The sequence below is a fragment of the Dendrobates tinctorius genome, unplaced genomic scaffold (assembly GCF_039654945.1).
Source record: "Dendrobates tinctorius isolate UK_male_01 unplaced genomic scaffold, ASM3965494v1 ptg000020l, whole genome shotgun sequence".
Taxonomy (NCBI): Eukaryota; Metazoa; Chordata; class Amphibia; order Anura; family Dendrobatidae; genus Dendrobates; species Dendrobates tinctorius.
In genome coordinates this window covers 9,685,802-9,757,890 of record NW_027361688.1, presented here as the reverse complement: position 1 = coordinate 9,757,890, position 72,089 = coordinate 9,685,802, and the positions used below count along the sequence as shown (strand labels likewise).

At 43.7% G+C, this 72,089-nt stretch overlaps 1 protein-coding gene across 1 annotated transcript; it reads right to left on the bottom strand.

Annotated features, from left to right (window-relative positions):
* Positions 1-21,735: 21,735 nt before the first annotated feature.
* On the bottom strand, positions 21,736-52,266 carry RESF1 (retroelement silencing factor 1). Its single transcript, XM_073567637.1, has 4 exons — positions 52,145-52,266; positions 24,150-29,014; positions 22,960-23,034; positions 21,736-22,727 (listed from the first exon to the last, which is right to left on the bottom strand). The coding sequence occupies exons 2-4, from the start codon at positions 28,999-29,001 to the stop codon at positions 22,579-22,581; spliced, it is 5,076 nt and encodes a 1,691-aa protein (XP_073423738.1). The 5' UTR covers positions 29,002-29,014; positions 52,145-52,266; the 3' UTR covers positions 21,736-22,578.
* Positions 52,267-72,089: the final 19,823 nt, after the last annotated feature.

Sequence of the window (72,089 nt, the reverse complement as noted above, 5' to 3'; positions counted from 1 at the left end):
TGCAAGATGCTGTGGTAGCCATGCTGGTTCAGTATGCCTTCAATTTTGAATAAATCCCCAACAGTGTCACCAGCAAAGCACCCCCACACCATCACACCTCCTCCTCCATATATATATATATTGTAGTAAGAGTTTTCTTTACATGGTTTCAACACTTCAATTAATCAATACTAATTATTGATATGGTTTCAATCAGTTGTACATATACAGTATATATATCCTTACTTTCAAGGAGTTCTCAGAAGGTCATTGAAACTTAAATGTTCAACCAGATGGCTCATTTGAACAAAGGAATGTAAATGACCGGGTCATTTAGCGGTTATTATCTATGCAAAGGCCAGATAATATCCTGCTAATTATATATTTAGATAGAGGCTATTAAGTTTACAGTACACATACCATGGTAGATCAAAACCTTTAGAAACAATGGATGCTTTATTATTATTATTAGTATTATTATTTATTTATATAGCGCCATTGATTCCATGGTGCTGTACATGAGAAGGGGTTACATACAAATTACAGATATCACTTACAGTAAACAAACTAACAATGACAGACTGATACAGAGTGGAGAGAGGACCCTGCCCTTTCTGGCTTACATTCTACAGGATGGTGGAGGAGACAGTAGGTTGGGGGGTTGCAGCAGCTCCAGTGATGGTGAGGCGGTAGCTCCAGTAGTGGTGAGGAGGTAGCGGGGTCATTGCAGGCTGTAAGCTTTCCTGAAGAGATGGGTTTTCAGGTTCCATCTGAAGGATCCGAGGGTGGTTGATAGCCGGACGTGTTGGGGCAAAGAATTCCAGAGAATAGGGGATATTCGGGAGAAGTCTTGGAGGCGGTTGGGTATAGTAGCGAATAAGTGTGGAGGAGAGAAGGAGGTCTTGGGAGGATCGGAGATTACGTGAGGGAAGATATCGGGAGATTAATTCAGAGATATATAGAGGAGACAGGTTTTAGATGGCCTTGTAGGTCAGTATTAGTAATTTGAACTGGATACGCTGAGGGAATGGAAGCCAGTGAAGAGATTTGCAGAGGGGAGAAGCAGAGTAGTGAGGAGAAAGATGAATTAGTCAGGCAGCAGAGTTAAGGATGGACTGGAGAGGTGAGAGGGTGTTAGCAGGGAGGCCACAGAAAAGGATATTGCAGTAGTCAAGACGCGAGATGATGAGGGCATGCACAAGCATTTTAGTAGAGTGAGGGTTGAGGAAGGGACGGATTCTGGAAATATTTTTGAGTTGGAGGTGGCAGGAGGTGGAGAGAGTTTGGATGTGCGGTTTGAAGGACAGGGCAGAGTCAAGGGTTACTCCGAGGCAGCGGACCTCTGGTACAGGGGAAAGCGTGATGTCATCAATTGTGATAGATAGGTCAGGTAAGGAGGATCTGTGAAATGGGGGAAAGATGATCAGTTCAGATTTTTCCACATTGTTTGAGGAAGCGGGAGGAGAAGGAGGATATGACTGATAGACACTCTGGGATTCTGGACAGCAGAGAGGTGACGTCTGGGCCAAAGAGGTAGATCGTCATTGGCATAAAGATGGTACTGGAATCCGTGGGACTTTATGAGTTGCCCCAGGCCAAGTGTATAGATTGAGAAGAGTAGGGGTCCTAGAACAGAGCCTTGGGGGACTCCAATAGAGAGAGGGTGGGATGAGGAGGTAGTGTGGGAGTGGGAGACGCTGAATGTGCGGTTGGAGAGTTTATGAGGAGATCCAGGATAGGGCAAGGTCTTTGATGCCAAAGGAAGAGAGGATCTGTAGTAGGAGGCAGTGGTCAACTGTGTCGAAGGCAGAGGACAGGTCTAGAAGGAGGAGTATAGAGTATTGTCCATTCGCTTTGGCTGTAAGTAGGTCATTAGTAATTTTGGTCAGGGCTGTCTCAGTGGAGTGATGGGGGTGGAAACCAGATTGTAGATTGTCAAAGAGCAGGTTAGATGAGAGATGGGAGGAAAGTTCAGCGTGGACGTGCTGCTCCAGGAGTTTGGAAGCGAATGGGAGCAGCGATATTGGGCGATAGCTGGACATAGCGGTTGGGCCGAGGGTTCGCTTTTTGAGGATAGGCGTGATTGTAGCATGTTTGAAAGCAGAAGGGAAGGTACCGGAAGTTAGTGATAGGTTGAAAAGGTGGGTTAGAGATGGGATAAGAGTGGTGGCGAGGTTGTGGAGCAGGTGGGATGGGATGGGGTCAAGTGCACAAGTGGTGAGGTGTGATTTGGAGAGAAGATGACCAAGCTCCCCTTCAGTGATGTTGGATAAAGAGGTTATGGGGTCTGGGCATTGGTCTGGTATACAAAGGGGTTGTGGTGGTTGAATAATAAAGACTTGCCGTGTTTGGTCTATCTTGTTTTTGAAGTGCATGGCGAAGTCCTCAGCAGAGATTAGGGAAGTTGGAGGGGGCAATGGTGGGTGGAGGAGGGAGTTAAAAGTATTGAACAACTGTTTGGGGTTGTGGGATAAGGAAGATACAAGGGATGTGAAATAGGTCTGTTTAGCAGAGGTGAGAGCTGATGTGAATGCGAGTGTTGCTTGTTTGAGTGCAGTGAAGTCATCTTGGGAATGCGTTTTCTTCCAGGGCTGTTCAGCAATTCTGGATGCTTGCCGAAGCTTTTTAGTGGTGTTATTGTGCCAGGGTTGTCTATTGATTCGTCGCACTCTGTTATGCATGACGGGGAGACTGAGTCGATGGCTGATGCAAGAGTGGCATTGTAGAAACTAGTGGCAGTGTCAGTGTCGTGGAGTGAAGATATGAAGGACAGTGGTAGGACAGAGTCAGAGAGCATGCGAGTGTCTAGATGTGCAAGGTTTCTGCGGGGGTGTGCATGTTGCTGGACATGGGTAACGGGTGAGGACAGGGATGAGAAAGTGAGTAGATGGTGGTCAGATAGAGGGAGAGGTGAGGTTGTGAAGTTAGAAAGAGAGCAGAGGCGGGTGAAGACCAGGTCTAATGTGTGTCCATCTGTGTGGGTGGCTGAGGAGGACCACTGAGTAAGTCCAAAGGAATAAGTGAGCGACAGAAGTTTTGAGGCTGCTGACTGGTGGGTGTCAATGGGGATGTTGAAGTCACCCATGATGATGGTGGGAATGTCAGCAGAAAGTGGAGGAGCCAGGTGGAGAATTGGTCAATAAAGGCAGTGGTGGGGCCTGGAGGTCGGTATATGACAGCCACTTGGAGGTTGGAGGGAGAGTAGATGCGGACAGAGTGGACTTCAAAAGAGGGGAGGATAAGGGAGGGTAGAGGTGGGATTGGGTTGAAGGTGCAGTTGGAAGAAAGGAGAAGGCCCACTCCTCCACCATGTCTATTGCAAGGGCGAGGAGTGTGGGTGAAGTGGAGGCCGCCATAGCATAGCGCAGCAGGGGAGGCGGTGTCGGAGGGTGTCAGCCATGTTTCAGTGAGGCCAAGGAAGGAAAAATTGTGAGAGGTAAAGAGGTCGTGAATCACATGGAGTTTATTGCAGACGGAGCGGGCATTCCAGAGTGATACAGAGAGAGGGAGCAGGTTGGTGAGCGTCAAAGGCACGGGTTTGAGGTTGGAAAGATTTCGGGTGGTTTTTTTGGATTGGGAGTGATAGAAGGGGGTAATAATGGGAGGTGTGAGCTGAGGGGGTCCAGGATTGGGAGATGTGTCGCCAGCAGTGAGGAGGAGCAGAGGCAGAGCAGGTGAGAGGAGGAGAGTGGGAGATGTGTTTTGTGTGTTGTTAGGAGAGATCTGAAGTTGAGGAGCAGGTCAACGGAGGCGGTCAGATGGGGGGCAAGAAGGAAGGAGAGATTATTACTTGGTTAGAGGGTGCTGGGATCTGTGGATAGCGAAGGAGAGTCAGGAGTAATGGAGGCAAAACCATTAGAGCATATCTCAGCATGTTCAAACCCGTCTGTCCCACTGATAGTGTGAATTATCCAGGAACAGAAATAGCACTATACACATTTATAATAAAACATATTTTTATTGAAAACATATTAAGACAAAAAACTGATAAATCCTCTGTGAAAAGACACAAACACGGCTTATATAAATGTATCACATGAAATAAGAATGAACAAATGGTACCTTACAAAAATGCATATTAATAATATGCCATCGGAAACCACCTAACAATATATTGTAGCCATATAGCTTGAATTAATCATAGCGAAAACACATTTAGCTCCCATGACAATTAGCTAAATTTACCATATGCTCACTCTCTATTACATAGAAATACAGATCGCAGGTTATTCATTAGTGCGATCTTCTGAGGAAGGACGAAACGCGCGTCGGGGTATAGGACACGCGGCTTGTTCAAATCATGTAAGATATTTTGTTAGATTTATCAGTTCGCGTTGTTTGCTAATTATGATTCACACATGCTTTTTGAGCAGTGTTGATAGATTTCGCATGCAGTCATGCCTGTTTCACAATGAAGCACTAATGAATAACCTGCGATCTGTATTTCTATGTAATAGAGAGTGAGCATATGGTAAATTTAGCTAATTGTCATGGGAGCTAAATGTTTTTTCGCTATGATTAATTCAAGCTATATGGCTACAATATATTGTTAGGTGGTTTCCGATGGCATATTATTAATATGCATTTTTGTAAGGTACCATTTGTTCATTCTTATTTCATGTGATACATTTATATAAGCCGTGTTTGTGTCTTTTCACAGAGGATTTCAGTTTTTTGTCTTAATATGTTTTCAATAAAAATATGTTTTATTATAAATGTGTATAGTGCTATTTCTGTTCCTGGATTATTCACACTATCAGTGGGACAGACGGGTTTGAATATTGGATATTTGGCACTTCTAAATCATTTGTTGGATCTTGGTTTCTGATTTAACATATCTCAGCATGGTAAGAGTAAGTGTGGAGCTAACAGAAAGAAATGTTGTATTTTAAACAATTTTGGCGTACCTGCTGGTCATTTCTGGCATATTTCAATATTTATCCTTATAATGGCATCCTTGCAATGGCAGACCAGGGTCTAAGCAGACCAATCTCTAAGAATTTATAATGGCTCAAATGCACATCAAACAGGCCCAGGTGTGATCAGGAGGGTGGGGCAGCAGGGAGACTGGTTACACACACAGGAGGGGAGTAATTAGAAGTCAGGAAGGAAGAGAGAAAAAAAAAAAAAGATCCAGGAGGGCAGATCTATCATTGATAGCAGATAGATACAGGAGTGATTGGGGTTCAGGAGAGATGGGTGCTGAAGGGATTGCAGCCAGGGGACATACCTGAGGATGAAGCAGATCGATCATCAGATTGATACCAAAAGTGAAGCATAGTGACAACAATGAAGCATCTATAGCAGGGAAGTAGTAAGGGGGCTGTATTACTCGTGAAAAAGAAATCTGACAAGTGCCACGCCCCTATCAAAGTGTATCAAACACGCCCCTTTTATACAATTTGATATCAGATTGTTATAAAAGGGTTGTGTTTGATACACTTTTATATCAATTTCCTTTAATAAAGGAAACATTTTATTCGAATTGTAAATAAAAATGAGAGACGCTATTTTTACAAAAAAGATAATAGTGTTTAATGAACAACAATCAAATACATTTTTAGAAAGCATTACATTTGACATTTACACTGTCATTTTATTTATCACACAGCGCTGCAGATAATCAAATATATATATATATACACTCACTGGCCACTTTATTAGGTACACCTGTCCAACTGTGTGTTAAGACTTAATTTCTAATCAGCCAATCACATGGCGGCAACTCAGTGCATTTAGGCATGTAGACATGGTCAAGACAATCTCCTGCAGTTCAAACCGAGCATCAGTATGGGGAAGAAAGGTGATTTGAGTGCCTTTGAACGTGGCATGATTGTTGGTGCCAGAAGGGCTGGTCTGAGTATTTCAGAAACTGCTGATCTACTGGGATTTTCACGCACAACCATCTCTAGGGTTTACAGAGAATGGTCCGAAAAAGAAAAAAAATCCAGTGAGCAGCAGTTCTGTGGCCGGAAATGCCATGTTGATGCCAGAGGTCAGAGGAGAATGGGCAGACTGGTTCGAGCTGATAGAAAGGCAACAGTGACTCAAATTGCCACCCGTTACAACCAAGGTAGGCAGAAGAGCATCTCTGAACGCACAGTGCGTCGAACTTTGAGGCAGATGGGCTACAGCAGCAGAAGACCACACTGGGTACCACTCCTCTCAGCTAAGAACAGGAAACTGAGGCTACAATTTGCACAAGCTCATCGAAATTGGACAGTAGAAGATTGGAAAAACGTTGCCTGGTCTGATGAGTCTCGATTTCTGCTGCGACATTCGGATGGTAGGGTCAGAATTTGGCGTAAACAACATGAAAGCATGGATCCATCCTGCCTTGTATCAACGGTTCAGGCTGGTGGTGGTGGTGTCATGGTGTGGGGAATTTTTTCTGGGCACTCTTTGGGCCCCTTGGTACCAATTGAGCATCGTTGCAACGCCACAGCCTACCTGAGTATTGTTGCTGACCATGTCCATCCCTTTATGACCACAATGTACCCAACATCTGATGGCTACTTTCAGCAGGATAATGCGCCATGTCATAAAGCTCGAATCATCTCAGATTGGTTTCTTGAACATGACAATGAGTTTACTGTACTCAAATGGCCTCCTCAGTCACCAGATCTCAATCCAATAGAGCATCTTTGGGATGTGGTGGAACGGGAGATTCGCATCAGGGATGTGCAGCCGACAAATCTGCGCCAACTGTGTGATGCCATCATGTCAATATGGTCCAAAATCTCTGAGGAATGCTTCCAGCACCTTGTTGAATCTCTGCCACGAAGAATTGAGGCAGTTCTGAAGGCAAAAGGGGGTCCAACCCCTTACTAGCATGGTGTACCTAATAAAGTGGCCAGTGAGTGTATATATATATATACAGTCATGGCCAAAAGTATTGACACCCCTGCAATTCTGTCAGATAATACTCCGTTTCTTCCTGAAAATGATTGCAAACACAAATTCTTTGGTATTATTATCTTCATTTAATTTGTCTTAAATGAAAAAACACAAAAGAGAATGAAGCAAAAAGCAAAACATTGATCATTTCACACAAAACTCCCAAAATGGGCCAGACAAAAGTATTGGCACCCTCAGCCTAATACTTGGTTGCACAACCTTTAGCCAAAATAACTGTGACCAACCGCTTCCGGTAACCATCAATGAGTTTCTTACAATGATCTGCTGGAATTTTAGACCATTCTTCTTTGGCAAACTGCTCCAGGTCCCTGATATTTGAAGGGTGCCTTCTCCAAACTGCAATTTTTAGATCTCTCCACAGGTGTTCTATGGGATTCAGGTCTGGACTCATTGCTGGCCACCTTAGAAGTCTCCAGTGCTTTCTCTCAAACCATTTTCTAGTGCTTTTTGAAGTGTATTTTGGATCATTGTCCTGCTGGAAGACCCATGACCTCTGAGGGATACCCAGCTTTCTCACAGTGGGCCCTACATTAAGCTGCAAAATTTGTTGGTAGTCTTCAGACTTCATTATGCCATGCACACGGTCAAGCAGTCCAGTGTCAGAGGCAGCAAAGCAACCCCAAAACATCAGGGAACCTCCGCCATGTTTGACTTTAGGGACCGTGTTCTTTTCTTTGAATGCCTCTTTTTTTCTCCTGTAAACTCTATGTTGATGCTTTTGAACTAAAAGCTCTACTTTTGTCTCATCTGACCAGAGAACATTCTTCCAAAATGTTTTAGGCTTTTTCAGGTAAGTTTTGGCAAACTCCAGCCTGGCTTTTTTATGTCTCGGGGTAAGAAGTGGGATCTTCCTGGGTCTCCTATCATACAGTCCCTTTTCATTCAGACACCGACGGATAGTACGGGTTGACACTGTTGTACCCTCGGACTGCAGGGCAGCTTGAACTTGTTCGGATGTTAGTCGAGGTTCTTTATCCAACATCCGCATAATCTTGAGTTGAAATCTCTTGTCAATTTTTCTTTTCCGTCCACATCTAGGGAGGTTAGCCACAGTGCCATGGGCTTTAAATTCTTGATGACACTGCACACGGTAGACACAGGAACATTCTGGTCTTTGGAGATGGACTTGTAGCCTGGAGATTGCTCATGCTTCCTCACAATTTGGTTTCTCAAGTCCTCAGACAGTTCTTTGGTCTTCTTTCTTTTCTCCATGCTCAATGTGGTACACACAAGGACACAGGACAGAGGTTGAGTCAACTTTAATCCATGTCAACTGGCTGCAAGTGTGATTTAGTTATTGCCAACACCTGTTAGGTGCCACAGTTAAGTTACAGGTGCTGTTAATTACACAAATTAGAGAAGTATCACATGATTTTTCGAACAGTGCCAATACTTTTGTCCACCCTCTTTTTTATGTTTGGTGTGGAATTATATCCAATTTGGCTTTAGGACAATTCTTTTTGTGTTTTTTCATTTAAGACAAATTAAATGAAGATAATAATAACTAAGAATTTGTGTTTGCAATCATTTTCAGGAAGAAACGGAGTATTATCTGACAGAATAGCAGGGGTGTCAATACTTTTGGCCATGACTGTATATATATAGAAACCTGTGTGTATTTTCTGGGGGCTTGCACTTCAGGAATCGAATACAGAGGACAGGATGTGCCAATACAATACAGGGGCTAGGACAGATGTTGCTGTGACCTGTGACCTTTCCCGTAGGATTTCAGGAATGCAGAAAATCGAATACAGAGGACAGGATGTACCATTACAATTGGGTCTATGTATTTTAATTGAACAGACCAGAAAGGTCAATGCATAAAAGGGATACAAATGTAAAGATGACAAGTTGTTAAGGTATGGACTTACAATAGGGTCTATATACTTTAATTGAACAGACCAGAAAGGTCACTATTTACACACCTAACGTATCAAAAACAAAGATGGCACTGCATCCTGGTGGACACTTTCCCATGGCTAACTTCAATTAGTATTGATTCTTTGGCTTTTATAATAATATAATATGTAGGCTTCATGGTTATGACGAGTCCTACATATTACACAGTGATAAGCAACGCTGCTTAAATATAAAAGAATGTTTGCAGGGGGAGCAGTTTGATTCAAGTAAATCTTTCTTTACAGATTTATATACTAAATTATCATTGATTTAAGTCAACAGTAAAATGTTGCAAAATCTCACGGAATGAAAGGCCCCTTGCAAGTTTCTTTAGGATATAGACGCAATAATGTCCGCACACAGTGCTGTATTTTGAATTTGCCTGTCTTGATAGCAGAATAATTTGCCATTTCTCTTTAGGAAGATTATAAATTCATCCGGAAAAAGTACGCTGTCTGGCGAGTCCACAACTGTCAAAGAATATCGCATTTTTTTCGTTGCAAAGTAAAATTAATATCCAATGCTTGCCGCTCTGATTGGAGCGATCTGTATTTACGATGTACGCCGCAGGCCTCCGAGTTACTCGATTTGACGGTAGCAAGTCACACGGATACACCCCATAAAATATGGACTCTGTATAGTGATCGGCTTTCAATAAGGTAGTGAGCTGCAGTACGTGTGCGCAGGAGCCGAGGGAGAAGCAAGCAGGAGGACGTCATCGCTAGAAGATGGGAGGCGCAGGACCGGACCACCCACCTCACCTGACTCTGCCCCCCGGTGGGTATAATCTAAGGCTAGTTTCACATTAGCGTTTTTTTGCGCAGCGCATCGTGCGCATAAAAAACGCAAAGAAAAACGCAAAACAAATGTGCGTTTTTTTTTCTTCATGCGCACGCTGATGCGTCAAAATAACGCAGTGTTACTTGCGTTTTACATGCGTTTTTGCATGCGGTTGCGTTTTTTATGCGCATGCGTTTTTAGGTGTGACATTTCACAATAGCAAAATCTTTGACCACCAATGGGTCACCAGTGGGCGTGTTTCATTGGAATGTTTTATAGACCCTGTACTGCTGAATTCATCAGATTTTGCTGCTGTTTCCGGTGTCAAGATGGACTTGCGTCTGGATAATTTCCGCTTCAAGCTGGATCTTGACATTGCGCTGTCTCAGGCGTATGTCTTTTGTTGCCAGCAAGAAAGGGAGAGGGAGAGACAGCAGAGACGGCAGCGGCGTAGGTTTTGGAGGCATCCAATCATCGAACTCCGGCCAAGCCGTGGAGCATATCACACGCTGTACAGCGAGCTACAGGAAAACCCGGAGAAATTTGCTGACTATACACGGATGTCCCAGGAAAGCTTCCTTGACTTGCTGGGTATGGTTGAAGGAAACATCCGGAGAAGGGACACTCAGCTCCGGCGTGCCATTCCTCCCGAAGAAAGGCTCCTTGTCACCTTACGGTATGTATGTTGTTATGTTTGCATAATTTTTTTGGCTTTTTATTTTTTTTTTTTTTTGGTCCAAAAAATTAGGTTTTTTTTGGCTATTGATTTTTAACATTATTTTTGTGAAATTGCTTTTTTGCATAATGGTTTTTCTTCTGGCATGTACTAATCCCAAGCCTTTATAAAATGTTTTTTTGCTATGTTGTATTAAAAAAACATGCAAAATAGTTAGGCCATGTACTTTTTTATTTTCAGTGTTTTTAGTAATACCCAAGACAGAAATATAATTATTTTTTCTTTTTATGTTTGGCAGGTTCCTGGCAACTGGAGAGAGTCTTTCATCCCTGCATTTCCAGTACCGGCTGGGAATCTCAACTTTATCTGGGATTGTTGCCGACACCTGCAGGGCTCTGTGGGATGTTCTGTGTCCGGAGTTTCTGCCATTGCCCACTGCCGAAAAGTGGCTTCAAATATCGGAGAAATTCTGGGCAGTCTGCAATTTCCCGAACTGCCTAGGAGCGGTGGACGGGAAGCACATCCGCATCACAAAACCCGCAAGAAGTGGCTCCGAGTACTACAACTACAAGAAGTACTTTTCCACAGTCCTAATGGCCATTGCGGATGCAGACTGCCGGTTTGTGGCGGTGGACATAGGGGCATTCGGACGGGGCAACGATTCCCAGACTTTTAAGAACTCTGATATGGGCTGGAGGTTGTACGGCAACCATTTCAATTTTCCACTGGCACGGCCTCTTCCCCAAACCCAAACTCCACCACTGCCATTTGTAGTGGTTGGGGATGAGGCATTTCAGATGTGCCCAAACCTGCTGAAGCCGTACTCCAGCCGTGACTTGGACCACCGCAAGAAAATTTTCAACTACAGGCTTACGAGGGCTCGCAGGACTGTAGAGTGCGCCTTTGGCATTCTAGTGTCCAGATGGCGAATTCTCAGCACCGCCATCAATCTCAAAATGGAAACAGTTGATGAGGTCGTGAAGGCATGTGTGTTTCTCCACAATTTTGTTATGGCAAAGGAGCGGCCGAACTTTGACATGGATGAGCCTGCTGCCAACCCTTTGCCAGATTTTACTCAGCACCCTCTTCGGTCCTCAGTCGAAGTTGCCCAAATGAGGGACCAATTTGCGGACTACTTTTTATCCGATGTTGGTCGTGTAGCATGGCAGGATCAAATGGTTTAATAGTTTTGTTGTTTGTTAAAAATAAAATACATGGTTTTTTATACCTGTACCCAGTGTACTGTGTCTTAATAAACTCCACTACTCATCTGCCCAGGTTAAATTGAAGAAAGGGAAACCACCATAAAAAAAAATAAATATATATATATAAATATATATATATATATATATATATATATATATATATATATATAAATATATATATAAATATATATATATATAAATATATATATAAATATATATATAAATATATATATATATATAAATATATATATATATTTATATATATATATATATATATATATTTATATATATATATATATATATATATTTATATATATATATATATATATATATATATATATATATATAATTTATATATATAATTTATATATATATATTTATTTATATATATATATATATATATATATATATATATATATATTTATTTATATATATATATATTTATTTTTATATATATATATATAAATTTTTTTTTTTTTTTGGTGGTTTCCCTTTCTTTACTTTCTACCGGATGGTCAGCCATCCAACTCTGAAAGGGATACTATATTTCATTTTTGTTTTATTTATATATATATATATATATATATATATAAAAAAAAAAAAAAGAAATATAGTATCCCTTTCAGAGTTGGATGGCTGACCATCCGGTAGAAAGTAAAGAAAAACAAACCATAGTGTAGGGCGCAGTGTGTGCAGGCGGCGAAAGACACAATAACCAAACATTATTTTGAAAAAAAAATATAACATTTATTTAAATTATTTTTTAGTTGCTGGAAACTGGGGGGTGTGGAGGGATGAGGAACGGCTTTGGGTGGAGTAAGGGGTTCTAGGGGAAGGAGGAACCAAAGAAGTGGGGGAAGGGAGCTGAGGCAAGGAAAGTTGTGAAGTGGGAGGTGAGGGAGGAGGGAGGGTAAGAGTCCTCCTCTTTGTTTTTTTAGGACGGTGGCCCGTCGTCTTCCTGCTGTCCTCGCTTGAGCCTGAGGACTGGCTAGACCCCGGGGACCGCCTTGAGCCTCTGGACTGCCTTGAGCCTCTGGAACGCCTGGAGGCTGGGGACTGGCTGGAGCTGGGGGACCGCCTGGCACTTGTTGACCGCCTGCCAGGATCTTGTTCCAGCTGTGGCATGCTGGAGGTGGTGGATGTCCTGGCAGGGGCCGTAAATATTGAATGCGGGTCCCCCAGCTGATGCTGCTCCGAGGTGGTAGTGGTGGTGGTGGTGGTGGCGGTCCATGCAGGCGTGGTGGCTGTGGCGGTCCATACCGGGGTGGTCCTCCCGCTGGTGGTGGTGGTTGCAGCGCTCAAGGCAGGGGTGGTGACGACGGGCCATCCAGTGGTGGTGGCGGCAGCAGTGGTGGGCCAGGCAGGAGCAGCGCTTGGCATGGTGTTGGCGGGTAAGTGTCCAGCTGCACTCGGACTTGGGGCGGTATATTGGTGTCCGGCGAGGCTTGGAAGTGTGGTGGCTGTGCAGTGATATGCAGCAGAAGTAGGTAATGCTGTAAAACGAGTCAGTGGTGGCACCGGTGGAAATGCCACCACTGACTGCTGCATAATCCTACTCTGCTGCATAGCCTGCATAAAAGCATTGTTGCAGGCCTGCATGACAGTCAACTGGAGGTCAGGGGTAAGGTGTTCCGCCGTGTCCCGAGCTATTTGGGTATAAAAATGATGCGCTGGTCTGGCGAGGTCGACTTCCAGGCGCTCAAGGCGACCCTCGATAGACTTGTAGCGTTGGTCCAAAAGGAGGAAACCACTCTCAAGTCTATCGGAGAGTGCCTTGAGGCTACTCTGAAAGACCGAGCTCAATTCAACGAACTCGGGCATGAGAGGCCTGTCCAAGGTCCTCTGCCGCTGCTGGCGGGAAGTGCCCGCAAAACCAGTGGCAGAGACCTGGGACAGGGGAACACCTGAGCGACCAGCTTCCTGGTCTCCAGATGACTGTGGTGCAGACCTGCAAGGTGCTTCCTCGCTGATGGATGGCTGGGAGGGGTCCGGGGCAGCTTGATGAAGGACCGCTTCGGGACCAGGTTGCAGGGTGCTGCTCCAGGTGCTGTGAAAAGAAAAGAAAGAAATTACTACCATAAATTAACAATCGCCAACTCCTGTGGAATAGAAAAGCACAGAATAAAACACAATACAACTAGAAAATACTTACGTTCGGGAGGCAAGGACCGGTCTTAAAAATGCCAAGGCACGATGGTATCGGTACTTCGTGCCGGTCCTTGCCGCAGCACCACTGCGAACCTTATTCTCCTGACGGATATCCCTGTTGAAGCGGTCCTTCATCGAGCGCCAACGGGTTCTGACTTTGTTCACTGTGATGGAAAAAAAAAAAAAAAGAAAAAAAGTAAGACTATGCACTGGAGGCTGTGATCATCCAACTGTGTGTGATGATAGAAACTCCATGGAGTTAATAGCATCACACACAGTTGGGTGATCCCGGCCAAGATCACTGCTGCATCACACTGCATTTAAATACTTACGAAAATCCTTGCGGACCCGGGGAGAGGCATTGTCCCAGCCATCCATCAGCGATGCGGCCACCTCGTTCCAGAGCCGCCGGATCACCACGTTGTCCGAGTGCAGTTGGTGACGGGTGTCCCACAACGGGACTCGCTCCTGGACTAGACGGATGAGCTCGTCGTTGTCCAGGGCGAGGTCCTCCTCCCGCTGTGGAGCCTAGAAAAGAAAGACAAACATTAATCTTTGAAAGATTTAAAAAAAAAAAATATCGATAACTAGCTGAAGAGCCCGGCACTGCCCGGGCATAGTAACTAACTGTGGTTAGTTATATAAATTTAAAATTATCCTCCATCCCATAGTCCCGTGCCCATATTCCATCATACATATTCGCCATCCCATATGCCTGTGCCCATATACCCATCATACATATTCGCCATCCCATATAGTCCCGTGCCCATATACCATCATACATATCCTCCATCCCATGCCCATATACCCATCATATATATCCTCCATCCCATAGTCCCGTGCCCATATTCCATCATACATATCCTCCATCCCATAGTCCTGTGCCCATATACCCATCATACATATTCGCCATCCCATATGCCTGTGCCCATATACCCATCATACATATTCGCCATCCCATATAGTCCCGTGCCCATATACCATCATACATATCCTCCATCCCATGCCCATATACCCATCATATATATCCTCCATCCCATAGTCCCGTGCCCATATTCCATCATACATATCCTCCATCCCATAGTCCTGTGCCCATATACCCATCATACATATTCGCCATCTCATATGCCTGTGCCCATATACACATGATACATGTTCGCCATCCCATAGTCCCGTGCCCATATACCATCATACATATCCTCTATCCCATGCCCATATACCCATCATATATATCCTCCATCCCATAGTCCCGTGCCCATATACCCAAACAAACAAACATACACACACACACACACAAACACACACACACACATACACACTTTGAGCCCTAGATATTGATAAACAATCCATGAAAAAATTATTTGTTTTAAATGGAAATAAATGGAAAAAAAACAACAAACATCGAAAAAAACAACCATGAAAATTTAAAAAAAATAAAATTAAAAAATACCAAAAAAAAAAAAAAAAAAAAAAAAACCAGACTAGAAAATAAGTAAAAAAAAAAAAAAAAACAGTCCGTCTGTACTTACATCACGTCTACCCGCCCGCACTTGGCCTTGCTGCTCCTGCCGTTCCTCCGGTGGTGGTGGCGTGATGGAGGATGAGCTCTGAAAATTAAACCAAAAAAATTAATCACATGTGTTTATTTTTTCAAATCCATACGGAAGCATAGTACTCACTTCTTCTGCCTCTTGCCCTGTCCCGGGGACATATTCTTCACCAGATGAAGACATGCTGCAATAAAAAAAAAAAGAGACATAAGTACATAGAAATGTATTGAAATTTCAGCCAGACATTAGGTTCTTCATACTTACATTGGTGCAGCTTGTGCTGTGTGTCCACTAGTGAGCAATCCTTAAAGTATTGTGGAATCCCAGTGCCCACACCATTTTATCACCTTGGTTCAATTTTTTTTTTTTTAATGTCTAGACCAAATTTCAGTCATGTTTATGTAAAAAACGCATGCGCATAAAAACGCAAGACCATGCGCAAGTATTGCGCTCCCATAGGCTCCAATGTGGTGTTTTTGCGCATTCCGTGCGCATTCCGTGCGCATGCGTTGTTTTAACGAGACAGGGCGGAACCAAAAATGCAACATGTTGCGTCTGACGCGCCTGGCGCAAAAGACAAAAAAACGCATGCGCACGAAAGCGCAAATATGCGCAAGACCATGCGCACATCATGTAAAATATAGGTGCGCAGTGCGCATGCGCACTGGTGCGCCCGATGCGCTGCGCACAAAAGCGCTAATGTGAAACCAGCCTAACGTGGTTTTTTATCTTTCAGGTTTCATCGGGGGCTTATCTACAGCATTACAGAATGCTGTAGATTATCCCCTGATGGCGGTGGTCCCAGCTTATGGGGCAAAAATGGGGTGACAGATTCCTTTTAAGACCCACGGCAACCGTCGGAAGATCAGCAGCTAGCGCCACAGATCTCCCGATGGTAGCGGTGGCGCACGTCGTTCGAATTCCGCGCCAATTTGCGGCCGGACTGTGCCTGTCGCTGATTGGTCGCAGCCGTCCACGACCAATCAGCAACGCGGGGTTTCCGTTACAGAGACAGACAGAATTAATGATTATATATGTATACAGTGGGGAAATAAGTATTTGATCCCTTGCTGATTTTGTAAGTTTGCCCTCTGACAAAGACATGAACAGTCTATAAAATGTAATGGTAGGTTAATTTTAACATTGACAGATAGAATATCAAAAATAAAATCCAGAAAATCACATTATATAAATTATATAAATGTATTTGCATTTTGCAGTGAGAAATAAGTATTTGATCCCCTACCAACCATTAAGAGTTCTGGTTCCTACAGACCAGTTAAGACGCTCCTAATCAACAGCTGTCTTACATCTCATAAAATATACTGATTCACTTCTCGGCCTTTTGGAGATCAATTGTAGTATCACTGGAAGCAGTGGCTTAGGCCTGGGCTGCACTTGTCGAATGGTTTATTATGCACACTGGGTACAGTGCGCTGGGCAGTACACTGGTTGGCTTATGTAGTCATCCAGTGGAGACCATGGCCCTTCAAGGTTCGAGGTTGTTTGGACGGGTGAATTTGAGAGCCCAAGGTGTGATATCCATGTACATGGGAAACCAACTTGAGTTTTGGTATATTTGCTGTGCACCTTTACATTCTTTGTGATTGCCCACCCTTTTTGTGGGTCTCTGGCTAGGATCAGGAATGTTTAAATTCTCGGTCTAACTAGAATTACATTATTAATACCATCACTATTTATTTTTCACTTGTCAACCTTTGCACGTGTATCTGTCACTAGGACTTCTCAGGATATGGTTCCCTCCTGATCAATCTGGGGGGGGATGCAATGTGTGGCCATCAGGTTCCGCTCCCCCCTGAAACACTTTGCTCTCCCCTCTAGTAGCAGACCTAGATGGTTCCTAGTTCTGCTTAGGTGGCAACACCAGGGCTGTGTAGTCGTTAAGCCAAACCTCCGACTCCTCAATTTCCATGACTCCCGACTCCACGGCACGGGTCACTACTGAGCATGTGCATAAAGTGCAGCACAGATTCATCTCCACTCCGACTCCACAGCCCTGCCTCACTACTGAGGTTGTACGTAAAGTGCAGCACAGATTCCTCTCCACTAAAAGCTCAGATCCTTAGATCCATAACAGAACAGCCATTTATAGAACATTTCATAACTTTCCCAAATTCTTATTAAAAAAATTTACATCACAACTTGCATTGAACCCACTGTATTATATATTTAGAAGTCGGTCCATTTTATACCGACTCCACAGCCCTGGGCAGTACTGGTCAAAACTGGGAACAAGATTGGATCTCCTTTGGCTTCGACTAGGGAAGTCCACCAGTCCCTGACGCTCATTGTGGCCTTCTGGCTCAGTGGGACATGGATCGGTTATTGGGGGGCCTTTATCCTCTTGAAGAGGGCTATGACTGACTGAATTCTAGCTCACTTTTTTGTGGCACTTTATACTACAGTTCAGTTCTCAGTATCTTAAAAGAAAAAAAGGGTATCGCTTTAGAAACATGTCCAAGGTTTCAACTACTTGGTATAATAAATACAGACTCTAGGACTTCCCCCAGAAGCATATTGACCGGACACGTGTGTCTGTGTGGTCTCCAGTGTCAGCGACGGGATTTCTTCTGTTATCATCCAAACTCAGATATTGCTATGGCTTAGAGACCCAGGAGAAGAAGAATCCGAGAGACACACACATGTTGTATATCCGAATAGTCTCCCTTTATTATTGGATATGGTGATCTTATATAATGCAAGATCAAAGGGAATCCGGACATTACATACGAGTTGGCAGAACTATGAGTTATACAATTGCTTGTCAAACATATCCTGGAACACAAGATAGATTACATGAGAAATGTGGGTGAACTTTCCATATGTCAGCGTGACCTGGTTCAAAAGTTGAAGCTCTCGGGAGGAATTGGACTGAATCCACATAATTTTGGGTTGTCGTCCTATAAAAAGTTTGAAAACAACAATTTGTCCTTGACCAATTTCTGGGAATCGTAAAACCTCAGGCCGTAAGAATGCCCGTGCGCAGAGGATAACCAACTGGGACATAGGTCATTCTTGTAGAAGACTATTTTCTTCAGTTTAAGTAACAGAAATTAAATAAATGGTTATCATTTCCCCTCTTTTTATCATCTGGTCTACCTTTCCTTAGCTGGTTCCTTCCTGCCCCCTAGGCCTGAAAGATAACCTAACTTCACGAAATATCATGGGATACCAGTCCTGCTGCGTATCCATTCAAGACTATACTTGTGGTTCCCATCTAACACTGTTTCTATCTGGTAAGGATATGAAATTGATATTTAATTATGAAGATACAGAAATGATAGACGCACAGACGCTTATATATGCATCATGGACACTCATATACAATATGGACGCTTTGAGTATGTAATGCAGACGTGTCTCTTAAATTATGTCTGCTAATGCATTCCTCTTCAGTCAACCTTGCAATGCCTGCCAATGCATGAACCTTCAGTAGATGTTGACACAACTAATCTACTGAGAATATCAAGATTGTCAAGAACAAACGGAAAATGTTCCTGCATCCGGGAGTTGTCATACCCACACCCAAAGATTCAACAATCTTTAACAATCAGCCAACGAGATGATACTGTGCTTTATAAATACCCTGTATTTCCAGCAATAAAGCTAAATTCATTTGCGACACAACCAGTGATTTCTCCGGCCATAAACTTCTCACATACGATTTGGCAGCAGACACAAGGTGAGAACACACGCCTCTCGTGTGCCCCAACATATCAAGGCGTCAATATAAGGGGATGATCGATTTTTTTTTTTTTACGATATGATAGACATTTTTATACTAATGTGTGTTAAAAAATAGAATATAGTTTGTTAATATACGGTAATACATATAGTCCATATTATCCAAAATATAATATCCGCAATCAGGCAAATCCACTGAAGTTTGCTTGTTGCAGAATCTGCCTTCACGTTGGAGTGTGGTTATCAGAGTAGTCATCACGTGGGTTTGCTTTGTCTCAGAGTCGGTATCCATTTTAGCTTTGTGTTTACCTGGAAAACATCTGCAGTTAGAGCTGAGAATTTTCTTTATGAGCAGAACGAATAACTATCATATCTGCAATGATCAGTATCACAAAAGCTGCATGAATTAGGAAATGAATTACACCCGACATCCATCTATTCCTATGAACAGGTTCAAGGGATTTATCCATGATAACCATTCGGGAAGGTGTAAATCGAGTGAATTGGCCTTTCGCATCCCATCCTTTATCATTTTGGCTTGTTCTATATCATGGTGGTAACTCTCATTAGTCCTGAAGGATCTATATAGTGGCACCATGCAGGTCCTACCACCTGACAGGAACGTCCTTGAGAGGCCGGGAGGTAATCAAACACCATGGAAGGATGATTAGTGATAACAATAAACTGTTTCATGTAAGCATATCCAACATTAAGGTCATCAAACCGTCACATTATCAAAAATGTCCTCTAGTTCCTCTATCATTTGGGCATTTCTCATTGTTCCAAACATGACTCCCAGAAGGCCAGTCAAGACCATTCCTTTTTTGATACCATGGGTTATGCATTAGATGATTTTCTCGTGAAGACGGCACGCTACGTTCGGCAATCATATGGCTTGGGATGTTCTTGTAGGGAAAATCTTCTTCCCATACCCATCACCATATTGGCCTTCTCTCGTTTCTTCATCTACGTGTACTGCTCCCTTTTCGTCACACTGCCCTTTATTACCTTCCTTGAAAAGATAATTTCTAGACCAGTTGGAATCACATAGAAATCTTTCTAAGCAAACCGGCTTGTTACACTGTAAGGCATTAGTTTTAGCTGCTAGAGGGGCATGTGAAGAAATCCAACAATTGGACAAGTTCCAAGCGCGAGCAACATAATCATGGTACCTCAAACTTATTTGTCCAATGTTTTGACATACCACTATCGCATTGCTCAAGGACTTCATCCTGCTTACATTGAGCTGATAAAGTGTATATGAGGAGTGTCAATGGATAGAACTTCCTTAATTACATTTTTCTTTGTTCAAGTGGAATCTTTTGCGTGGATCCAGGTAGGTTTTCCTCCCAGCTTAGCTGATGTTGGCGTGATCAGCCAACATCAAGGATCCAGGCTTTGGTGTCACACCACCTAGTCTTCAGGCTTATGATCATGCGAGGTCAACAAGAAAGATGGATCTGGACTAGAGCTGAAAACATGATTATGAATTTTTGCAATACTCGCTCCAACATAGGCTGTCACATTTGAATGAGAGGCCTGCATTTGCTGTGGAAAACAACCCAGTTTTTGGACGTCTTCCAAACAAAATCTCATATGGACTTAAGACTTGTCTTTTTGTTGGGAGTGACCCTAAGAGCGTACAGGGCAATGTGAAGACATTCAGTCCATGGTTTACCTCTCTCCGCCATTACCTTCTGGATTTTTAGATTTAATGTACCATTTAATCTTTCCACCTAATATGGAGCGTGGAACGACTGCTCAATTCCTAGAGCCCGTATGATCTCCTGACACACCTGTGTAGTAAAGTGACTACCTCATCACTTTCAATTACCCAAATCTGTACACTATTTCTGAGAGTAGTTTCTTGGCTACTGTACGCACATTAGCACGAGAACAGGGCCAACCTTCTGACCAGGAGTATAAATCGATGCATACCAACACGTATTCATAGGTGCCTACCTCTGGAAGCTGTATGAAATCAATGAAACCGGTACAACGGTCTGGCCACTTTGGCGGCACCTTCACCGTTTTTCCCACATCGCGGCATGCACAGATTACTCATCCCTGTACGAATTTAACAGGATAATGGAATCCTGGTGCAACCCACTTTTCTTCTACCTGACTTACCATTGCGTCCTTAGACTGATGCGTCAGTCCATGGAAGAAAGCACACATCATGGAGAACAGTGCTCTAGGCAGGCAGTACTTACTGTCCGCTCTCCACCATCCATCCTCTTATATAGCACCCGAGTGCTTCTGCCATTCTTTGTTTTCCGATGCAGAGTCCTGATCTTGCAGGCTCTGTAGTAGTTGTAGATCCATTCCCACCGGACACCTGCACTTTGTATATTCCGAGTGTGCGCTTGCACTTTGACTATAGCAATTTTCTTTGGAAGTTCCAGTGCTCTGAGAAGTTGAGCCACCAAGTCTGTATTTTGAGTAGGTTTACCAGACAGAAGAACCAATAAACTTTCTGCTCGTCCATATGGGACCGTAATCATGGCAAATGCCAAAAGTGTAGCAACTGACCGTAAAAACATTCGCAGCCAAATACTCTGCCATTAAACAGCGAGTGCTTTCAATTCAGCTTCCTAAGCAGACATCCTAGAAGGTAAAGCTTCACTTTTTATCAGTGTGTGGTACAAAAATTTCCAAGGGATCATCTAGGGAAAAGTCTGCAACTTTTTCTTCCAATATCGCACGTTAGCGACTGCTCTGATGCATGTGGCAGCTCCCTTGGCCACTATATCAAGCAGAGCTGAATAGTATCCCAACAGGCAGTGTTTCCCCCCTATGTTCTTGAGTTGGCACACCTTTAGCATGTCCCCCCCCCCCCCCCGATTCACGATAGTACAAACGGAAAGGGACATCATAATTTGGAATTCCCAGTGCTGGGGCTGAGAGAATGGCTTCCTTCAGGTCTTTGAACCCCTCTTTTGCGTCTGGGGTCAGTTGGTATGGCTGACCTTTGTTGGACGTGGACAACGCATCAAATAGAGGCTGCATCATTTGTGATGTAGCGAGAATCCATGCTCTACCGTAGCCTATCAGCCCTAGGAATGTTCTCAATGTATTGATGGAAGTAAGCTCCATTGCTTTGCGTAAAGCCTTTTTGCTTTCTGGTGTTATGTGGTTCAGCTGGGGTGAAATGCAATGACCTAAGAAAACAACCTTCAATACAAACTTTTGACAAAAATTACATTTAATCAAATTATATAAAAAAAAATAAAACTACAAAATATGTCCTTGGGACATGTAACAAAAGACATAGTGCAAAGTCTTAAGAAATTTTTTTTCTTTTAAAAAAATCTATACAGAAAAAAAAAAAAATGGCAATCCGTGTCCTGTCGTATAACAAAGAAAAAAAAAATACAACTTTACAATTTTTACAGTAATAGCAGCAACAAAATCAGCACCACTGGTCAAAGCCCGAAAGTCAAAAATGATGGAAATCATAACTAAGGCTCCAGTCTGTGAGAAAGGGAAAAAAAACAAAACAAAAAAAAAAAAAAAAAAACACAAGAAAAGTGCAGATAAAGTGCTGAATTTCTGAATGTGCCTTAAAGAAACATTTTCTTTTAACATTGACAAAATGTTAATACTGAACAGACAGCAACAATATTTTTGCAGTTTACAACTGTTTTTTTTTTCCTTCCTTGACGAAGTCCCAACGATATGGCAGAAACCATTGTCCGAAGACAAGTAATCCAAGACTTCACAGGCTGCCATCGAGGCTTTTACTTCTCTGCTCATGGTACAGCTGTTTAAAAACATTGAATGTTGTCTGAGAGTCTTGCACTGGTCGGGAATTCTGCTTTTGGGTCGACCTGATGGAAGAGGTGGATGAAGGTGGACTTTGATGACCTACAGGTAGATAGAAGGAAATTAGGTATCAAAAGGAGAAGAAATCAGCAAATCCCAACTGATTAGACGTTGGCGAAGTAGCCTAGAGATCGGCCACCGTAACATTTAGTATGAGGTTCAACTAGACAAATTAGGATTTTGGCCAGCAGATGAGACAAGAAGCACCGAAATAGTTTCCGAAAATGCCACGTATCAACATAATCCTGGTTGATTTGGTCCATTTGCACCTCACCTTGATCTTCAGGGAAGATCTTCCTTTTCTTAAAAGGAATACCAATGCACCATGCTTCTTTTTTGCTTTTAATCCCTATGGTTAAAGAAGGAAAAAAAAAAAAAAAGGAAAACATACAATTAATTTTTGGGTGGCTTGAGCAGTCTTAAAATATCCACAGAACACTTAGGGCAGTGGTCCAGCCCTTTTGACCTTGAGAGCCACATTCAGATTAGAGAGAGGGTCGCAAGCCACATTCAGCACAGAGAGGGTGGCAAGCCACATTCAGCTCCGACCCCCTTCAAAGTAGTGTCAACCAAAGCCCCCATTACAGGTATAATGATAACCAAAGCCACAGAATTCACTCCAAAGCAGTACACTGAAATCCAGGGGTTCCCACAATACCCCCATTCAGTATTCGAGCACCTCCTCTAACTGGCAGTACCATCCTCCAGCGTACCATACCTAAAACATCTCTAAACCCCTAAGACCAGTATATGTGCATCCAGATCTGCTCTGCTGTGCAGGGCTACTCACAAAATTCACTATTTTGAGATGTGCTCCTCATACCTGTTTGATAAACCTGGACCTAATGCACCAAGCTGGCAGACAGTTGCGAGCCACAATTCATGGGACCACGAGCCACATGTGGCTCCCGAGCTACAGGTTGGGGACCCCTGACTTAGGGTATGTACGGTCCTTCCTAAGTATAATGGGAAATCTGAACTGTTGATAAAAGCGATCAGTAGAGAATTGTTTTAAAAAAAGTTTTTTTTTTACGTGCCTGGTTGATCCAAGCACATAAGGGGGGAGGGAATGAGAGGAGTTTGGGTTGGAGTCAGAAGACTCAGATAAACTTACTTTAAGATACCTTGTTCCAAGGTTAAGAGGAGTAATAATGATTGCTTATCCCTAACATATGACACAATTCTCCATCCCCACCGATCGGCAGAATGAAGGGCGTTGTAGCCCTCCTCTCTATGTACTGTAGATCAAGAATAGAATGGAGCAGTAATACCAGGCACAATCAAAATAGCACAACAATGTGCCTGGTAAAATCATGAAGGTCATGCAGCCCTCACTGGTACATCACAATTCCTTCGTTCAGCTGGTCGGAGAGGATGAATGAAGTTAATCCCCAGCGTTGAGATATTGATGGCCAACTTCAGCTTTTAGAACTTCCTAAGTTATATTTCAACATCAATATTTACCTTCTACTATGCTTTTTGCAGTAGTCACTTTCGGCTCGCCTTTCTGCTCTTGCACGGTGGGGCTTCGGTTAACAAATTCTGGACATAATTTGAATTCCAGCATTTTGGGAGAGTCCCTGCTCTTGGTCTCAGACTCGGACGGCTTTTTATGCATGTAACTATCAAGAGACTGTCTTCTTTCGAAGTATCCAGGTTTCTCAGGAGAACATCTTATCTGAAGTTTGGTTAAACTTATACCTTCGTACGAATTCAGTCTTGTACCATCGCAAGGTGTCAAATAGATTTTTTCTTTGTCGTAACCAATTTTGTCATGTCTCTTTTTCATTGATCCTTTTCCATGACTGCCTGATGGACCTCTGTGTTTTTTGTGCAAAGACTCATATGCGCCACTGGTCTTTGGCTGGCCTTTTTGAGTTTTATAAATGCCTTCATACTCCAGGTTTCTGGTTTTTACCTTTATTTTGATTGGCGATAATGGTCTTAGTAGTTTAGGTGGTGAATTATTTTCACTTCTTTCCATCGAATATTTCTCAGTTACCTTGTTCCTGATTTCAGCCGACTCATCTCTGTGATCCACCTTAGTCCCTGACCTTTTGTTGTTGCATAGTTCTCTTTTCCTTTCCAAGTACTCTTGTACAGATGGAACCTTCTTTACCCTTTCAAAATGGCTCTCTCGAGTTTTATTCCGCTCTTTGCGTTTGCCAACAGAAAGACCATGGCTACGGGAATGCAACTTATCCGAACTATGGAAGGACTTTATCTTACTTGTACTCCTTCCAGATTGCTGAGGTGTAATGGCAGATGATTTTGATTTCTCATGCTTGGCTTTACTTCCAAATATCTTGTCAATGATGAAAGCTTTGGGTGGTTCACCAGCTTGTGTGTTAATCTTTTGTACACTTCTGGCACTACTTTCTTCAACATGTGAAGTCTTTTCTATATATTTCCTTTTCATTTTTAACAAATGCTTGTTTTTCAGAAAGTCGGTTTTGATAATAAGTTTCTCCACTTTCCGTGGCCCATCAACTTTTGACTTCGAACCTGAGAAAAGATCTTTGTCTTTCTTACCGTTGTGGTCTTCCAAATAACTTCTTGGCTGAAGTATCTTTTGGTTGGCAGAGGAGTCACCCTGCTTCAGTTCTTTCAGAGACAGATTTTCTTTGCGATGCTTTTCAGATTTTTTTTTCTCTTGTGGACTACTTTTACCTTCTGAAGAAACCTTTACTGGTTCAATCTTTGGACATTTGTTGACAGGTGGTAAGAATTCATCATGTTTTTTTTCTGCAGACTTAATTTTACAATGGTCTGTTGAAGGTTCAAAACCAGCTGTCTTAGGCTCAATGACAGCCGTTGAAGGGTCAGTATTTAGCTTTTTAGCATTCTCGTACAAGTCCAAACCTTCAATCTCTTCCATATATATTGGCTTGCAAACACATTTGGGAGCATGTTTATTTATTTGACGTGCCCACTTCAACACACAGCAGTACGTTTCTGAGCTTTGTGTGGTCTCATAGACAGGCACCTCTTTTGTAGAACTTTCTGCAACATCTACAACAGGCGCTTCAAATTTATTCTCAAAATGGTCAACTGGAGATTCTTCACCATGAACTACGGGTTTAGCAGAGTCCTCCTCTGGAAAAATCTCTGTGATTTGATCCTTACTCATTAAAGTAATATGTATATTGCGATCTGGACTTTCACAAATCTCAAAACATTCATCCTCAAATTGTACAGGAGTCACCTCATTTATAGGCAGTTCAGGTGTGGGTTCGCTTTTAACTTTAAACTCTGTTTTCGGAAGCTCCATTTCTTTGGTTGATGTGTCCACGATATACCCAGTGTTTGACTCCAGGTTGGTGAACATGTCCATGATATCACCAGTTTTTGATTCCTCATGGGTCGACCCATCGATGCTATATTCAGTTTTTGACTCCTCATTGGCTGATATGTCCATGCTGTACTTTGTTTGAGACGCCTCGATTAACAAATCGCTCTCAGTGTCACATGAAAAAGGAACGGAGGATTTTGGAATTTCAGTTTTTGAGGTATTCTGTAAAGACATTTTTTTGCTTTCAGGTTTATTTACAGACATGTAATTTTTAATTCCAAAGGGAAATTCTGTTAGAAGCTCAGACAACTGGTCGGACCCAGTGTCGGATTCTAAACCAAACATGTCAGAAGCAGTCAAATCCTGTCCAGGCTGTATTTCAAGGCCATAAACATTTGTTCCCTGCTGATCATCTTGGAAATCGACACTAGGCTCAGTTTCTCCTTGAAGATCTGATTTACTGGCTATCATTTCTGTAGTAAGAGAGAGATTATTTGCCTGGGAGACATTACATATATTGGTGTCCTCCAGAAAACCCTCCATAGAATTCTGGTCCTTTGCTTCAGTTTTTATCAGTGGTGAATCAGACTGAGTTTGCAAAGAATCTTCAAACATCATTGCAATGGAAGAATTGTAAAAAGTGTTACCCTCCACCAAACTACATATTCCAGAGATTTGTAAACCATCGTCAACTGACTCAACATTTTTAGTAGCATTCTGGTCAACATTACTAGAGGACACCTCCACACTACAAGGTGATGATGAAACCATATTGCTTCTAGGCTGGATGTTGTCAAGGTTACTCTTGGCAGAGTCCAACTCTAGAAGCATACTACTAATATAGTCAATTTCTTTTAATTCATTTACTTTATCGTTGGCCACTTCTTCACCTTTTGGACACTGGTTCATATTTACTAATTTCTTTATCTGTACCAGTGGATTAACTATAGCAATCTGCGGCTCAATTCCCTTTGATGCATTGGAGCCAGAATGCTCAGATTTCTGGGTCAGGGTGACTCCAGCGGCCATTTCCTCTAGAAGATGAAGGGTATTCTGGATACTGTTGACATGTGTTGGTTCTGTTTCTGAAGGTACAGATTTCCAGAGAGGCAAAGAAGCTTTGATGGCATCTCTTGATTTGGATGTCAAGAGACACTTGGCATAAAGGTTACTACTGTTCGTTGTCTGGACAGTATCGCAACTTTCAGAAGTTGTAGTTTGGGCAACGTTTGGAACAGAAGAGTTATGTCTATCTTGTGATATATTCCCGTTGTTTACATTACTGCTGGAAAGGTATTGGTTATTTGTCTGTATAGACACCGTGGACTGTTTCTGAGAGTTCCGACCTTGTAGAGTCTCTGAACTTACTGCCTGGCCAGAGGAATTTGTACCAAAATTCATTTGACCATTTTCAAAACTAGTGTAATTTCTCTGACTGAGCACATCAGCATTATTAGTTGGGTTTACGTTACTGGAGAAGGAATTGCTTGGATATGTAATATTCTGGACAGGAACATTTAAAGAATTATCATATAATGTGGGGTTCTGCACAACATGTGTAGGTGGAGATTGGTTTTGAGCAGCTAAATTTTGAGATTCCTCTTGTGAAACCATAGGATTTGTAGGAACAGTATTATCAGAGAGGGTAGAAATTAGTGGTGGTTTCACGGTAGAAGAAACAGAATTATCTTGCGAGGAGCATTGGATTTTCTGTCTTAAAAGATTATTCGCCTTATTGAGTAGTAAATATTTGTGTTTGATATTTTGATAGATTTTTAACAAAGCAAGAATATCTTGCATATTACTGTTTCTTTGGTCCTGTGGTACATTTCCACCATTGGCCAGGGGTGGCACAGCAACAGAATACTGATCTTGCGTCGTCGCTGTATAGGACTGCTGAACATTTTGATTTTGATTAGGAAATGCTTGGTTTACGTAAACATTTGATGCATTCGTATTGGATTGAGAATATGGAGGAGGCATTTGCCCAGTGCCTGAAGGAAAGACGTTAGAAGAACTGTTTGAAAAACCACTAGAAAAATTTGGCATAATTTGTCCTTGAGAATTTTGGACATAGTCATTCAGGTTTCTCTGTGACTGGAGGGTGTTTGTAAGAGGTACAGTCTGGAAATTTGACCCCATCTGAATATTTTGTCCATTTTGAGAATTTGGGGTTAAAACTGGAACATTTTTGTCATTATAGGGCCCAACAGACGTATTAGAATTTCCATTTTGGACAGAATATGAAGTTGGATAGCTTGCATTTGGCATTAGTTGTTGATAATTTTGCGTAGTGTTTTGACTTTGTTTTTTGGCAAGATAAGAATATACCATCTGTTGAGAGGTCCGTTTGTGTGAATATCTGAGACTTTGAATGCCTTGCAGTGGCTGTTGAACTTCTCTGGAATTGAAGCCATTGGCACCATAGTACGGCACCGGCTGGGCCTGCTGATGGACCCCGGGCACCGGCTGGGCCTGCTGATGGACCCCGGGCACCGGCTGGGCCTGCTGATGGACCCCGGGCACCGGCTGGGCCTGCTGATGGACCCCGGGCACCGGCTGGGCCTGCTGATGGACCCCGGGCACCGGCTGGGCCTGCTGAAAATTCTGCAGAAAAGCTACAGGATAAGTTTGCACTTGAAGATTTTGTAACACCAGGTTCTGAGCATTACGACCACTTTGTTGGTTTGCGGCATTGCTCGTCATATGCAGTAAATTATAAGTATTATACTGTCCCGGTGATGAAACCTGCGTAGTCTGTTGCACTTGTGTTGTTGGCTTTTGTGTTGTTGACAAAACAGATCGCTGAATTTGTAAAATCTCTTCCGGAGATTTTGCACCCAGTAGACCTTTTAGAAAACTCTGATTTTGGGCAGGAGGGCAGAAGTTTGATGGCATATATGCAGTTTGGATCGGCATTGTGGAGGCTGTGGATGAGGTAGACTTTTGTAAATACTGCTGATTGTTAGGATGGGCAACAGCCCCATTTGAGTTTGTACTCCAGTCCATTCTGTTCATGCTCATCGCCTTTTATAACCTATAATGCAAAGATAATAAATTTAATCTCAACATTTGCACTTACATGCTCTCAATAGTTGAAAACAAGATATATAACCGACTCATACGCAACATGCGCTGTGGGTCACCAGAATAACCTTCAATATGGAAGATCTTGTATTCATTTAGATCAGTGGTTACTAAAACTACAGTCCTCGCGGACCCCAACAGGTCATGTTTTCAGGATTTCCATAGTGTTACACATGTGAGAATTTCTGATGCCTTGATGATACTTCCATTACCTGTGAAATATTAAGGAAATCCTGAAAACATGACCTGTTGGGGTCCACGAGGACTGGAGTTTGGGAAACACTGACTTAGATGAACCTGATGCGATCAGTCGATTGTCTGGCCAGATTTTTTTTTTCCCCCTCAAAAACTCCCTAAACTTTTCGCATGAATGAATAAACGTTGTGATAGAGTCCTCTAGACGCGAACATACACAACCGGCTTAGACAAGTACTTTTTTACCTTCTAACAAATTTCAATATGTCCAACCACGCTAACATTCCTGATCCTTCCCCACCATGGATTCTAATTTGGACAAGTGAGCAAGACCACCTTTACAACACAGAGGACAGATGCCGATAAAATCAATGGATTAGTCTACGTGCACATTATATATCACCCTAAAGAGGTTTTCACCACATAGTCAGAGGCTGATCACTAGAACTGGGGTCCCAACCCTGTGGCCGGCGCTCCTAGCCGATGTTCATTTTATCTACACATAGCAGGGCCACAACCCTGATATGTGTACCACAAGCAATCGGATGATCATAGTCTCTAGTCTCTCGTAGAGACTATTGAAGTAAAAAAAAAAGTTTTGAAAAACATTTTAAAAAATATAAGTTCAAATCACACCTTTTGCCACATTGAAAATTTAAAAAACAAACAAACACATATTTGGTATTTCTGTGTTTAGAAACTCCCGCTCAAATGATAAAAGTATTAATCCGGTAAATGCCAGAAATACTTTTTTCGTTGGGGCAACATTGCAATAACATGCGATCAAAACATCGTATCTACCCCGCAATGGTATCAATAAGAAAAAATAAAGTCAGCTCAGCACGCAAAAGTAAGTCCGCACTCAGCCCCAGAAAAATGGATAACGCTACGAGAAGTTTTTTTTGCAAATTTTCAAATTTGCATTTTTTTCACTTAAATAAAAAAAAAAAGAACCTAGACATGTTTGGTGTCCATGAACTCATAATGACCAGAAGAATCATAATGGTAGTTCAGGTTTAGCATTTAGTGAAAAGGGCAAAAAAAAAAAAAAAAACAATTGTGGAATTGCACTTTTTTGCAATTTCATCGCACTTTGAATAAAAGTTATGGCTCAGGGAAGAAGGGGGATAAAAAAAAAATAAATAAAAATAAACAAAAAACCCAAGGTCATGAAGGGGCACATCTTTAAATCATTTTTGTAACTGGGCTTTGTTAAGTAGCAGTTTGGCTTTTACGGACACTTCAACTTATGTTGTAGCCAAGCAATGTGCAGGGAAACAGTCAGTCAGTGAGCTTGTGCTTAGAAACTCTTAAGAGCCCATTCACACATCAGTTTCTCGTACAAGTGCCATCCTTTTTTTTTTATGGATAACACTTGTACCTGCGACATTCTATGCGTTGTTCACATGTCCGATTTTTTTCCTCGGACTTCGGGGTCTGCACCACAGCACGGAGACTTGTTTGCTAAAGATCAGAGTGTCAGAAATTTTGCCAAGTCTATAGGTCTGTGGAAGAAAAAAATAAAAAATAAAAAAATCACTGATGCCATCAAAGTGCTGTCTGTTTTTCCACCGACTCTGGTAGAAACTTGAGAAACCTTCATCAGTTTTTGCTTTTCCGAAAACTGATCAAACTCTGAACCTCTTACGTTACTTTTACTAAATTTGTCTATGCATATTTTTGATCACAGACCACAACAAAGTGGAGTTGAAACTTGGATGTGGTGGTCATAAATCAGGTGATACCAGTTCGGGGGGGGGGGGGGACAGTTTTATCAATTCCCTATCAGAAAATGCTTAACAGGTGGATTCTCTCAATTAACTCATTCTGCAGCCAACAAGGTGCATGTAAAGGCCCCGTCTCACAAAGAAATTGTTAGCAAGATCGCTGCTGCGTCACCGATTTTGTGACGCAACAGCGATCTTGCTACGTGTGACATATAGCGGCGACTAGTCCCCCCGCTGGATATCGCTGATCGTGCTCGAATGACCCAGGCCATTTTCTGATCGCTGGTGTCCTGCTGGCCAGCATGCATCGCTGTGTTTGACGCCGACGAGCAACCCCATTGGCGACGCAGAACTCAGGGACGCAGGCGGGAGTCGTCAGAATCGCTGCTGTGTGACAAGGTACCAACGACTGCCGAGGTCGTTGTACGGATCGCTGCTGCGTCGTTGAGTAGATCTGTCTGATAGCTTACTAGCGCCCATTTAGCGACGCACCAGCGATCCTTACCAGGTCGTATCGTTGTCAGGATCGCTGGTGCGTCGCTTAGTGTAACGGTACCCTTAGAGCCAAACGGCGCAAAATTTTTAATGAGATGAAATTGCAAAAAATTTACAGCCAAAAATGCACAAAAAAAAATAAATAAAAATTCCCTTTACAATTCCACTGCTTCAGAATCACAAATACAAGGAGCAGTTGGGAAAACTCCAGAGCCTTTACTTATAATATCAGGTTACATGAACGCTGTCTAAACATTATCAGGGGAGATGGGACATAATTTGTTTTTCATTCATTTCCAACCTTTGCTTCGCCTCCTGAGTCTTGCTTTCAGTCAGTCAAAACACCAGCACCTATCATTATGACTAAAGTCAGGTTCTCACAAAAAAAAAAAAAAGTATTGGATTACAAAATAAATAAAACCTAAATCCATGGAGAATGGAACCCTTATAGGGTTTACGTAATGGGGCCGTTAAAGTCCTTTAAAGTCGATCCTTGAGAATCCAGTCTTTCGAGATGCTTTAAAGAGGTGTCCTCTCTGCGGTAGACGTTCTTTAGGGCTCATTTATGGTTCATTCAGACCATCGTAATAAACTTGCGTGTGCTACCTGTAATAGGATCGTACACAGACCCACGTTATTTAACGGGACTGTTCAGATGTCAGGGACCGGTCGCAGCCTGCACTAGTTTCATCTGCATTTTTGATGAAATTGCTATTCAAGACTAAGCATGCACAGAAAAAAAAAAAATTTTCTGGACACACTGCAATTATTAATATGGAAAACTAATGGGTCTTGTAAATTTTTATAAACCCCCGATATATAAATACAGATGACATACGAATGAAATTCATTAATTCTTTCTGGATGAAAAATTTAACAATTTTTCATAAACTCATCCGAGCTAGACCTCAGATCCCGAGAGCAGATCTGGTGAAGTCCACGCTTTACAGCCAAGTTGCCCAAGGATGTGATACGGACATTACTACTTCCATGATCTTTGGTTTGACGGATTAAAAAAAAACAAAAACAAAAAAAAAAACACTCGACAACTTTTTAGATGTCAGGTAGTGAAAAAGAAAAAAGTGGTGATGTATATATGCTTCAAAAATAGTCAATGGAAGAACTTCTCAGAGTTAGACAAAGATACAGTTTCAATTGAGAAGCCAGATGTTCTCAAAAGGTCATTCGACAGGTTTCAAAAGTGGAAATAGTTATTTATGAAGTATCATGTGTTCCATATAGGCAAGCCGAGAACATCAATGTCCAAGTTAGTTATCCATACATGAGTGACTTCTGTAACACTCAAAAATAAAGTTTAAAATGTGTTTGTACTTTGACAACTAAATGGGCAACACACTTACTGTATGTTTAGGTTTCAGTACACTCTAGTGGCTGAAGAATGGAAGAGCCTTCACCACAAACTAGATCATGTTGGAGCCTCTGAAGAATAATGCTGCATTTACGCAAGAAAAGCCAACCCAAATGAGTCGTTTAACAATCCATCAAGTCAATCCCGTGCTCGTTTATGAGTCTTTTCGTGAACCAATGCAATTGGTGAACCAATTCTACTCCCCCCTTATCTCTTCTTCCCACAACCGCATACAAGACTTCTCCCGTGCTTCCCCCGTACTCGAACTCTCTGCCGCAACACATCAGACTCTTACCAACAACGGAAACCTTCAAGAAGAACCTGAAGACCCACCTGTTCCAACAAGCCTACAGCCTGCAATGATCCTCGGTCTACTGAACCAAAGCACAACCTGCTCTACCCCCTCCTAGTGTATCCTCACCCATCCCTGTAGACTGTGAGCCCTCAAGGCAGGGTCCTCTCCTTCTGTACTTGTGTGACCCTTGTTTTATACATGTTTATTATACTTGTCTATTTTCCCCCTTTTCACATGCAAAGCGCCATGGAATAAATGGTGCTATATAAATGCATAATAATAATAATAATAATAATAATAATAATAATAATAATAATAATAATATGGGGGCGACATGGTTATCCCCATATGGTTTGAAATATTTTTGGCAACACATGCCCAGTTTACATGGTAGAAGTACCGTTGACAAGTACGCTTTTAGGGGCAGCGTAAAAAATTTCCATCATGCCATCATTGGTTTACCATTGCCATGTTTTTGATGGCCACTGTCCGGGAACGAACATTGTTCTACATATATTCAAAAACAGAAGAAACAAAAACATTTTTATCAACTAGTTAAACTTTTTCCTGTGTTTTGTGATTTTTATGAAAGTGAAAGTTTGAAAAATATTAAATCAAAGTATTTAGGGAGTTTAAAAAAAAAACAACAACAACAACAACGCTTCAGGAACGCTAATTTTTATGTTTGGAATTTTGCTTTTCATGAACAGTTTTGAAGCCTTTTGATTGGACAGGTCCTAGCACAGAATAGGACCTGTCCAATCAGGATCAGGGTTAGAAAAAATAAAAGAAAAGCAATATGCATTTCCCCCCTTCTGATATGAATATCAAGTGGATTTCTGAAAAATAAAAAGTTTTCCAAACGCTTTGGGAGCGGTTTTTGAAAAGCGTTTAAAAGCAACTCTGCTCAAAGAGTCAGTATCACAAAGTTAATGCCTATCCAAGAGCTCATTTTCTCTGAATACTAGTAAATCATTAAACATGAACCACACTGATTGTCAAGCCGTTCCGACATACTCACCCGGCCTCCGCTCCCACGCCGCAGCCCCTTCCCACCCGACAGCCACGGCGGTCACCTCTGACAGGCGCATGGCCGACGGCATCTCTGCATGCAATGCGCATGCGCCATAGGCCGCGCCTCCATTCTGCTTCTTGTGCTCCGGCTATGTGCCCTGACCCGGAAGCACCCCCTGACCAATGGCAGGCCAGACAGGGCATATCAGGCCGCTTCCCCCTGAGGGAGGCACCTGATCGTTGTGTTTCCTAGCACACTGGGCTCCGCTTCTTGTGTGCTCTCTGCAATCTCACAGTCCCATTCTCGTGTGCTCTCTACAGCAGCCTCGCAGTCCTGCTATCCGTGTCTCCTGCTGTACTCCAGTCCTACCTTCGGTGTTCCTGTTCCGTCCTACTCCAAGTCCTGCCTCCGGTGTTCCTGTTCCATCCTGCTCCAGTCCTTCCGTCCTACCTCCGGTGTTCCAGTTCCATCCTGCTCCAGTCCTTCCGTCCTCCTCTAATCCTGTCTCCTGTGTTCCTGCTCCAGCCATCCCTCCACATTCCAGTCTACTGTCTTACTCCACTCCTGTCTCCTGTGTTCCAGCTCTGTCCTATCATCTACACTTCAGTCCCACACACCTACTCCAGTCCATCCTAAGCCGTCCCTCTCGGTACCAGCTACCGTGGTACTCGAACCCCTGGGCCTGCTCCTAACGGTCCCTGTATAGGGGTCGGTTCCACCTCACAGCTCGCCCGGGGCCCCTCGGTGCCACAGCCCAGAGGGTCCACTCCTGGAGATTCCAGCTCCAGACCAGCCACGCTAACACGGATAATATGAAGTCTGTATTTTTCATCAATCTTCACGGTCAGCAGCACATCTGTGTGATAATTTTTAAGAACATATTTGCTTGTTTGTTGATGGGAGAACCTAGCAATCATCAACCAGGTAAAAAGACCTTTGCAGCTTTGTACTGAACCTCTTATCTTCTAAACCCAAGTTAAAAGCTCTTCCCTAGATAGGATGTCAGCGCCGGGATTTTTTCTCTAATCACCAACCTCGGGTAAAATTTTATCTTACCTAGGATCCTAGGAATGGAGACGTAAAAAGAGAGACACAGGAGGCTTGTCTTTCAAGTTAATCTCTCCCTTTATTAAGATGGGTACTTTTTTTATAGGATCACAAAAGAGGAAATGGACAAATATAGAGAATTTCCGTAATATTGTGTAACAATTTCGAAATGGTGGATAGTTGGCAAAAACAATAGTTATATAACAGATATGACAAAATAATATATTATGTGTCTAATTGGGGATGACGGGAGTATGGCGCTTCCTTGATATCAATTTAACAATTCGTGGAACTGCACCCGGTAATACTAATAGGCCAGAATACTTAGCCTTGACATTTTAGACATTATTCTGAGAAAAGAGAGAATTCTTGGAACTGACCACTTGGCAGAATTTTCTAACCACGTAGACAGATGATAACAATTAAAATTGTGTCATGAGTTACAAGTTATTTTTCAGTTATTTTTCTGGACTTTAGAAACTAAGATTAACCATTTCTTTGACAAGGAAAAAAAACATCAACGGCTTTATCTTTTGTGCACACAAGTCAAGAGAAAACCATATATTTAAAAGAACCAAATAGCTTTTCCATCTGTCTCTGGGATTTCTACATTTCACCCTTAAAAAGGACAAAAGATTTATTGAGTCTTATTTTGGTAAAGAAACGGTCTTAAAAAATAAAGGTGACAAACAAAAGGGTCCTATGTTCACTGCACTAATTACTAAATTGGTGGAAGTTGTCTAAAAATATTGCCCACAATAGACAGTCTGAAATATTTGGCCCCAGGGCTCTTAAGACCTTTTATTAACTCGGCACCATGTAGCATCCTTCTCCAAAAGGACTAAAGGAATTCCATCTAAAACTTTCGACATGTTAGAAGTTTCAATTGTTGATTTCAGTGGATTCTGCCACACTAGGGTGTGGCCCGTCTTAATTGTCTGTGGCCGAATTGGATCTTTGGCAGAGATTATACGTGCACGGAGAAAAGAATACACAAGACAAGGTGTATCATGTCAGTATGATTCCTCTCTGTCTTTAATCCAAAGTGTGCAGCTTTTATAACAGAAACTGTGCTATCTCATGGTGTTACATCATGGATACATTTCCAAGTTACTGTTTACCGTTCTCATATCGCTACACAATCACTATGTACATAAGTATTGTTTTCTAGCCCGATCCACCCAGTATTGTATGAAGCCTATGTGGGTTATACAATACAGAAACAATTCTCAGAAAATAAGAAGTTTCTTAAAGCAACATGATCCCAATACTCAGCAAGGCGTCTATATAGTGGTACAGTTTTGATTCTTGTATATATTCATATGCCGTATATTCTCCCCTTAACACAATCTGTGGTGGTCCTGGTGTGACACCCCCACAAATTATTAAAGGAGACAAAACAGGTACCAAGTTAAGAGCTCCAGTGTATAGACGCAAAACACACTTTAGAGATGCGTACATTGCCACTACTGTCTGGAAACTGTCCTCAGAGGAGCTGATCTGCAGTTCCTTTTCAGGTGTCCTACCTTTCAGATGATCCAAGGCCTTTGTGCGTTATTGTGTTGTGTGAGAGGTCTTGTGACACCAGAAGATTGGTACGAGACCTAGCTGGCTGATTCATCTTCAGCCCTTTCTGGCCTGCAGTTGTTAGCGTATAGCCTCTCGGAGGTCTTGCACAAAGGCTTGTACCCAGATCTGGTGATGGGTTTTCTCATTGAGATCAAACCCTAGGTCTGCTAACATTTGGTTTAATCTGTGGAAAAGTTTCTCCACAGTCTCACCTTTTTCCTGCATAGTATCGTGCAAGGTGGTGGCCTGGTCTGCTAAGAGGTCTTTGGCCCTGGTACGGAGCTCATCAAGGAAGCTCTGCCCTTACTCCCATGATTTGAACCAGTCCAGTGGCCAATTCTCGGGCTTTAAGGCCGGTTTCATCACAGGCCATAACGAATCTCCTGCTTTAATTTCAGCGAGTCCAATCAGGTCTACCCATGAAGCAGCATGTGCCTTTATCTGACTCATTTTCTGGTAGAAGGGCATAGGATGCCCATCCGGATTTGGTAAACTGTTCACCAGAGTAACAGCTTTCCTGGGGCTTCCAGTTAAGTAGCGGGTGCTACGTCTAGAAGGACTTTGTCGGTAAGTATCATTTGTAAGAGCTGTGCGCCTACTAGGAGGGGTTGGTGGCAAGTGTCACTTGTAAGAGTTTGTTAGTTGTCACCCATAGATTCTGTTCTGCTTGGAGGTGACATAATTGAAAAAGGGCATAAATCCCTCCCGTTATGTAGTGGGGTTGAGATTGTAGCATGAGGGTATTCTAAGTCTTCCTTCTTAACTGTTCCTTCCTCCTCTTCATCCTCATCCTGTGTGTATATGACAGAAATTACCGGAGCCAAAATAGCTGCTGGGTGAAGCATGCCATTACCTAAAATGGCTGCCGGTTGTGGGTGTGTGGCCTGACATAAGATAGCTGCTGGGACATAGGGTGTGCCATCTGCATTGATGACTGGACACAAGGGAGTAGGATTGCGCAGGCGTGGTGCCCCACAAACAGCACACTTGTCCCTCCAATCTGGGTTCTGGTTTTGGCAAACTGCACATGTCCACCCCTCCGGGGAGTATGAGGGCGGTCTGTACGGTAGGAGTGCAGTTGACGAAGTCGGAGCCATTTTTTCGGAAGGTGTTTGGTACATACAGTACAGACCAAAAGTTTGGACACACCGTCTCAAAGAGTTTTCTTTATTTTCATGACTATGAAAATTGTAGATTCACTCTGAAGGCATCAAAACTATGAACACATGTGGAATTATATAATTAACAAAAAAGCGTGAAACAACTGAAAATATGTCTTATATTCTAGGTTCTTCAAAGAAGCCACCTTTTGCTTTGATTACTGCTTTGCACACTCTTGGCATTCTCTTGATGAGTTTCAAGAGGCAGTCAGCGGAAATGGTCTTCCAACAGTCTTGAAGGAGTTCCCAGAGATGCTTAGCACTTGTTGGCCCTTTTGCCTTCACTCTGCGGTCCAGCTCACCACAAACCATCTCGATTGGGTTCAGGTCTGGTGACTGTGGAGGCCAGGTCATCTGGCGTAGCACCCCATCACTCTCCTTCTTGGTCAAATAGCCCTTACACAGCCTGGAGGTGTGTTTGGGGTCATTGTCCTGTTGAAAAAGAAAGGATGGTGCAACTAAATGCAAACCGGATGGAATAACATGCCGCTGCAAGATGCTGTGGTAGCCATGCTGGTTCAGTATGCCTTCAATTTTGAATAAATCTCCAACAGTGTCACCAACAAAGCACCCCCACACCATCACACCTCCTCCTCCATGCTTCACAGCTGGAACCAGGCATGTAGAGTCCATCCGTTCACCTTTTCTGCGTCGCACAAAGACACGGTGGTTGGAACCAAAGATCTCAAATTTGGACTCATCAGACCAAAGCACAGATTTCCACTGGTCTAATGTCCATTCCTTGTGTTCTTCAGCCCAAACAAGTCTCTACTGCTTGTTGCCTGTCCTTAGCAGTGGTTTCCTAGCAGCTATTTTACCATGAAGGCCTGCTGCACAAAGTCTTCTCTTAACAGTTGTTGTAGAGATGTGTCTGCTGCTAGAACTCTGTGTGGCATTGACCTGGTCTCTAATCTGAGCTGCTGTTAACCTACGATTTCTGAGGCTGGTGACTCGGATGAACTTATCCTCCGCAGCAGAGGTGACTCTTTGCCTTCCTTTCCTGGGGCCGTCCTCATGTGAGCTAGTTTCTTTGTAGCGCTTGATGGTTTATGCCACTGCACTTGGGGACACTTTCAAAGTTTTTCCAATTTTTCGGACTGACTGACCTTCATTTCTTAAAGTAATGATGGCCACTCGTTTTTCTTTACTTAGAATTTGTATTATGGCAAGAAAAAAGCAGCTAACAGTCTATTCAGTAGGACTATCAGCTTTGTATCCACCAGACTTCTGCACAACTGATGGTCCCAACCCCATTTCTAAGGCAAGAAATCCCACTTACTAAACCTGACAGGGCACACCTGTGAAGTGAAAACCATTTCCAGTGACTACCTCTTGAAGCTCATCAAGAGAATGCCAAGAGTGTGCAAAACAGTAATCAAAGCAAAGGGTGGCTACTTTTGATGAACCTAGAATATAAGACATACAGTATTTTCAGTTGTTTCACACTTTTTTGTTAACTATATAATTCCACACGTGTTAATTCAGATTTGATGCCTTCAGAGTGAATCCACAATTTTCATAGTCATGAAAATAAAGAAAACTCTTTGAATGAGAAGGTGTCCAAACTTTTGGTCTGTACTGTATATTCACCAGTTACAGAATCACATATTTCAATCCACATTTATTTCTTAACTTCCCATGCCGTTCTATGCCATGCCTCTATCATGACTATTTACTCTTGGTCCCGTGGTCAGACGTGGGCACATCTGAGATCACTCATCGATCGTTTAAGATTAGAACCAGGGTGATTGTTCGGTGTTATTGTGCCACTTCTCTCTTTTCTAACAGCCCTGGGCAGTAGAATATCACTAGACACATCCTCTCGCTTGTCCCGACAATACACACAGACAATTATGGAATTTAGTCTGACTGGTTTGCAGGCTAAGGACGTTCCAATTGTGGTCAATTATGGTCCAGAGACAGACGGCTATCGCTGACCCAGCCGACTATCTCTGACCCAGGCTTGTCTCATCCATAACGGGCCCAGAACCGTCCGGTCTGTCACCTCAGTTACAGGGGGGGGGAGCGCTTAGAGTAACACAATGTTCCCAGTGTTCGAGAAAAGGGGGCGTGGCTAAGCAGACAGAAAATGCGTGAGCAGAAATTCAAACTGTGGAGGCGGGAACGCCTGTGAATTCTGTCGCACTAAAATGCGACCCGTCTTAATTGTCTGTTATGGATTTTTGATTGATATAGATATATATCTCTGTGTGTGCTGCGGCCTGTCCTAATTAGACAGTCTTATTGAGCGCTCAAGGAAAGAAAGACGCCAAGCCTAGTTAGCAGCAATCCTTTCCAGCAGAACTCTGGAAGTTTATTGAATATACTTGGTTTTATTAGTTCGTACAAAGGAGTGGTTACTCATTAACATAAAGGCTGAACTTCTTATCTAATTGGTCAGTTTAAATACATGAACATATATGGGTGTCCGACCGGAGGTGACTTAGACATCATATGATCTACTGTCCCTTGTCCTGCAATGTCAGCAAGACTCCAATATTGGCTTGGACCATCTGTTGTTACTTCCTCTTCTGTATGTCTGGGACAAATGTCACAAGACAATATGAGTATATAAGAGTATATAGCATATAGCCTGTAGCAGGCAAGTGAGATCTAGATGAAATACATATACATATTTCCATAACATGTCTATGGCCGAATTGGATCTCTGGAGGAGATGATACATGCACGGAGGAAAGAACACAAAAGACAAGGTGGATCATGGGTTTTTTCAAAATTAATGATTAACGCAAATTACTGTTGATCTCAATGTTCTATATTATCTTTGTTACTGTATAATCATTACGCAAATGATTATTGCTTCTAGCCTAATCTAGTTTCGATGAGACTAGGTGGATTATACAACTTTCTAAAGTCCATGTCAACATCAGTAAATTTTAAGGTACATGCTGGTACAGAATGGAGTCAGAAATATCTTGATTTCAGTACTCAGCAAAGCGTCCATATAGTGATATAATTTTGATTCTTGTATAGATTCATATGCCATATATTCTCCCCTTGCAAATAAAGTCCGTGGAGCCTCATTTAAGAGTCTCAAACACAGGACTAGCCAAATATTCCTCCAGGGAAGGACCCAGCCAAGGGGTGGCTCCTTTCGGAAACCACCATTACCACCATATTAAGTGGCCCTTTAAGTCAATATCCATCTCTTTACGAGTTTACAGATATGACAAGGGAAATATCAAGGCCAGGTATCCATCCACAGACAGCTGTTTCGGGGTGTTGCCCCTCATCAGTGAGTAGGATTCTGGCTAGGTGGGAAAATACAAACAATATTCCTAACCTTTCCACAGAGATGCTGCTAATCCATTTGTCCCCCCGACGGGTCTAGCTCTGCTACATCTAGATGGCAGGCTGCATGATGTGACCATGCAGCAGAGACACTGAGAACCGTGTGCTCAGTGTCTCCCTGTGAACCCCTATTCCGTTTGAAGGCACCGTGAGCGTAGGAAAGTTCTCATGCTCGAGGTGCCGTCAGACAGATCCTGCAAGTTCACAGCCAATGAACTCACTTCGCTTTTGTGACATCAGCGCGAGCGCCATGGCAAAGGACTTGTCTGACGGCACTGCAAGCAGGAGAACTTTCTCACACTCGTGTTGCCCTCAGAGAGGGAATAGGAGTTCACAGGGGGACACTGAGCCTGATATGGAAGGCTGTATGGTCGCATCATGCAACCCGACATCTAGATGTAGAAGAGCTAGACCTGTCGTGGGACAAATGGATTAGCAGCATCTCTGCGGAAAGGTGAGGAATATTATTGTTGGTTTTTTTTTGTTTTTTTTTTTAACTCTTTTGCAGATGACAACTGCAATGTTGGAATGGGCGAGGTCGCAAGTATAGTTTAATTAAGATTTATTAAAGGAGTCTGTCAGTCTTTCAATTAAAGGATTTTCCCTGGGTGTCTGTTGTCATGCAATGTGACTATGGGGTTAGTAATGGGGGCATCTTATTGACGCCTCTCCATTATTAACCTCAGGGTGTGATGTTACCTGACAATACAAAGGTGACACCAACCTCCCAACTATCACCCCACTTGCCACCATTACAGGGCAAGTGTGAAAAGCGAGGCTAAGTACCAGAATTGGCACATCTTAGAGATGCACCTTTTCTGGGGCAGCTGAGTGCTGATGTTTTTAGACTGGGGAAGGGGGGAGGGCAGTATCCATGGCCCCTTACTAAGCTATTAATATCAGCCCGCAGCTGTCTGCATAGCCTTTGCTGGTTATTAATTATAGGGGGACCCTACGTCTTTTTTTAGGGTCCCCCATTTTAATAGCCAGTAAAGACTAAGTACACAGTTGTGAGCGGATATTAATAGCCTCCATGGCCATTAACCCCTTCCCAGGCTATAAATATCTGCCCCCAGCCGACTGGTTTCCTCTGCTGGTTATGAAACTTACGCGGAGGCCCACGTCATTTTTGTTTTCAGAAAAATAATTTTTTATTAAATACATGTACAGTAAGCTGCACACACTGTACTAATTGTATTTGTCACATATCTGTATATCTAACCATTCTATTTGTATTTACCGTATGTAATCCATCTCTTCCATGCTGTCGTCTCCTGCAGCCATTTTACGCTACGCGGCTGCTGAAATAAAATATATATATATATATATATATATATATATATATATATATATATATGTGTGTTTCTCCAGCGGACAGTCCAATGGTAGGGTAAAATATAACTTATTTTTCCATTAAAAAGGTTCCATGTTTCTTCAATAACAATTTTGCATATAGTCATTATCCGTACATGCGTGCCCCTCCTTTTGATATCAGATTCGGCAGCGGACAATTAGGAGGATTGCATATCCTTAGAGTGTGCCCCCAAAACACTGACTATGACACCCCGGGGGATGCGCTGTGGACCAAGGTGTATCTACTCTGGCTTCATGAAGGCCCAGAACATAATAGTCGTGATTCTGTAGCCCTACCACCAACACTCTTTCCAAGGGACCTTTGGAAAACTGAAAGAGCTCCAGATCTTAATTTACCCACTCGACATCAGATGTCATGTTTCCCTTAACTGCTACACCCAAGTACACAGCACTGAATTAAAAAAAAAAGGGGAGAGATCACCACTAGATTTCAAAGCCTTGTAAGGAACCAGAAAAACCAGATTTCTTGTGATAGGTGTATAAATTAAAAGGCAAACAAATGCATTAAAGAAATGCAAACAAGGCAAAGCAAGCGATGAGGTGGCACATTAGGCACTTTATGTTTTACGCATGGCCTTAGGACTAAAACTTGAACAATTGTGGGCATTTGGTGAACTGTTCCCATTGTCTAAGGGTGGACATTTAATTAACATTTTACGCTCCTAACCCTTTAACAAAAGGTTCACTCAAGATAAGGAGAAACTGATAAGTTTTTCATTGTGCTGGAGGCTTTATTGCATTTTTAGGATTTTTCGCTAGCATACAAGGAAAGGCGAGAAAAAAAAAGTTGAGTTTTCCTTGAATTATTCAAGTGTCCAGAACTCTAGCTGCCCTTACTGAACTGATCTGGGTGTGGGTGAACACAGTAGATCTACCAGGCATCATCGAAACGCAGAAATCCCTTCTTTGCACTATCTAACAGTTTTATTCCAATGGCTTTGCTTTATGTGATTTTCGAATTACGGTACTTTAAAAAAAAAAATCGGCCCAAACAATAAAAATTTGTGCTTGGAGTTGATCAAAGTCAGGAAAGGCAGATGTCGAATACAACACATCCTATTGGGTTTTTCCTTCAGGAATGTAAAAGTAGAAAATGACCTTGCCTTTGAAAACCATGATGCCTCCCATACCGGAGCAGCCTTGAAGCTACCAGCTGACACTACTCATCATATGAAAATATCTGAACCTGGATTTTGTTCAGTATTTTTTTCCTCCATTAAACATGTTGTTATAACCCTCTTCATAATTTATGGGGTCATTTAAGTCACTCCTCCCTACAAAACACCTAAAATGCCCACTTTTAGGTAAGGCTTACATGATAAGTTCTCCATTTTGGTCCTGGAAACACAAGACAGTTTTTAACTATGCACATTAAAGAATATGGTTAATATCTGCCTTTACCTAAAATATGAGAAAACCCGAAGTCTTACGAAAGAATAAACTGGGTCCCAAATATGGTCATCATCTGTGTCTACCCAACACATTCTTTGGCCTAATGTTCTACCCGAAGTCTCAGAAACAGTCAGGGACAAGTAGTTTGCTCCAAGGTTATCTTGAGGTCAGCCCACAATTCTTGTGGTTTCAGCCCAATTCTTTGTGGGAAATTGAAGTTTATACAGGGTCATCTTGACATATGGCAAGTTCCCCAACTTTCCTACACGTAATCTATCTTGTGTTCCAGGATGTGTTTGACAAGCAATTGATCAACATATTTCTGCCAAACCATTACTTAACATCGCCATTTCCTTTGATTTAACCCAATAAAAGATGAGAACATCCAATAAGAAACAGACCATTGCTTGTGTGTCTTGCTGTTTTATTCTTCTCCCAGTAGGAACTTAAGCCATAGAGAACACCTGGGGTTGGCAATTAAAAAGGAAGAGATCCTGCCGCTGACAATCTTGGGAGGCCCATCGGCGGGATAATATTCCCCTTCGACTTTTATCTTAGACTGAAGAAACTGCCAGCATTCCTCTCCCGAAAAGAAAAGCAGTTTTTGGACCCATCCTATGCCACTTGTCTCCATTTCCAAACTAAATACCTGCTACTCTCGCAATCAAGCTTTGCGCCATCTCTTTGATAGAGATGGGATCTCACCTCTCTCAAGGTAGTACTCATCGGCCAAGGCACCCAAGTTACGAAGAATCCAACAGACACTAGGGTTGTCTTTCTGGAAGTCTCGTTTATTATTGGGTATGCTCATCTTTGATAGGATTTTGATCAAGGAAAGAATTTACAAAAACGAACACACAATGTCTTGGCAGAAATTTTAGCTAATCACTTTGATATGATGGATTAGGTTTGAAGGAACTGACCTGACGCTACAGATGTCAAATAAATCAGTGAACAGTTTGTCTTTGAAAGTATTCTAGGAAGACAACAGGAAATAAAAGGAATGCTTATGTAGACACACGATAACCTGATATTAAAAGATTTTTTTTTCTGATATATAGTCTTAAAAACAAATTTTAACCATTCCTTGAGCACATAGTGACCCTTCACAAAATGGGTTTCTACACTATAGAAATCGCCCTTACCATTGTCATCTGATCCACTGACCACTCAGTAGACGGGTCACTACCTCTTATTGATTTTTCAGGATCTCCGTTTATCGCCGATACGGTCTACTCCTACTCCATACTCTCCACTCTATTTGCCATAAAGATATTGTCCCTCTTAGTTCTCTTCCAGCAGCTAACCGATTGTCCGTTATTTGCCTTGGATGTTGGGTTCCTGACTTTTAGTCCTATGTCCTCTCTAAATGGCTCCAAGTGGGCAAACTCAGCAGATCCGCCTTCAGTACCTATCTAACATCACCCCGCCAACGTTTCGAAAATACTGATTTTTACCTGAACCTAAAGAAATAACTTTACCACTCACCCCCAGAGTTTATCGAAGTTATTCATCTTCCTAGGTCAATTTTTCACCTTCGCTGTTCTGAAAACAATCTAACATCAACCTCCATAATCTTTACCTCCCGTTCAAGACTTTTTTTTTGTATTTTTCAAACTGCACCAGATCTCATCCAAGAGGAATCTGATTCAAGGCCAACAACCATCGGTTTGTGCACGCCCTACAACCACGGGTTCATGCACGCCCTAACATGAAAAGTGTTCAGACAAGAAGCTGACTGTTGAAAACAATTGTAGCCTTCTGCCAAAAAATTTCCACACGAGTCAGAAACATCTGCTGGATTTCTCTGAGTTAACTAATCAATGTCTAATATTAAAACAAAAGACTGACTGTCACTTCAAAGCTAATGTGAACAGGTGCATACTAGGAGCTCCCACCTCCAGACACAACCAACAAAAGTTGAACTCTGTAGTGCTAAACCATGTACAGTGCCTACAAGTAGTATTCAACCCCCTGCAGATTTAGCAGGTTTACACATTCGGAATTAACTTGGCATTGTGACATTTGGACTGTAGATCAGCCTGGAAGTGTGAAATGCACTGCAGCAAAAAAGAATGTTATTTCTTTGTTTAATTTTTTTTTAAATTGTGAAAAGTTTATTCAGAGGGTCATTTATTATTCAACCCCTCAAACCACCAGAATTCTGTTTGGTTCCCCTAAAGTATTAAGAAGTATTTCAGGCACAAAGAACAATGAGCTTCACATGTTTGGATTAATTATCTCTTTTTCCAGCCTTTTCTGACTATTTAAGACCCTCCCCAAACTTGTGAACAGCACTCATACATGGTCAACATGAGAAAGACAAAGGAGCATTCCAAGGCCATCAGAGACAAGATCGTGGAGGGTCACAAGGCTGGCAAGGGGTACAAAACCCTTTCCAAGGAGTTGGGCCTACCTGTCTCCACTGTTGGGAGCATCATCCGGAAGTGGAAGGCTTATGGAACTACTGTTAGCCTTCCACGGCCTGGACAGCTTTTGAAAGTTTCCTCCCGTGCCGAGGCCAGGCTTGTCCGAAGAGTCAAGGCTAACCCAAGGACAACAAGGAAGGAGCTCCGGGAAGATCTCATGGCAGTGGGGACATTGGTTTCAGTCAATACCACAAGTAACGTACTCCACCGCAATGGTCTCTGTTCCAGACGAGCCCGTAAGGTACCTTTACTTTCAAAGCGTCATGTCAAGGCTCGTCTACAGTTTGCTCATGATCACTTGGAGGACTCTGAGACAGACTGGTTCAAGGTTCTCTGGTCTGATGAGACCAAGATCGAGATCTTTGGTGCCAACCACACACGTGACGTTTGGAGACTGGATGGCACTGCATACGACCCCAAGAATACCATCCCTACAGTCAAGCATGGTGGTGGCAGCATCATGCTGTGGGGCTGTTTCTCAGCCAAGGGGCCTGGCCATCTAGTCCGCATCCATGGGAAGATGGATAGCACGGCCTACCTGGAGATTTTGGCCAAGAACCTCCGCTCCTCCATCAAGGATCTTAAGATGGGTCGTCATTTCATCTTCCAACAAGACAACGACCCAAAGCACACAGCCAAGAAAACCAAGGCCTGGTTCAAGAGGCAAAAAATCAAGGTGTTGGAGTGGCCTAGTCAGTCTCCTGACCTTAACCCAATTGAAAACTTGTGGAAGGAGCTCAAGATTAAAGTCCACATGAGACACCCAAAGAACCTAGATAACTTGGAGAAGATCTACATGGAGGAGTGGGCCAAGATATCTCCAGAGACCTGTGCCGGCCTGATCAGGTCTTATAAAAGACGATTATTAGCTGTAATTGCAAACAAGGGTTATTCCACAAAATATTAAACCTAGGGGTTGAATAATAATTGACCCACACTTTTATGTTTAAAATTTATTAAAATTTAACTGAGCAACATAACTTTTTGGTTTGTAAGATTTATGCATCTGTTAATAAATCCTGCTCTTGCGTGAAGTTTGAAGGCTCTAACTTATTTGCATCTTATCAAACCTGCTAAATCTGCAGGGGGTTGAATACTACTTGTAGGCACTGTAACTATGACATTCATAGCAATACTGCTCTGGATAGTAAGAAAAAGTTGAGACGCTTAGCACATAATTTGGCCAATTCATGCCTGCCCAGCAACCAACAACAAGGCGGACTCAGAACAGCTGGGAATCTACGTGTCTAGTGTGAATACCTCTCTTTAAAGTCTGAATTTATGGGTAGGTTGCCGGTCAGTTTTTTGTCATTTGCATTTTAGCTCTCTGACCCAGCACTCCGCCCTCCAGCGTGTGGTGGTTTTTGATTGCAGAAGGATCCTACCTACCCTCCCGTAAACTCAGGTTGGACTATTTGAAACCGTACCACCAAAAATCTGTGGCAAGCTAAAGGCTAGATCTACATCATCCAACAATAAAACGAATGAAACAGGGCTGTGGAGTTGGAGTTGTAGACTGATCAACGTCGGTATAAAATGGACTGACTCCTAAAATATATAATAAATTGGTACAGTGGTTCAATGGAGGATGTGATACAATTTTTTTCATAAGAATTTGGGAAAGTTATGAAACGTCTGTTCTATTCCTGATCTAAAGGTCTTGGCTTTTAGTGGAGATGAATCTGCGCTGCACTTTAGGTCCAGGCTCAGTAGTGACCAGTGCTGTGGCGCCAGAGTTGAGGCGAATCCGTGCTGCACTTTAGGTCCATGCTCAGTAGTGACCAGTGCTGTGGCGCCAGAGTTGAGGCAAATCTGTGCTGCACTTTAGGTCCAGGCTCAGTAGTGACCAGTGCTGTGGCGCCAGAGTTGAGGCGAATCTGTGCTGCACTTTAGGTCCAGGCTCAGTAGTGACCAGTGCTGTGGCGCCAGAGTTGAGGCGAATCTGTGCTGCACTTTAGATCCATGCTCAAGTAGTGACCAGTGCTGTTGAGGCGGAAGTCAGGGAAATTGAAGAGTCGGAGGTTTGGCTAACAGACTTCACAGCCCTGTTATTAAAACTATTACGAAAAAATGTTATTTATCAAAGTGCATATAGCTTGACTGGAAAACACCAAAACCAGGCATTATTTCTGTAGTCTACGGACACACTTGGCTGAATTTCCGATTAGTGTCTCGAAACTAAACAGCACCTATATTATTAAGAGTTCTGTCTAGAGCCTGCTACAAAGAACAAGTCTCACACTGCTGAACAAAGTGTCTTAGCTATACCTTGTATTGCCTAAATAATCATGAACAAAATATATTTTTTGCCCATCATGGGTCTCCTTGCTAGCAATAAAAGCTTATACCTCGGATTCAGATGTCCATGTTCTTCACTTGGTAAAACCTGAAATTCTCCCTATCCCATCTTCTCGAGGTGCTCAATCATACTTTTAATTCTTGACCAGAAATACATTTCTCCAAGCTTCAGTATCTGTTCCATTAACAGCCAAATGTTCCTTGTGGGAAACTAGTTGCTTTGGATGACTTAATTCTTCACCAGGAGAAAACTTCTGTAGGATTTCTTTGGTATCCCAAGTTAGGACCATAAGTTCTCTCCCCTTTCAACCAACTGTGCTAAACAATTCCTGACTTATCTTTTCTTACCATAGAAGTTTCTCTCCTCCCTCCAAACAATAGAGTTCCACTCTATACACCATAAACAGGTTTACCTATCTCCCCTCAGGGTTTAATCTTAAAAGACAAGCAATAGTATTCACATTCTTACCTCCCGATACTCATCACATGATAAGAGAAACACAAAAGGACTCCATACAATGAGATGACACCAACTAGACAAGTCACAAGGGGGAAACCCAAAAACATCTCCAGACGTTCTTAGCTACTTGGTGGCACACTTGAGGGGTGTGCAATCCTCTTAAAAAGTCAGATATCAAGTGGATATACGCGGGAGAATAACCACACTCGACGGTCAACATCGGTCATGAGCAGGAGCGCTCTTTATTAAGGGAGTTACCCACGCTTATATAGACAGCGGCTTATCTTCACAAATCATTAATGAAAGCTTCCCATCATTAACTTTTTGGTTCAAGGTTCAGCAATTAGTCATTGCCTTTTACGATTCTGTCATTTGCAGCCGAGCAATAATCTTTATGACACCGTTATCAGAACCAGCAGATGTCCACAAGACTCTGCACCCAGCACAGACAGGTACGAGAATGTCAGCATTTTTTTTATAGCTTCATCGGATAGTAATATCCTTAACATTAGAAAGACTAACATCCCCCCCACCCACCAAAAAAATCACAATGTATCTAGATTGAAAAATAGGGCAGGTCTAAAATTCTTCAAATACCATTTTTATCCAATAAGGGATTCTCTAACATCTACACAAGACGTTAAAGAAGCTCTTATTGGATAAAACTTCTTTGATTAAAAAAAAAAAAAAAAAGGTTTCCGGGCCGGTATTATATAAAAATCTTCTAAAAACCATAAATCTCAAAAAAAAAAAAAAAATTTGTTAAAAATTGATCTTGTCCTGAAACCTTTATCAGATAAATATTTTTATCCAATAAGATTCTCCAAAGAGCTACAAAACCTATCTTTAAGGGTTTTTTTTTTCTTTTTTAACACCACCAGCAATTTTAACTAACTGATGCGTCTTCCAACGATCAACTGTAAACCATGATGGCCCTTAGACATAAGTATTCAATTTCCCAACAGCGCCTCCGCAGGGGAAATGAAGAACTACAACAAATTATTTTAATGGACCCATCAAAGGCAAAAAAGAAAGGTTTTCCTTTTTCTACCATAGGTTTTTTTAATTAAATGCAAACTACATTTGGAATGGTGGTTTTTTTTTTTACGAAAAAATAAATCAAATCGAGAGGAAGTCCCATTGTGTTCTCTATTTTATCCCTGCAGGGACGGAAATGGAGGAGGGGGGATGGGGAGCTGCACATTTTTTTTTTTTGCATAGTTCTCGCTCTTATTTCATGAACTGCATTTTTTTTGTACTTTTGAGCAAGAAGAGCGAGACGCCATCGTTCCTACGTCTGTTCTCGCACAGAAAAACATACATAATTTTACAAAAAAATAAAAATAAAAACAGATTAAACCTTGGCAAGAAAAAGTATAAAAAAAAAAAATAAAAATAAAAAAAAAAATTCAGGCAGAATAGAGGCTGCCTTAATGATGGAAAAAAAAAAAAAAAAAAAGAGAAAAAACTACTTAAAGACTCTGGAGAAAAAACCAACAATGGCCGTTTGTTACAAGACTCTCTTAAGGAATGCCCAAGCTATAATTGAGAACAAACAAGGCATCCTCAGGGGGGGGGTGAAGAGTAGACCTTTGTCCCCAGTGCTTTTAACACTTAAATCCTCATGCAGAGCAATAAAAAGGAAAAAAAAAAATCTAACACCCTTCCCCCACACCCTTACAATACACTATTGTACTGGTCAGAAGCCCCCATCCCCCTCTACATACTATAGAGCACAGGTAACATGATGCCAATACTAAAAAAGGCCAAGTTGACCCCAAATAGACCCCCTTTTGCAATTAAAATTAGATTCAACTGGGGTGAAAAAAAAAACCCCTTAAAGTGGTAGTAACATCAAAACACACCCATGTCCATAAACTGGTACATGGTAATTATATAGGTAAGGTCTCCTTTAAGAACCAGAGCCGCTAAGTCAAAGTGGGCAGGCTCACAACACAGCCAGGCATGAAGAGTCGATCAAACGGAGCCAGATCCTCGTTGATCGTTGGGATGGACGATCTTTTAACCCTTTAGACGATCAAAACGTTCCGTACCGTCCAATCTCTCCAACCTTTTATTAGATCTTTAACTTTTTTCTTCTCAAAAACATAAAATCATTTAAAAAAAAAATAAAATAAGAATTCCCACCTAATATAAAGTCAAACACCCCTACAAAAAAAAAAGGACAATAGTCCAAAAAAAAGTAAAAGTAAAAAAAGATAAAAACCTCCCGTTCCGGCAGAGGCGACCCGCCCATATATGTCTATGTAACACCACAATCCTCCACTAGTGGCCAGTGCAGGGCGAGTCTACACCGATCACTGGGGATTTCAGCTGCCCGGACCCCTTTGATGATATTTTATAAAAACACCCCCTTGAACCAAAAGGCAATTTTTAATCACCAAGGAGGGGCTCTCCTTTAACAGAGATGTTCTGCAGCAGCTGTGTTTTGTAGGCGTTTTCCCTTATCTGTCACAAACAAAAACAAAAAAAAAAATTACAAAAGAAAAGCCTCAATTTTTAACCTTTTATGGTATCATTCTATTTTGAGGAGGGGAGTGGGGTGGACTCAGTAAGTTACTGCATGCAAAAAAATTATATAGTAGAATATGAAAAAATATGCAGTTTCCAGTAGGGCAAAACAGTGGTAAATTAGGGGTTAAATAGCACAAATAAGAAGCTGAGGATCAGGATGATCAGTGGTCTATGGATTTAAAGGAATTGTCTTGTTGCTCACTTAAAGGGGGTTCTGCAACTATCACTGTAAAAGCATTGGAGGGCACAGATCAGCGTGTCCCTTTCCAAAATAGAAGGAATTCCTTTGTACAGACATTTCCCCCTGTAGAAAAGTGACTACGAAAGCGAAAAAGAGTCTAAAAGAGAAAGAAACAAAAACAACAACGGGTCCCCGGAGGGTCCATGTCGCGTTTTTGCAGCACTTACACTTGTGCGCGTTGGTCACCGCTCCTCAGAAGTCCCGCAAACATCCACCCGCCTCGGTGCCGCCATGCCGTCTACTAACCAGCCAGCGACGCCGCGACCACATTGAGAAGGGAAAGGCGGTGCCGTCACGGTGCTGACCAATCACAGAACGCCAGGGGCGTGGTTAATTCCATTCCTCCACTGAGACCGCGCATGGAGGGCGTGGCTTCAAGGGCGCGCCCTGTAGAGGACGTGGAAGCCATCTTTAGGTAGGGCAGTGTGGGAACGTGATTTCACGAACTAGGAAACGTATTCATAAATCTGTAAGGTGAACAGATATTTCATCTTAATAGATGATATCGGAGACTAGGGAATCTCTAATTTTCTGTAATATTATCAATTCAGGGATTACCGTTACAAACTGGAATTTCTGACTCAAGAGTGACACCTGCAGGTAACATGTAGAAACTGCATGACTTTTTTTTTTTTTTTTGAGTTTGGGAACAACATTGTGGTTATGTTTTTCTTTCCTTGCCTCCTTTTAGGATCCATAACTTTTTTTTATTATTATTTTTTTTTTTTTTAGTTTTAAATGCCGCTATTTACCATTTAATATAGTTTAAAAACAAAAAAGTGCAAGTCTGCTGTTGTTGCCCAGGTCTCGTTTTTATGCAATGAAAAAGGTCCGGTGATTATCTGCGGGTCATAAAAATCATGGCAATATCACACTTATAGGCCTTTATCAAAAAAAAATCTGCAAAAGTAAAAAAAAAAAAATAAAATAAAAAATTATTTTTTGATTTTTTTCCACCATATTTTGTATTTTTCTGTGGGATTTTGTCTCGCAGTTATTATTGGTATCATATAGGGGTGAATGTGACTTTTTATTTATTAATTTTATTATTAAGGTGACAAAAAACATCTATACAGGAATTTTTATTCTTTTATTCTGCTCTGTATGATGGATAAATAATGTGATTTTTTTCGCTAATAAAGATTAATAACTCTGGAACGCTTCCATGGATCCCGGTGATTCTGAAATTATTTTCTCGCGACATATTGTCCTTCATGTTAGTAGTAAAATTTCTTTGATATGACTTGCGTTTGTGAAAAAAAAATCGGAAATTTTTGGAAAAAATTTGAAAATTTTGCAATTTTCAAACTTTTAATTATTTATGCCCTTAAATCAGAGGAGTCATATCGCACAAAATAGTTAATAAATAACATTTCCCACATGTTCTACTTTACATCAGCGCAGTTTTTGAAATATAATTTTTCGGGGGTGGGCTTGGAAGTTAGAAGGGTTAAAAGTCGACCAGCGATTTTTTAAATTTTTCCAAGAAAATTTACAAAATCTTTTTTTTTTTGAGACCACCTCACTTTGAAAATACCCGTAAGTGACACCATTCTAAAAACTGCACCCTTCAAGGTGCTCAAACCCACATTCAAGAAGTTTATTCACCCTTCAGGTGCTTCACAGGAATTAATGGAACGTGGAAAGGAAAAATAAACATTTAAGTTTTTTTTACAAAAATTTTCCTTTAGGCCCAATTTTTTTTAGTTTCAAAAGGGTAACTGGAGAAAATGGATCATACAATTTGTTGTGCAATTTGTCCTGAGTACGCCGATACCCCATATGTGGGGAAAAAACCACTTTTTAGGAGCACGGCTTGGTTTGGAAGGGAAGGAGCGCCGTTTGAATTTTTGAATGTAAAATTTGCTGGAATAATTAGCGGACGCCATGTGCGTTTGGAGAGCCCCTGATGTGCCTAAACAGTGGAAACCCCCCACAAGTGACCCCATTTTGCAAACTAAATCCCCCAAGGAACTTATCTAGATGTGTGGTGAGTAAGGGTACCGTTACACATAGCGACGCACCAGTGATCCCGACAACAATACGACCTGGTAAGGATCGCTGGTGCGTCGCTAAATGGTCGCTAGTGAGATGTCAGTCAGATCTACTCAACGACGCAGCAACGATCCGGCGGTCATTGGGACCTTGTCACACAGCAGCTATTCTGACGTTTCCTGCCTGCGTCCCTGAGTTCTGAGTCGCCAACGAGGTCGCTCGTCGGTGTCAAACACAGCGACGCATGCTGGCCAATGGGACATCAGCGATCAAAAAATGTCCCAGGACATTCGAGCACGATCAGCGAGATCGCGAGATCAGCGCCCGGTCTCCGCTATGTGTCACATGTAGCGAGATCTCTGGCGAGGTCGCTGTTACGTCACAAAATCTGTGATGTTTCAGCGATCTCGCTAACGATCTTGCTATGTGTGACGGGGCCTTAACTTGATCCCCAGGTGCTTCACAGAAGTTAATAAGGTTGAGCTGTGAAAATTTAAAAAAACACACATTTTGCCCACAAAAATGTTTTTTAGCCCCAAATTTTGCATTTTCACAAGGATAACAGGTAATTAATCAAAGGTATGATTTCAGTTTTCCCAGGGACATGAGCTAGGGTTCAAGTGAGAATGAATGTTGACCCTTATTGTCGTTGAATTAATGTTCAATGGCTGCCATTTGTTGACTGGCTGCTGATTAGCTATTGTATCTGTCCTTGTCTAGTCCAGTGTGGAGACACGGGGGTCAGTGGGTGCTTTCATCCGCTGGCCCGGCTATCTTTAGCAAGACTGCATGGACCAGGGCTCACACCACTGAATGCCCACGCTCTCTCCCCGTGGGCGGGTCACTACTCAGACGACACAGGGTGATGGTAAAACAGTGTGGTAATAATTTTTTGACCCACAACTCCCAATAGCAAACAGAACAGTCCCAGCGAATACCCAAGATGATGCAAATTACATAGTCTCACCTTTCCCCTGAATCGCCAGGATTAGAGCTGCCTCCAGTGTCCATGAACGGTCCTGTGTTCTTTCAGCCAGGTCCGTCCTACCCTCAGCTGAGATCCTGAAGAGTCACACCGACCAGAAGAAAAGCCTCTTTATATAGTGGCATGTACCCTAACAAGTGTCCTTTCATTCCCGCATCACAGATAAGGAGAACAATGGGGCTGAGATCAATAGCATCACTTGAATATTTAAACTATTTGCATAGTTTTTCCCTCTCTGCTTTCGACGTCAACAAACTGGCTCCATAAAACAATGCATAGTTAACATATCTGCAGACCTCACTATTCATCAAGGATGAGATCACACTATGTTATATCAAATATCAGCTTATAAGTCAATATTCAAGGCTCACACAAACAAAAGTCTGTTTTCCTGACCAACCAGAAATCAACACTTAAATCCAAAAGCCAACATATGGATGATAACATCAGAAACAGTTTTGGTCAACAACCCCCAGTGCCCTTCCTCCTACCTGCCCTTCCCTCCTCCCCCAAAACCATCTTCTCCACCATTACAGAAGATCGACTCTCCACTCTACTCTCAAGATCACATCTCACTACCTGTGCACTTGACCCGATCCCATCCCACTTCATCCCAAACCTCACCACAGTCTTCATCCCAACCCTAACCCATCTCTTCAACCTATCACTAACAACTGGTGTTTTCCCCTCAAGCTTTAAACATGCCTCAATCACACCTATCCTCAAAAAGCCCTCTCTTGACCCATCCTCTGTATCTAGTTATCGCCCTATATCACTTCTCCCTTATGCCTCAAAACTACTGGAACAACACGTCCATCTTGAACTGTCCTCCCATCTCTCTTCTTGCTCCCTCCTTGACCACTTGCAATCTGGCTTCCGGTCACACCACTCCACTGAAACTGCCCTAACTAAGTTCACCAATGACCTACTAGCCGCCAAGGCCAAGCGACACTACTTTGTCCTCCTCCTCCTGGACCTGTCCTCTGCCTTTGACACAGTGGACCATTCCCTATTACTACAGACCCTCTCATCTCTTGGTATCACAGACTTGGCCCTATCTTGGATTGCGTCATACCTAACAGACCGGACATTCAGCGTCTCCCATTCGCACACCACCTCCTCACCACGCCCCCTATCCGTCGGAGTCCCGCAAGGTTCAGTCCTAGGGCCCCTGCTCTTCTCCGTTTACACCTTTGGCCTCGGACAGCTCATAGAATCTCATGGCTTTCAGTATCATCTCTATGCTGATGACACACAGATCTACATCTCTGGACCAGATATCACCTCCCTACTAACCAGAATCCCTCATTGTCTGTCTGCTATTTCATCCTTCTTCTCCGCTAGATTTCTAAAACTTAATATGGACAAAACAGAATTAATCATCTTTCGCCCATCTCACGTGACCCCCCCAACAGACCTATCCATTAAAGTAAACGGCTGCCCACTCTCTCCAGTCCCACAAGCTCGCTGCCTCGGGGTTATCCTTGACGCTGATCTCTCCTTCAAACCACATATCCAAGCCCTTTCCGCTTCCTGCCGACTTCAACTCAAAAATATTTCACAGATCCATACATTCCTCAACCAAGAATCTGCAAAAACCCTAGTCCATGCCCTCATCATCTCCCGCCTTGACTACTGCAACCTCCTGCTCTGTGGCCTCCCCTCTAACACTCTCGCACCCCTCCAATCTATTCTTAACTCTGCAGCCCGACTAATCCACCCGTCCCCCCGCTATTCCCCGGCCTCTCCCCTCTGTCAATCCCTGCACTGGCTCCCCATTACCCAAAGACTCCAGTTCAAAACCCTAACCATGACATACAAAGCCATCCACAACCTGAGTCCTCCGTACATCTGTGACCTAGTCTCCCGGTTGTAAGAGAATGGTCAGCCATAATATACTGAGCGGCCATGTTGTCTCTAGCAGCTATTTTGTTGAAAGTTAGAGAAGATTCAACTTTTACAAAAGAGCTAATAAAATGTACTAAATGGAGGATGGAAAATGAGATCATCTCTGTGGGTGGCACCATAATAACACCCCGACAGCAGGTGCGCTGTCTGGGTGTTATGTTTGACTCCGATCTCTCCTTCACCTCCCATATACAATCTCTTGCCCGCTCGTGCCGCTTACACCTAAAGAACATCTCTAGAATCCACCCTTTTCTCACCATGGAAACAACAAAAACTCTCACTGTCGCCCTGATCCACTCCCGCCTGGACTACTGTAATGCTCTATTAATTGGCCTCCCTCTCACTCGACTCTCCCCTCTCCAGTCTATCCTTAATGCAGCAGCCAGGGTTGTCCATCTGGCTAATCGTTACTCAGACGCGTCCGCTATTCGCCAGTCGTTACACTGGCTGCCAATTCATTACAGGGTACAATTCAAAGTACATGTTCTCACTCACAAAGCTCTCCACAGTGCGGCACCCCCTTACATCTCCTCCCTCATTTCTGTCTATCGGCCTAACCGACCGCTGCGCTCTGCAAATGACTTTCGACTAACCTCTGCCCTAATCCGTACCTCCCACTCCCGACTCCAAGACTTCTCCCGCGCTGCGCCAATTCTCTGGAATGCTCTACCCCAAGATATTAGGACCATCCACAATTTGCATATTTTTAGGCGCTCGCTCAAAACACATTTGTTCAGAGCGGCCTATCACATTCAGTAATCAAAGTCATGTTATGTTTGTGTGTGTGTGTAGCCCATTCACTATCTCCATCTAACCCCCACCCCCTGAAGATGACTGGACCATCATTGTAAATACATCATTGTAAATACACATCTGTGCTTTGTATCTCCCCCACCTCACTGTAGATTGTAAGCTCCCACGAGCAGGGTCGTCTTATTTCGCTTTAATTATTGTATTGTTAACGTTGTTACTTATGACTGTTGTGTTTGAAACTGTTTAACTGTAAAGCGCTGCGGAATATGTTGGCGCTATATAAATAAAGATTATTATTATTATTATCATGTCTCTTACCAACTTCAGTAGATGTGCATAGAGGAAGATTGGATCAATAGGGGAACAGGGTCACCAAATATATGGTCAGTATGCTTATACGTGATAGTGTGGTAGCGAAGTGTAGAGTAGTTAAAATGTCAGGATGTAAGAATTTATGGACCTAGACTGGAGACGATGATGAGATTGAAGGCAATAGCCATACATAATCCTGACTTATATGGGTCTTTAATATCGTGTAACGAAAAGTAAATTAAAAGGGTCATATTATATATCATTATATCGTAAAATACCTATTTATGTGGATTACCTTATGTATGCCTCAAAATTATACTATGGACGCCTTTCTGCGGCAAAATGCAGCTTTCTTTGTTCTGATAATGTATAAGAAGCTCTTGTTACTGTTGCTTGTTGCCATTCCATCGCCATCATGCCGTCGTGCCACACCATGGCCAGGGCACAGAGCCTTATCATCGCCAGACTTCCTAGCGAATCTCTGCCTGTCTGCATTCCTGTTTTTGCCCGCATATTCCAACTCCTCTGTTATTCTGTATCTGTTTTGCCGTGTATCTCCGAATAAACTTCAACCTCAGCTTCGAGAAGAATTGTCTGCAGTTTTATCCAGCTCTTCCAACTCTCCCGATAAGAACATTTTCTTACACCGGTACTTACCTGCACGAAACCTCCGATCCTCACAAGATCTCCTTCTGTACTCCCCTCTTATCTCCTCTTCCCACAATCACATACAAGATTTCTCCCGCGCATCCCCTCTACTCTGGAACTCTCTACCACAACATATCAGACTCTCGCCTACCATGGAAACCTTCAAAAAGAACTTGAAGACCCACCTCTTCCGACAAGCCTACAACTTGCAGTAACCACCAATCCACCAAACCGCTGCACGACCAGCTCTACCCTCGCCTACTGTATCCTCACCCATCCCGTTATAGATTGTGAGCCCTCGCGGGCAGGGTCCTCTCTCATCCTGTACCAGTCGTGACTTGTATTGTTTAAGATTACTGTACTTGCATGTATTATGTATACCCCTCCTCACATGTAAAGCGCCATGGAATAAATGGCGCTATAATAATAAATAATAATAATAATAATAAAAAAAAGTCAATTCTTCTTGGTTTGCTAAACATGGTTGTCTGGGTGATTAAGATATCATCTGGTTTCTTCACATTGCTCCCCCATCTTAATTAGCCAGACGTGATAGGCTTCCGGTCATCCTTCTCTACTTGTCCGGACAGTCCACCGGCATTTCCATTATCTTTGCCATTTTTATGGGAGACAGAAAAATTATAGGACTGTAAGGCCAGACTCCATCTGAGTAAACGTTCATTGTCCCCAGCAGTCCGATTTAGCCAACTTAAATGATTATGGTCAGTTATGACCGTGAATTCCTTGTCGTAGAGGTAGAGCTGCAATTTCTTTAAGGCCCAGACTATGGCCAGCATTCTTTTTCTGTTGTGGCGTATGCTTTCTCCCGGTCCAACAGTTTCTGGGAAACGTAAGCTACCGGGTGTTCCTGACAAACGTCCCCCACGTGACTGAGTACGGCACCCAATCAAGTGTCTGATGCATCTGTTTGGACAATTAATTGACGGCGGAAGTCAGGAGCAGTCAGGACTGGGCTTTCGGCTAGCTGGGTTTTCAACTGGAGGAATGCGGACATATGGATGAGATTGCTGGCATATCGTTTGGTGGTAATGTCAGTGAGGGGTTTTGCTACTGTACTGTAATTAGGGATAAGCTTTTGTTAATAATTTGCGGTCCCTAGAAAGGCGCGTACCTGTTTTTGGTTGGCTTAGCGAAGCCACTGGGTAATGGCTTCTACTTTTGCAGGTTCGGGATGAATGCATCCACTTCCTATCTGGAGTCCAAGGTATAGTATATCGGCCATTCCCATATGGCACTTGTCAGGTCAGATGGTAAGCTGGGCTTTTGATACCCTCTGCAGCACCTGTGACACATGATGCAGATGCTCTTCCCAGGTATTGCTGAAGATAGTGATGTAATCCAGGTAGGCCTGGGCATACCCCTGACATCCCTCTAGTAGACTTGAGCAAAACGGGTCGAAAAATTTCAAAAGTCGCCGACTTTTGGCAAAGTCGGGTTTCATGAAACGAAACCCGACCCTAGGATGAGGTCGGCCACGAGGTCGTCGACTTACGCGCCAAAGTCGCGTTTCAAAAGTTTGTTTTGCGCTCTTTTTCAGCCAATCAGGATCCACGGACACTGTGGGCAACGTGATGACATAGGCACGGGTCACCACCATCTTTCAGAAGGGCATGCAAGTGATTGGCTTGCTTTGGTGGGCGTCACAGGGGGTATAAAAGGGCGTGCACGCCGACCGCCATCTTAGTTCTGCCGATCTTAGCATAGGGAGAGGTTGCTGCTGATTCTGTAGGGAGAGTGTTAGGCAGGGAAGAAGAAAAAAAAACTGCTTCTGCTGCTAGCGATTGTGCCTGTACAACACTCCAGTCACTGTGTGCAGTGCAAGGGGAGGCTATATTGTGGTGTATCAGTGGTGTTGGTTGTTGGGCTGCCTTCTAAGGCTTCCTGACAGCTGCATTGCTTTTTACCCACTGCTCTGCAAACTGCTTTTTTAAAAGCAATCCCAAATTTTTTTTTTTGTCCTGCTGAGGTACTGGGCTGCAAACTGCTTTTTTAAAAGCAATCCCAATTTTTTTTTTTTGTCCTGCTGAGGTACTGAGCGTGCATTTTTTCACACCATACAGCGGTGTACGCTCCTCACACAGTACCGTGTAACGGCTGTTATCACAGCCACAGTGAAGCTATCTGTGTCACTCTGTGAGAATAAGTCGAGGACATGTTCCGTTCTTACAGACCTGCACTCTAGGGAGATTCCTACTCTGCCCAATTCTACATACACCTTGTAGTTTGTGATACACTAGCCAATTTCTGCCTGTGACATAGCGCTGTGATATTCAGTGGGCCTCACACAATCCAAAAGTGTCCAGTGTCCACAAGTGTCTGCAGAAATTCAAAATCTCCCTTATCCTCTAGTCACTTTGGTCACAGCTGTGCCATCGAGCCTGTGACATAGCGCTCAGATATTCAGTGGGCCTCACACAATCCAAAAGTGTCCAGTGTCCACAAGTGTCTGCAGAAATTCAAAATCTCACTTATCCTCTAGTCACTTTGGTCACAGCTGTGCCATCGAGCCTGTGACATAGCGCTCAGATATTCAGTGGGCCTCACACAATCCAAAAGTGTCCAGTGTCCACAAGTGTCTGCAGAAATTCAAAATCTCACTTATCCTCTAGTCACTTTGGTCACAGCTGTGCCATCGAGCCTGTGACATAGCGCTCAGATATTCAGTGGGCCTCACACAATCCAAAAGTGTCCAGTGTCCACAAGTGTCTGCAGAAATTCAAAATCTCACTTATCCTCTAGTCACTTTGGTCACAGCTGTGCCATCGAGCCTGTGACATAGCGCTCAGATATTCAGTGGGCCTCACACAATCCAAAAGTGTCCAGTGTCCACAAGTGTCTACAGAAATTCAAAATCTCCCTTATCCTCTAGTCACTTTGGTCACAGCTGTGCCATCGAGCCTGTGACATAGCGCTCAGATATTCAGTGGGCCTCACACAATCCAAAAGTGTCCAGTGTCCACTAGTGTGAGCAGAAATTCAAAATCTCCCTTATCCTCTAGTCACTTTGGTCACAGCTGTGCCATCGAGCCTGTGACATAGCGCTCAGATATTCAGTGGGCCTCACACAATCCAAAAGTGTCCAGTGTCCACAAGTGTCTGCAGAAATTCAAAATCTCACTTATCCTCTAGTCACTTTGGTCACAGCTGTGCCATCGAGCCTGTGACATAGCGCTCAGATATTCAGTGGGCCTCACACAATCCAAAAGTGTCCAGTGTCCACAAGTGTCTGCAGAAATTCAAAATCTCACTTATCCTCTAGTCACTTTGGTCACAGCTGTGCCATCGAGCCTGTGACATAGCGCTCAGATATTCAGTGGGCTCACACAATCCAAAAGTGTCCATTGTCCACTAGTGTGAGCAGAAATTCAAAATCTCCCTTATTCTCTAGTCACTTTGGTCACAGCTGTGCCATCGAGCCTGTGACATAGCGCTTAGATATTCAGTGGGCCTCACACAATCCAAAAGTGTCCAGTGTCTGCAGAAATTCAAAATATCACTTATCCTCTAGTCACTTTGGTCACAGCTGTGCCATCGAGCCTGTGACATAGTGCTCAGATATTCAGTGGGCCTCACACAATCCAAAAGTGTCCAGTGTCCACAAGTGTCTGCAGAAATTCAAAATCTCACTTATCCTCTAGTCACTTTGGTCACAGCTGTGCCATCGAGCCTGTGACATAGCGCTCAGATATTCAGTGGGCCTCACACAATCCAAAAGTGTCCAGTGTCCACTAGTGTGAGCAGAAATTCAAAATCTCCCCTGTCCTATAGACACCTTGTACCTTGTTTTACATTACTATATAGTTTGTTGGATTTTGTCTACATTTCTACCAAAAATGAGGAAGGCTGGTGGAAGAGGTCGTGGAATTGGGCGGGGGTTGGCAGCTGGTGATGATGGTGTTGGTGGTGGATCTGATGGTAGTGGCAAGAGCAAAATAGGACCGAATGCAGGAGGTGTTGAGCCTGCGTCATCGTCTGGCTCCATAAGGCTTCGAAGGCTTAGTTTTCTAGGAGTTGGCAAACCGCTTTTAAAGCCAGAGCATCAGGAAAAAGTTTTGTCTTACATTGCTGACTCAGCCTCCAGCTCTATCGCCTCCTCTTCTTCAGTTGTAAAAAGTAAAAGCACTGAGTCGTCATTGGAGGATCATGTTCATGAACCACACCTTTCCTTGTGTCCTTCACCCCAACCAAGATTGAAGGATGACGCAGGCCATACTACTGATTACTCCATGGAGCTGTTTTCACATACCATGCCTGGATTATCAAGTCAAATGGTGAATTACCCAGGCCAAGATGAATCTGACATGGAGTGCACTGATGCACAGCCGCTGATGGATGATTCTGCTGGTACATTCACTCAGAGCACTACATTGTCCTCGCAGTGTACAGAGCCAGATTCTGACCCTGATGAGACTCAGGTGCCCCTTCCCGCACACTATACCACCATACACGGTGACACAGAGGAAGGTGCACATGACATTGAAGAGGAGGTGATGGATGACCCAGTTGTTGACCCAGATTGGCATCCATTGGGGGAAGAGGGTGCTGCTTCCAATAGCTCAGATGAGGAGCATCCACAGCAGACATCGACATCGCAACAGCTGTTATCTGGCAGGCCCGGAGCACTCCAAAGACAGGTTCCAAAAATCAAAAGAGTTGCTGGACAGCTTGTCCAGAGGGTCAAAACATCACAGCGTGCTAGGCCGCAAAATGTCTGCCAAAGTAGGAAGAGTGCAGCGTGGCACTTTTTTGAACAAAATCCTCATGATCAGGCCAAGGTTATCTGTAAGAAGTGCGCAAAGACCTTTAGCCGAGGGAAAAATCTGAAAAATTTGAATACCAGTTGCATGCTTAGACATTTAACCAGCATGCACTTGCAAGCGTGGACACAACACCAAACCTCAAGTGCCACATGTGCAACTGATCACAACGAAGGTAGTCAGCAACGCTACATTGTTTCCCCCACTGTAAGCCCACCGGTTAGCACAGCAGCAAATGTTGAGGTGTCGTTGCAAGGCCACAGCAGTCAGGGAATCCCACTGTTATATCAACGAAAGACTGATTCTAGGCCATCAGAAAGAACACCAACTCCATCACCATCATCAACCCTCTCTCAGTCCGCCCTGTCCACCGCTACTTCCACCATATGCAGCTCTCAAGTCCAGCTCACCCTCCCAGACACTATGAGTAGGTCAAGAAAGTACTCAGTCTCTCATCCGCGTACACTGGGTTTGAACGCCCACATTGCCAAACTAATCTCGTTTGAGATGATGCCCTTTCGGTTGGTGGAAAGCGCAGCTTTCCGCGAACTCATGGCCTATGCAGTACCACGCTATGACCTACCCAGTCGCCACTTCTCTCGCAAAGCCATCCCAGCCCTCCACCATCATGTGAAAGACCGCATTGTCCATGCACTCAAGCAGTCAGTGAGCGGAAAGGTGCACCTCACAACTGATGCATGGTCCAGTCGGCATGGCCAGGGCCGTTACGTGTCCATCACTGCGCACTGGGTTAATGTGGTGGATGCAGGGTCCACAGGGGACAGCGGTGGTGGGACAGTGCTGCCTAGCCCACGGTATAGGAAACAGTTGGCTGTAGGCGTTCGACCCTCCTCCTCCTCCTCCTCCAGAAGCGAAAGCTCGTCCACAGAGCGCAGTCGTACGAGCACTCCATCTGCAGCTGCCACTGTTGCACACGAGGTGTCCCCCTATCGAGCAGCTAGTGGAAAGCGTCAGCAGGCTGTGTTGCAGATGATGTGTTTGGGCGACAGACACACCGCCGAGGTGCTGGCCGAGTACTTGAAGCGACAAACTGAGTCATGGCTGGGCAGTGTACATCTTGAGGCAGGCAAGGTAGTTAGTGATAACGGTCGTAATTTTGTGGCAGCCATAGCCCTTTCAAAACTCAGCCACATACCTTGCTTGGCTCACACCTTGAACCTGGTGGTGCAGTGCTTCCTCAAAAATTATCCGGAGTTAACAGCCCTGCTCCAGAAGGTGCGAAGACTGTGCGCGCACATCCGCCGGTCGCCTGTACACTCCGTTCGTATGCAGAAGCTGCAGCGATTGCTCCACCTTCCCAACCACCGCCTCATTATCGACATTGCAACAAGGTGGAACTCCACCCTGCACATGGTGGAGCGGCTGTGCGAGCAGAGGCAGGCCATAATGCATTTGTGGGAGGATACACGGCCAGGCACTTTGAGAGCAGACATGGAGTTGACAGGTGTGCAGTGGTCGAAGCTGAAAGACCTCTGTAAAGTCCTTCAGTGTTTTGAGGAATGCACACGGCTGGTAAGCGCAGACGACGCCATCCTAAGCATGAGCATCCCACTTATGCGTCTGCTCATGCAAACTTTGACGCACCTTAAGGAGCAGGCTTCTGCAGCCAATGTTGATGAGGAGGAGGGAATCCTTGATGACATTCAGCCATTGTCTGCTCAGGGACCTCTCTTGGACGAGGTGGAGGAAGAAGAGGAGGAGGATGAGGAGGATGATGGAGATGATTACTTAGGGGAGGAGGATGCATCTCGTGGGGCAAGTGAAAATGTTGGCGTGGCAAGGTCTGGTACAGGGTTTGTGCGTGACTGGAGGGATGTGGATTTGCCAGAAAGTGCTCCTCCAACCAGCACTCGCAGTGCATCATTGACACCGGGAACATTGGCCCACATGTCAGATTATGCCTTGCAGATCCTAAAAAGGGACCCCCGCATTGCCAAAATGATGAACGATGACGACTACTGGTTGGCCAGCATCCTGGATCCACGCTATAAAGCAAATTACAAAACATCATGCCACAGGAGAACCTTGACCTAATATTGGCTAATAAACAAGCAACTCTGGTAAATCGGTTGCTTGAGGCATTCCCAGCACACAGCAGCGGTGATGGTTCTCACACGAGCCGTACGGGCCGGGGTCAGCTTGGCAGAGGTGTTCGTGGTGCACACAGCAGAAGTGGCGTTGGAGACAGGGGTTTCATGACAATGTTGTGGACTGATTTTTCAAATACCGCTCACACAACTGGTAATACTGCATCGATGGAAAGTGACAGGAGACAGCAGTTGTCAACTATGGTTACAAACTACTTTTCCTCCCATATCAATGTTCTCCCACACAGGTCATTCCCCTTTGACTATTGGGCCGCTAAACTGGACACCTGGCCTGAATTGGCACAATATGCCTTACAGGAGCTCGCTTGCCCAGCTGCAAGTGTGCTATCGGAAAGAGTCTTCAGTGCAGCTGGATCAATCCTGACAGAAAAAAGGACCCGTCTGTCAACCCAAAATGTGGATGATCTAACCTTCATTAAAATGAACCACGCATGGGTTTCCAAGGATTTTGTCCCACCTTCCCCTGATGACACATAGGGTGACAGAAAAATGGCTTGCTTTGGTCCACCTCTTCCTGGGACTTGACCTATTTCACCTTTTGCATCAGCTGAATGTCCAACATCAACATATGCCACGTTCTAAAACTCCCTAACTGTGCTGCCTCCCCCCCCATGGCCGGGGTCACCACCTAGCGCACGACACCGTGCGAGTGCCGTTGCCCTGGACAGGTGGGTAGGCCGACTCTTGGGCGCGGGCACTGGCACAGGGTCCCTCATAGTGCAATCAAGTGTCACTGACGGTGGTGGTGCACACCCGCCGTCAGACACACCGCCGTACTATGAGGGGCCCAGTGCCAGTACCGACGCCCACGAGTGGGCCCCCCTTGCTTGGGCATGGCCCCAGCATTTGCAATCTTTACCTCTCCCTGCTCCTCCGCTGTGTAGTCTGGGCCGTCAAATCCATACTGTGCCTGACACCGTTTGAGCCTGCCTCCTGATGTATAGACATATATTTTGAATGTGTACGCTATCCATACATGTTATCTGGGGATACGGTACCCTTTCTAACCTTTGTGCAATCACGTGCAATCCATACTGGGCCTAACACCATCTGAGCCTGCCTCCTGATGTATAGACATATATTTTGAATGTGTACGCTATCCATACATGTTATCTGGGGATACGGTACCCTTTCTAACCTTTGTGCAATCACGTGCAATCCATACTGGGCCTAACACCGTCTGAGCCTGCCTCCTGATGTATAGACATATATTTTGAATGTGTACGCTATCCATACATGTTATCTGGGGATACGGTACCCTTTCTAACCTTTGTGCAATCACGTGCAATCCATACTGGGCCCAACACCGTCTGAGCCTGCCTCCGGATGTATAGACATATATTTTGAATGTGTACGCTATCCATACATGTTATCTGGGGATACGGTACCCTTTCTAACCTTTGTGCAATCACGTGCAATCCATACTGGGCCTAACACCGTCTGAGCCTGCCTCCTGATGTATAGACATATATTTTGAATGTGTACACTATCCATACATGTTATCCGGGGATACGGTACCCTTTCTAACCTTTGTGCAATCATGTGCAATCCATACTGGGCCTAACACCGTTTGAGCCTGCCTCATGATGTATAGACATATATTTTGAATGTGTACGCTATCCATACATGTTATCCGGGGATACGGTACCCTTTCTCACCTTTGTGCAATCACGTGCAATCCATACTGGGCCTAACACCGTCTGAGCCTGCCTCCTGATGTATAGACATATATTTTGAATGTGTACGCTATCCATACATGTTATCTGGGGATACGGTACCCTTTCTAACCTTTGTGCAATCACGTGCAATCCATACTGGGCCTAACACCGTCTGAGCCTGCCTCCTGATGTATAGACATATATTTTGACTGTGTACGCTATCCATACATGTTATCTGGGGATACGGTACCCTTTCTAACCTTTGTGCAATCACGTGCAATCCATACTGGGCCTAACACCGTCTGAGCCTGCCTCCTGATGTATAGACATATATTTTGAATGTGTACGCTATCCATATATGTTATCTGGGGATACGGTACCCTTTCTCACCTTTGTGCAATCACGTGTAATCCATACTGGGCGTGAGAACGGCTGGCGAGCTGTTAAGCAAGCTACAGCACCTGTGGTTTGCACACGTAAGTTTTTCATTTTTTCAGGAATGACGGTTAGGCCTAATTCCGGAACTGCGGTTGACCTGCACTTACTGGGAAATCATTGTTCGCGGGTAATAATTGTAATCAGTGATCCCCATCACTAACGTTGTTCAGCGGGTTATCTGCACCTGTAAGCGACAAACGCTGGCCTCTTCAGTGTAGCGCACATGCAGCCACGGACATGTAAGGGCATGACACACCAGTTATTGGCCAATCTCATGTGCCAGAGCCTCACGTGTCCCTCTAGTAAGCCGGACTCGGACCGCGGGGCATGACGGAGTCTCGTTCGTTAACGGAATTAAGCTTGCAATGTGTGCATCTGTTCTGTAGCTGGCATGGTTGAGGTTTCCCAGGTGGAGTCGAATTTAACCGTAGGCTCCACTCCTGGTGGTGCCCTTCTGGACATTCCTTTAAGGTTCAGCTTTGCAACCATACTGCCCACGTAAAACAAACACTTTGCCTTCATGAACGCTGTTTGGAGGGTCATGACTCGTGGGAATAACGCCGCCCAATCAGTTAACCTGCTAGAGAGATCGTTCGTTGCTCCCAAGCATGACATCACACTCCCTAGGAGGAAGGTAATGCCACTGTGGCGACCGTACTCCTGGGGGCGACACAAGTGCACTGATGCCCAGCCACTGCTCGATGAATCTGCTGGTACATTGACCCAGACCACTACATTCCCCTCGCACGCTACACGGCCTGAATCTGACCCTGATGAAACTCAGGTTACCCTTCCCATATACAGTTCCATCTTACACGGTGACAAAGAGGAAGCTGCAGATGAAAGTGCAGGTTCGGCCCACCCGCCATCAGACACACCACCGTACTATCAGGGGCCCTGTGCCAGTGCCGTCGCCAACGAGTGGGCCCCCCCTGCTTGCTCAGTATCACAGCACTTGCAAAGTTGAAATACTGTGCAGTGAGATGGAAGATGGGGACGACGAGGAGTCCAGACAAGTACAGGGATTCCCTAGCGAGGAGACTTATTTGATTGTTTTCAATGTTGGGACAGCAATTTTTGGGGAGCACTATACTCTGGAGAATGATAGATGGGGCCCACCATACACTGGAACATTCCAAAGGTGGACATCAGACACTGGAGCAGCATTTACAGGGCCCATTATACACTAGAGCATTAGAAATGGGGCCCATTATGTTTGGAGCATTATTTGGGCCCATAAGACAGTGGAGCTTCATCCATGGGGACCAACATATACTGTAGCATAATGTGGAGCTCATCATATACTGTTTCAAACATTATATGGGACCAATGATTCTGTATGGAGAAATAGATGGGCCTCGTCATGAGATGTAAAAAGTGAAGTATTTTTCATTGTACTATACCGCTATTTCTCTGCCGTATCGGAGCATGATGAGTTGTGGTATGTGTTAAAGGGGCGCTCTTTCGCCCAGGGCACATGAAAACCTGGAGCCAGCCCTCCCCCCCACAGTCTGTAGCCAAATAACCCCCATTTTTCAGTGCGTAACTTGTATTATGAAGTTAATTAAGGTTGACAAGCTTAAGTAAGAAGAATTGATGCTTTTGGCATTCAAATGGGCACTGTTGTTGTGTTTCCTGTCCTCCTCTCACTGCCGACTTTTATTCCCCATTGACTTACATTGGGTTTCGTGTTTCGGGACGACCCCGACTTTTCCCTATAATCGGACGATCTTGCTCGACCCGACTTTTGGAAAAGTCGGGTTTCACGAAACGAAACGCGACCCTAAAAAACCAAAAGTCGCTCAACTCTACCCTCTAGTAACTAGTTCACCATCCTTTGGAAGGTAGCCAGGGCATTCTTCACTCCAAAGGGCATGCTGGTAAATTCATACAGGCCAAAAGGTGTGATGAATGCAGACTTCTATCGAGCCTCTTTTGTGAGTGGGATCTACCAGTATCCCTTACTCAATTTGATGGTAGATATGAACCAATATCCGCTTAATCTGTCTAGTAGTTCATCCACCCGAGGCATGGGGTATGCGTCTGCAAGGGTGACCTCATTGAGTCGCCTATAGTACACACAGAAGCGAGTACTCTTGTCTTTCTTGGTCACCAACACTACACTGGCTGCTCATGGGCTATGGGAAGGAACTATGACCCCCATAGTTAACATGTCATCCACTTCGACCTTCGTCATTGCCAACACTGGAGGTGTCATCCGGTAGGCCAGTTGTCTGAGTGGAGTGGCTACACCTTTGTTGACATGATGCTGGACCAAAGGGATTTGACCAGGCTGACTCGTGAACAGGGAGCCATATGTTCCACGCAGTTTTGTTAATTGTTGCTTTTGTGATGGACCAAGCCGCTCCTCCAACGGGACATCAGTTACCCCCATTCCTCTTTTGGATTCCACCAATAAGTACGGGATCTGGTCCAAATCTGGGTCATCTAAAGGGGGACCTCAAACTGCTAGGTTGATAACTTCCCTTTCCTCCTTTCCTCATAAGCTTTTAGCCTGTTAACATGATAGGTCCGTTCATGAACACCTGCTCAATCCAAAGCCAAAATGTAGTCAGTCTCCCCGCATTTCCTGGTGATGGTGAACGGACCTGCTCACATGGCTTGCAGCTTGTTTTTGCGTACTGGTACTAGTACAAGAACCTTCTGTCCACAGGTAAATTCTCACAATCTGGCAGTACAGTTGTAACACTGTCTTTACCTTTCCTGAGCTACTTCTAAATTCCCATGGGCTAAGGCCATGAAGTACCTCATCTTCTCCCTAAACTTTTGGACATATTTCAGAATGGGTACCTCTTCTGTGGGAAAAGTGCCCTCCCATCTCTCTCTTACTAGCTCTAATGGCCCCCGTACCCTTCGGCCATACAGTCATTCAAAAGGAGAACCCGGTAGAATCCTGCGGCATCTCCCGGTAGGCAAACAGGAGCTGATGCAAGCATTTCTCCCAGTCTCCTCCCTCAGACTCCACATACTAACTAATGAGCTGCTTGAGCGTTCCATTGAAACGCTCACACAACCCGTTAGTTTTGGGGTGTTAGGGGGGGTACGCATGGGGAGGACACCATGTTTCTCCCAGAAGGTCTGAATCTGCTCGCTTTAGAACTGGGTCCCCTGGTCAGTCAATACCTCCTGTGCAAACCCTACTCAACTAAAAATATCCTGTAGAGCTTGAGACACGTGCTCTGCATCTGTGGATGACAGGGCAACGGACTCCAGATAGCGGGTGATAAAGTCAACTAGAGTGAGGATCAACCTCTTTCCGTTGCAGCTGGAGATAGCTAAAGGACCCACTAAATCGATGGCAACCCTCTGGAAGGGTTCACCTATCAAGGGCATGAACTGGAGTGGGGCACGAAAGGGTGCTCCCCCCATCTTTTGACAAACCGGACAAGAGGCTCGGTATTTCCGCACCTCTTGGGCGACCTTTGGCCAAAAGAAACTACGCAGTAGTCGAGCCCGGGTCTTTCTCACCCCCATGTACCTATCTGCAGGAACGTCATGTGCCAAGCGCAGGAGTTGAGGCCAATACTGCTGAGGCACCATGAGCTGATGAACACAGGTCCAGGGTTTCTCTGGGCATGATGCAGGCTTTTCCCTGTATAGCAGTCCATTCTCCCATCTATACACCTCCACCTGATTTCTTTCCACAGGTCCAGGGCAAGTTCTAGGGTAGGGTCCAATGCTGGCTGTAGGGGTACTGGTACTCCCAAAACTGATTCCATAACACAAGCTCTTTCACCACTTGAGGCTCCAGGTCCCAATGCAACCAACAACTCCTGGATTCGGTCTGCAGGTGACTGGGTTGATTCCAGACTTGCACAGGGTCCTGGCATTGGCAATTCCTCTGGGACCATCTTAGCAGAGTTTTTGTCATCCTCCACAATGTTCTGGGCATCCCAATGACCTAATTCTTTGATCAAATCCGACCAAGTGTCCGTGGTCCGGTATTCAATCCATCAAAGCTGGCACAGCTCCTGTAGTTGTCGTTTCTTGTTACGGCAATACATCCACTCTGGTCCTCTTCCCAAGGCCGAGTTGGTGGGGTTGGACATGGTGGCGTCCGAAACCTATTATGTATGCCTCATCAGTGATCTGCTGGGTCTGTCTGTATGCCTCCCTGGTTTTGAAGCCCTGGACAGTGTCTACGAACTCCAGTCCCTACAGCTCCCCCGGTTCCACCAGGCTGAGTATTATCCCACTTGCTGCCACTAAGTGTGGAGAAATGGCGGTCAGTGGGTGCTCTCGTCCGCTGGCCCGGCTATCTTTAGCAAGACTGCATTAACCAGGGCTCATACCACTGAATGCCCGCTCTCTCACCGTGTGCGGGTCACTACTCAGACGACACAGGGTGAGGATAAAACAGTGTGACAATACTTTATTGACTCACAACTCCCAATAGCACACAGAACGGTCCCAGCAAATACCCAAGATGATGCAAATTACAGGGTCTCACCCTTACGCTGACTCGCCGAGATTAGAGCTGCCTCCAG

Coding starts and splice junctions, on each gene's coding strand:
- RESF1 (XM_073567637.1), bottom strand. CDS start 29,001: ATGAGCATGAACAGAATGGACTGGAGTACAAACTCAAATGGGGCTGTT. Junction 23,035..24,149: donor TGCAAAAAGCATAGTAGAAG/GTAAATATTGAT, acceptor CTTTAACCATAG/GGATTAAAAGCAAAAAAGAA. Junction 22,728..22,959: donor GATCTTCCCTGAAGATCAAG/GTGAGGTGCAAA, acceptor ATCTACCTGTAG/GTCATCAAAGTCCACCTTCA.